Below are 72089 nucleotides of genomic sequence, written 5' to 3' on the forward strand. Positions count from 1 at the left end.
CGAAATTAAAATACAAGTTAAAAAAATAAAAATAAAAATGTCCATGTTAACTTCTAAAAAAAAAATGTGGTCCATATACATCATGGAATAGTATGCAGTCTTTATAAAAAAGAATGAGATCATGTCTTTTGCAGGAACACAGATGGAACTAGAAGCTATTATCCTTAGCAAACTAACGCAGGAACAGAAAACCAAATACCACATGTTCTCACTTATACATAGGAGCTAAATGAAGAGAAGTCATCAACACAAAGAAGAGAACAAGAGACACTACTTGGGGGCCTACTTGAGGGTGGAGGTTTAGAGGACGGAGAAGAGCAGAAAAAAATAACTATTAAGTACTCGGCTTACTACCTGGGTAATGAAATAACTTTTACAACGAACACCCATGACACAAGTTTACCTATATAATAAACCTTCACATGTACCCCCAAACCTAAAGTAGGAGTTTCAAAAAAAGATTTAAGAGACGTATCAACCAAAGGAACCTATTGTAAGTATGCCTTGATCCAGATTCAAATAAACTGGAAAGAAAACAATTACAAGACAATTAGAGAAATGTAAACAGAGATTGAATATTTAAGGATATTAAGACTGTGCTAATTGTTAAGCTGTGAAAAGGGTATTGTCATTTTTTAAGAGTTTTTGTCTTTTATAGAGACATGCTGAGATATTTACTGATAAAATGAGAGCATGGCTAGGATTCGCTTCAGAATAATCTAGGTTGTGGGTAGACTGCAGCTCAGATGAAATAAGAGGCGCCACAAATGGAGATTCAATATGGATTTCAGTCCATTTTAGTGTACGTTTGAACTTTTTCACGATAAAAAAGATTTTTTACAGTGAGGGTAGGGAAACAGGATATTTAGTATAATCCCATTATGGAAAAGAGTACGACAGACACCTACAGACATAAGAGTGAGCTCAGGAAGAGAATCAGGCTAGGCGCGGTGGCTCATGCCTGTAATCCCAGCACTTTGGGAGGCTGAGGTGGGTGGATCACTTGAGGTCAGCAGTTCGAGACCAGCCTGGCCAACTGGTGAAACCCCATCTCTACAAAAGTACAAAAATTAGCCAGGCGTCGTGACACATGCCTGTAATCCCAACTACTCGGGAGGCTGAGGCAGGAGAATCACTTGAACCTGGGAGGCAGAGGTTGCAATGAGCCAAGATTGTGCCATCGCACTCCAGCCTGGGTGACAGAGGGAGATTCCATATCAGAAAAAAAAAAAAGAAGAAGAAGAAAAGAAAAGAAAATCAAAGGGAACACATTAAAGAGTCTAGGAGCTATCCCTGCATGGCAGATCTTTCTCATTGTTTACACTTTTTTAATGAGCATATTTTTTTTTATCGTTTTTTCAAAAAGCCACTTACGCTTTTTTCAAAAGAGCCTTTGAGTAAATAAGAGATCTGCTGCCTTCAGGGTCTCTTGTGGGTGGCAATTCTGGAGTTATGCTGATGGATAAAAGCTTATTGCTCTGCTAATCTTTCTTGTTATTGGAGTTTGGAGCTATTAAGGCACATTGCCCTATGGAGTAATATAACATCTGAAATCATGTCAAACAAACGTTCGCATGGTGAAAATGCCATGTTTCACAGGCGTGCCAGAAAGGGTATAATTGGACCCATTAAATATGAAGCATGTGAATTCCAAAGGTTACTGAATAAATAATGTTATTTAACAAAGTGAAATTAGAGTGTGAACGGGCTAAAATTAGAGTTCATTTCCCTTCTGAAAATTCCATCTCGTACTTCAGAGAGTGAGCTGATGGGGCCTTCCCTCCACCAGCTCCTACCTGGATTTGACAGCGTCTCCCAGAATGAAGCACTGGCTTCGCTCTTCTCTCTGCACATGTGCACCAGGAAGCTCCTTCGGGCTTGCATCACGTACAGTTCTCGAGTGCCTAATGGGCAGAAGGCCTGTGTTAGGCGCTGCAGTGGAGGACTGGGGGACTAAAAGGACAGGGGTGAAAAAAAAATGACTTTTGTTTCTTAGAAGGAGTCTCACTCTGTCACCAGGCTGGAGTGCAGTGGCGCAATTTCGGCTCACTGCAACCTCTGCCTCCTGGGTTCAAGTGATTCTCCTGTCTCAGCTTCCCAAGTAGTTGGGACTACAGGCATGTGCCACCACACCCAGCTAATTTTTTTAGTAGAGACTGGGTTCACCATGTTGGCCAGGCTGGTCTCCATCTCTTGACCTTGTGATCTGCCTGCCTTGACTTCCCAAAGTGCTGGGATTACAGGCGTGAGCCCCTGAGCCCGGCCCAAAAAAAATGACGTTTTAAACAAAGGCCTTGCTTCAGAAGATTGTGATCCAATTGGGATGTCTCTCTCTCTCTCACACACACACACACACACTCACGCACACACACATAAATTGATACTAAAATACCAATTGCAGAATTGTAGGCATTTCCTGCTCTTATGCACTAAATTATGTCCCCACTCCCACCCCCAAATGTGACTATATTTGAAGATAGGGTCTTTAAGGAGGTAATTAAGGCTAAATGAGGTTGTGAGGATAAGGCACTGATCCAATAGAATGTGTGTCTTCATAAGAAAAAGAAGAACTACTAGGAGTGCATGTGCACAGAGGAAAGGCCTTGTGAGAAGGCAGCCTTCTGCAGGACAGGATGGGAGGCCTCACCTGGAACCAACCCCGCGGGCTCCTCGATCTTGGACTTCCAGCCTCCAGAACCGTGATAGAAGAAGTGTCTGTTGTTTAAGCCCCCGAGTCTGCTGTATTCTGTTATGCAGCCTGAGCAGGCTGATACACCTGCAGCTCACACTTCTCCATGTCACAAGAAGTACTTCCCATTCTTCACTGCCACATGCAGCTTCTTCACTCTTCAAGACTGGCCACTCCATCTAGGGGACAACAGAAACCATGGAAACTCTCTGCTTATCCTCAATCACTTCTTGGGATCCCCTTTCAAACACACTGCAGTCGGGAATGCCCAAACCCAGGAACACAGCTAGCCCATGTAGAGCCTTTGTGTGAATTAGAAAAAAGGCCCTCCTTTGGTCAATACGGCCCTGGGGACACACAGCAGTGAGCAGACAGTGTCTTAACGGTCATTAGAAGATGGCACTCCTTCCTCCACACAGACTCAGCCCGATGCCACGGTGCACAGGTGGGCAAGCACAGTCCCACCATGCCACTTGGCCTGATGTCCTAGTGCAGCAGTCCCCAGACTTTTTGGCACAAGGGACTGGCTCAATGAAAGATAATTTTTCCATGGACTAGGTGGGGGGAGGTGGTGGGGGATGGCTTGGGGTTGATTTAAACACATTACAGCATGACATTTATCATTAGACTCTCATAAGGAGTGAGCAACCTAGACCCCTGACATGCACAGTTCACAATAGGGTTTGTGCTCCTATGAGAATCTAATGTCACCACTGATCCGACAGGAGGCAGAACTCAGGTGGCAATGCTCGCTTGCCCACCACTCACCTCCTGCTGTGTGGCCCGGGTCCTAACAGGCCACAGACAGATACTGGTCCATGACCCGGGGACTGAGGACCCCTGTCCTTGTGCCCAAACACATGCAGAGCTCCAAACAAGCCCCTGACCACCTGTCCCAAGGCTGGCTCCTCACCTCAGTCCAGGGCTGCACAGATGGCAGAGAATGGCAGTAGCAGCAGAGTCAAGGACAGCTCCTGTGTTCCTGAACTTCCCCCTCATTCCCCCAACACCAGCTCCAAAGCTGCTCCCCCCCAGCAGGTGCAAGCCCTGTTCCACATCCCCTACTCCAGAACCTCAGCCTGGCCTATGCCTGGGGACTCCTCTGACCCACAGATGCTGCCCTTCTTCCCTGCCTTTGTCATTCCACCCCAGACTGAAGGGAATCCCCCAGGAGGCTGCTGGGGCGGTTGGGAGGAGGAGTGGGCCCACAGCTCAAGGATCCCCAGGGGGACTTCACCCCAACGCCTCTCTGCCCGTGCAAAGCTGTGAAAGCTCTTCCAGGAAGGGCCACCTGGTGGCAACTCCCATTTGAAAGGACGTCCCATGTAAGCCCAAATTGAAGAATTTAACCCAATACTAAATTTTTAAAAGAATGAAAATGCAACAACTCTGTCATGGGGAAAATGTGAATTCAGAGAATAAAGAGTAATGACTGGGTTCCTCTTAGTTTCTTCTAATTCTGCTCATGAGCAGCTCGTAGCTGATCTCTCCTCCAACACCACCGCTGAAGATAACACCTGAGGATGGCATCTTCCCCTTAGATGTGGCCCTGTGCTGGGCTTCTCCACGGGCAGCACGTTCCACCGAAAGCATGGTGTGACTGGAAAGATGACTTTATAAAAACCTCCTGGCTAAGAATTTCTCTCTCATCTCCCCATCACAGGGCTACCATTATGGCTTTATTTCTTTGGCCCAATTCTGGGCTCTTTTAGAACGTCACCATTTCAGGAGCAATGACATTAGGAGCTCTTGCTACCACCAGGTGTAGGGCAGCAGTTATGAGGTCAGGCTCTCAAGCCAGGTTTGGAGATTCAAATCCTGGCTCTGCCATGTAACTGGTTCTGCGACCTTGGGAAGGTCACCTATCTTCTTCTTGAGTACAATTCCTCAGCTGAGAAATGAGGACAATCATCATCCTTTTTCCTCCCTGGCTTGTTGGAAGTGTTAGATGGGGTGATGTGGAAGTTGGTCAGCACAGTGACCAATATGTAGTAAGCAATCAGTAAATGTTAGCTATCATTAATCTTTGATGTTCGAATGTAAATTAGTCTATCAGCTGTGTTCTTAGAGGGTGACAGACATTTAGACATGGTTGGCGTTAAACTGACCAAAGAGTCAGCAATTCCAGCCTCTCCCAGTTGTCACCCGTCTTTTCACAAATGTCACCCACTCTCCTGCTGATGTCACCCTCCCTCACCCCAAGGTCAGCCACCTCACCACAATGTCACCATTCCCCTCTTGTTCTTAGAGTGCCTGAGTCCCACACAGAAGGTGAAGCAGCTTCTCCTGGTCTCAAGCTTAGGACCTGCCCTTGGCTTTAACTGGAAACTGATATGTAAGTTGTTGAAAAAACTAGTCCAGAATACTTGGCTGAAGACAAGGTAAATATAGCTGACATCCTACTCCTCCCGTGGCTGTACATTTGATTTAACCAAAAAAGCACGGGTTGAGGATTTAATGAAAGCCCATTCCCAGGTTGGAAAGAAGCAGAGTAAAAAGAGAGAGGTTATTGAAATTTTCGCTGCCAGGCAGGAGATGCATGTCTGGCCCCAGTGAGTGAGTCAGGGAACCCATCAGCATTGGAAAATGAATGAGACGCCCAGCAATCTCACTCTACTCTCACTCCCAACTAAAACAGAGCTGGGCCACACCACTCCTCAAGCTGTTTGCCAGCTGAGTGCCACCGCTCTGCTCCTAGACTTACGGAGCCAATAAGGGCACAGCAGGGCTGGAATTTGGTTGGAAATCTCCAAAAGGTATCTATTCTGTCCCCTCTCTGATACGATCAGCTTTGAGACTCGAAGCTGAATCTCCCTAACACATAGGTGAATGGGTGTCCTCTGCAAATTATCTGAAGATAGCAGGAATTCCCCTCCCCCACCAAACTATTCCCCCCACCATTGTAAAGCCATGGCATTGAGTTATCTTCAGGCAGACTACCTTCTTTTTCCTCTTTTTAAATATAAATATTCTGGAAGTGATCATGAAATAAAATGTCATCAAATATTAGTGGCAGAGGGTGAACTGGTTTCTCCAGTTTCTCACTCCACGGGGATGAGTCAAAAGCTTCTTGTTGGGGAAAGGTTTGGTATTACATGGTATGATAGAGATGATCACAGCCCAGAAAGGACCACGCTCCCACTCCACAGTCAGGTTGCTGCTGGGGAGCCCACCAGGGACTGCACTTCCCGGATTCCCCTGCATTTGGAATCAAACATTTTGCAGCGGAATGTGGGTGACAGTGGTGGGTGGTCCAGGCTGACCTGGTAAAGCATTAACGCCCTTTCCCTGGGTGACTCCTGGTAAATCTTTCACAGCACAAGATGGCAACTCCATGAGATGAAGCAGCTTGGGTCCTTGAGTCACCCCTTGGAAGATAACTGCCTGCATGGGATGAACTGTGCCAATTCCGAGATTTGGGGTGGTTTGTACAGCAGTTAGCACCACTCGGCTGAGAGGAGAGGCGCGGGCACAGCTCAGGCCTGTGGTGCTGCTGTCACAGACATGGCTGTGGGAAGTAGGGGCATGAATGAGAATAACGGGCACTTCATGGGGAAGGAGGGAGGACAGAAAAGCACGCAAGCTACTCCCACTACAGCCAAGCATTCCCAGACTGCAGCCACCCTGATTAAGTCATGTTAGGTCATTTTGTGTCCAGAATTGGTGGGTTCTTGGTCTCACTGACTTCGAGAATGAAGCCACGGACTCTCGCAGCGAGTGTTACAGTTCTTAAACACGGGGTGTCCGGAGTTTGTTCCTTCAGACGTGTCTGGAGCTTCTTCCTTCTGGTGGGTTCGTGGTCTAGCCGTCAGGAGTGAAGCTGCAGACCTTTGTAGTGAGTGTTACAGTTCTTAAAGGCAGCAAGTCTGGAGTTGTTCGTTCTTCCCGGTGGGTTCGTGGTCTCGCTGCTTCAGACCTTGGCAGTGAGTGTTACAGCTCATAAAGGCAGCGTGTACCCAAAGAGTGAGCAGCAGCAAGATTTATCGCAAAAAGCGAAAGAACCGGCCTTCCACAGTCTCCAAGGGGACTCCAGCGCGTTGCTACTGGTCGCTGGTGCAGCCTGCTTTTATTGCTTATCTGGCCCCACCCACATCCTGCTGATTTGTCCATTTTACAGAGAGCTGATTGGTCCATTTTACAGAGAGCTGATTGGTCCAATTTGACAGAGTGCTGATTGGTACGTTTACAATCCTTGAGCTACACACAGAGTCACAGAGTGCTAGTCCTTGGTGTTTCTGCCCGGTTGAGGAGGAGCTGGTGGAAAAAACTTGAGAGTGAGGAAGAGAAGCTAGCTGACTGGAAGAAGATGGCCTGTCTGCTCTGCCGGCACCAGTCCCCAAACAAAGATGCCCTAGTTAGGCACCAGCAACTCTCAGACCTTCACAAGCAAAACATGGGTATCTACCGACAATCCAGGCTGAGCGAGCAGGAGTTGGAAGCCTTGGAGCTAAGGGAGAGAGAGATGAAATACTGAGACCGAGCTGCAGAAAGACGGGAGAAGTACAGCATTCCAGAACCTCCAGAGCCCAAGCGCAAGAAGCAGTTTGATGCTGGCACTGTGAATTAAGCAACCCACCAAAAGCAACCCACCAAAGATGGCATTGACCACAGTAACATTGGCAACAAGATGCTGCAGGCCATGGGCTGGCCGGAAGGCTCTGGCTTGGGACAAAAGTGCCAAGGCATTACGGCTCCCATTGGGTACTACTATAATTCCTTAACCCAGCAGTACCTTTACTGGGATGGGGAGAAAGAGACCTACGTGCCAGCTGCAGAGTCTAGCTCCCACCAGCAGACGGGCCTGCCTCCTGCAAAAGAGGGGAAAGAGAAGAAGGAGAAACCCAAGAGTTAAACAGCCCAGCAGATCACCAAAGACATGGAACGCTGGGCTAAGAGTTTGAATAAGCAGAAAGAAAACTTTAAAAATAGCTTTCAGCCTGTCAGTTCCTTGAGGGAAGAAGAAAGGAGAGAATCTGCTGCAGCAGACGCTGGTTTTGCTGTCTTTGAGAAGAAGGGAGCCTTAGCTGAAAGGCAGCAGCTCATCCCAGAATTGGTGCGAAACGGAGATGAGGAGAATCCCCTCAAAAGGGGTCTGGTTGCTGCTTACAGTGGTGACAGTGACAATGAGGAGGTGCTGAGAGTGAGGGCTGCTAGCACATTGTCACCTCTCAGTTTGACAAGCAGAAGAAAAAAGAATCCATTACTCCAAATACAAGTTGTTTTGAGAGAAGAAACTTTTTCTGTATTTGGTTGGGAGTAATGAGGTGTTTTAAATTTTTGCTTTGGTTTTGATCTGGCTTTCACTAGGCCTGAAAAGTCATTCCAAATAAGGTATTGCTTATCCCTAAGCTTCCCTGCACACGCAGACATTTAACTCCTTAAAAACACTATCCTAAATCCACGTGCATACTACTGCACTCATTTCTGTAGTTTCTGAACCTCCACACTTAGATTTGGATCAGGTGGTAAAGTGAGGTCATTGATAAATATCTTACCTTAAGTCTCCTGCCCCTAGATCATGCTATGGGACAGTCACTGACTGCCAGGCTGGGGTCTAGGAACTAAGTCAGTAAGTGTCTGTTGAATACCTAAATGAAACACTATTCAATATCTTTCCTCTTCTTAATCAGTCAATCTATTTTCCTCATAGCTTCTATGCCAGTACAATTCCCCCAGCCCCCATTCTCTACAAATGCTGGGCAAGGGGATGGGGGACAGGGCATAAAAATAGAAACCATTTCAAACAAAATTCTCCCACATCTTAGTTTGGGTTAAGGGTTAGCCCAGGTATGAGCCAGCCCATGCATTCCACCAAAAAGTTCTGCCACAGGCTATCTCAGGATAATGTCTCCAGGTGAATGAACTTGTTTCTTTCTCCATTTAAGAAAGTCTCCATTGCTAATTCTCCAATACTCTGAGTGACATTTACACAGACACACACACACACACACACACACACGGGTTGAACAGTATGAATACCCTAACAATCAGTGTTCTGGGAGGCAAGCAACTCCAGCTAACTTAAGCAGAAAAGAAACTGATTTGCAGTGCGGTGGCTGGCTCACAGATTCAATTGAAACTATCTGGGAATCAGGTTCAGGAAAGAGAAAAAAGCTAAGGAAAATAAGGTATTGAGAAGATCACACTGTGAGAACAGTCTTCTTAGCACCACAGCCATGGTCTGAATGTTTGTGTCCCCCTAAAATTCTTATGCTAAAACCTAATCCCCAAAGTGATGATATGAAGAGATGGGGCCTTTGCAGGGTGATTACAGGCTCTCGTGAATGGGATTAATGCCCTTATGAAAGAGCCTGGAGAGCTGCCTTGTGTCTTCTGCCACATGAGAACACAGTTAGAAAGCACCATCTATGAACAAGGAAAAGAGCCCGCACCAGACACCAAATCTGTTGGTACCTTGATCTTGGACTTCCCAGCCTCCAGAACCGTGAGAAATAAATTTCTGTTGTTTATAAGCTACCTGGCCTCTGGGATTTTGTTATAGCAGTCACAGCAGACTAAAACACATACCATCAGCGACACCATTGTCACTAGACTGCTGTCTCTATCTCAGCCATAGAAAGGAATCTCTACATGTCCTGTGCAACTCTGTCACTTGCATTTCAAAGTCCTAGGCAGAAACATCCGATTGACTTAGGCTAGGTCACAAGCCTGCACCCTAGCTTCCAAGAAGCCAGGGTAGGTGATAACCATCCTCCTTCATTTTCTGAAGTGGGTTATTTGGAAACTAGTCAGTCAAAAATAATGGACTGCCTTTTGCAGTCCATCTCTTCAGCTCCCCAGCATTTTCTCACACTAGTCTTCCCATATTGGGAACTTTCTAAAAGTGTTTCTAACATAAGACAACTATCCATTAACATGCTGAAAGTGCTCCCAACTCTCCTCAAGGTGAGGCACCCATATTACATCAGTTATCCCAGATTTCTAGACCATGTCCATTCCACTTACATATTTTAATGAATTTCTTTTCATTGTACCACTCTATCTTGATATTCTGTATCCTAGGTAACAAATCATAAAACCACCACCATCAACACTACAGACAACAATCAAAGGAAATTCATTAAAATATATGAACGTATACATTAAAAGACATGAAAGAATAGAGTAGCCATCCATGCTTCTGAAAACATGGTGGTTATGTCTCCCAATCTGCATCGCTCAATACATGTCCTCTTGCATAGTCCCTGGCACCTACCATGCAGCTATTGACCTGAAGAATGCCTTTTCCTCTAGTTCAATAAACAGAAAATCAAAACAAACTTTTTAAACCCAAAGCAGTTTGCTTCATCTGATAAGGACAACAACACACTTTTACTGTCTTTCTTTGGGAATATTTTATAGTGTTAGCTTTGTGCCATACTTACACCACAGGTGTATTTCCTATATCACCATCATCCTACAGGATGCTAAACTCACCCACAATACTAATGACACCAGGCTTATGGAATATGGAAATCAGAAGGTTGCAGCCATACTAGATGATTCTATAACACGAAAGGGTCAGAGATAAACACCATGAAAATACTTGGGTGTGTCATCTCAATACAGTTTCCAGGGTCCAGTGGTCTAGAATATCGATTTCCATCCCCATGAGTCTGGAATATGCCAGTTTTGAAGTTTTAGTATTGAAGGGAGGGATGATCTACCAGAAGATACAACAGTTGTTCCACTGAATTGTAGCAGAGGCTGCTACCTGAACCTTTCTTGTTTCACATGCCTCAAACAGGAAAAATTGGAAGCTAGAATGTTAGCTGGTATGATTGATATTCTTAAGAGGAATCAATGCTGCTCTACCCAATGAGGGCAAGAAGGTGTATGGGATAAACTACAGTGGCCATTAGAGGGTTTCCTGGTATTTACATGTGTGTGAGGCAGGATAATAGACCAATGCGTCCTAATTCCCAGAACCCGTAAATATGTTAGGTTACACGGCAAAGGAGAATTAAGGTTGCTAATTAGATGACCTTAAAATAGGGAAATAATGCTAGATTATCCTGTGAGACCCAATTATAGTTATACTATTAAGTTTAAAATAATTTGGTCTTTGTTTTAAGTAATATTTACATTCTACACCAGTCAAACTTGATAGAAATCAAGATTTTTACGGTGGCACTAATCTTTGAAATTCCCCTGGAATGTAGTATTGCTTTGGATTATCATTTAGTAGTGAAGAGCCCCACACTAAAGAGAATCAAGATAGTTACCAAATTATGGCTAGCGAGTAGTTAGAGCAGTAATCAGAATGTTCTGACTCACATGGATCTTTGGGGGCCGGTTAATTTTAGAGACTCTAGAATTGAAATAGGTACACAACCCACTAATATTCTACTTGATCTATAAAATAAACAAAACAAATATCCCCTATAGATCTAGTGATCAAGTCATGGTCCTTCTGTTACAGCAGTCAGAGCAGGGAAAAGCTATCCAAATAAGGTATTGCTTATCCCTAAGCTTCCCTGCACACATGGACACGTAACTCTTTTAAAAAGGACTTTATTTTACCCTTTCTCCCATAATATCCTTGACTACATGGATCAGAAAGACAACATGGGGATTCTAGCAACTGCTGAGTGTATATATATATATATGTGTGTGTGTGTGTGTGTATACACATATATATGTATATATGTGTGTATGTGTGTATTTTAACTTTAAACTCACAAAAGGAAGAAATAATCTCAGGATGTAGTTTATTATAAAGCAGGCTCAGGCTGAAATCCACAACCTGACTCCTGTAAGCTCTCAGTAAAACCACTAGACTAGCATGACATTCTGTCCCTGGAGAAATTAGACCTATTTCAGAACTAGTGTTCAGTAATCCCCAAAAGGACTTGCTTTTTTCCTGTCCCTGGTACCTGGTTACTTTAGTAAATAGACACAGTCCTTGTGCAAAAGATTTGAGAAGGACTCACAGTGTGTATTTGTGATGACACTGCAGGATCCTTCCTCAAGGGAACCTGTCTTTCCTTTGATCCAAAGAGCTCTGGGTCCGGCAGCTGACTTAGGTTTAGGTATTAGGGAAGGACCATGACTTGATCACTAGATCTATAGGGGATATTTGTTTTGTTTATTTTATAGATCAAGTAGAATGTTAGTGGGCTGCCTACCTATTTCAATTCTAGAGTCTCTAAAATTAACCAGCCCCCAAAGATCCATGTGAGTCAGAACATTCTGATTACTGCACTAACTACACCCTAGCCATAATTTGGTAACCACCTTGATTCTCTTCAGTGTGGCTCTTCAGCCTCTATTATTCCAGAATTGTCTTACCCGGATTGAAACCAGGGAGGCCCTTCCAACTACAATGTGTTCCTACCAGCATGCAGAGCAATCCCAGTTCCATACTTCTCAAAGGTGCTGATCCTTCCTCTCGTTACAGATGTCTCTCTTAATGCCTTAAAGAAGAGTGAGGCGGGCAGATCACTTGAGGTCAGGAATTTGAGATCAGCCTGGCCAACATAGTGAAACCCCGTCTCTACTAAAAATACAAAAATTAGCCGGGCATGGAGGCACGTGCCCATTATCCCAGCTACTCGGGAAGCTGAGGCAGGAGAATCACTTGAACCCGGAAGGTGGAGATTGCAGTAAGCCGAGATTGTGCCACTGCACTCCAACCTGGGTGACACAGCAAGACTATATCTCCAAAAAAAAAAAAAAACAAGAAAGAAAGAAAAGCAATGTCTAGGCCCTCTTGAGGGGCACATTCAGAACCACTCTTAGACCTTGGTAACCAGGTTTATTGTGCTAGGCTCTATACTGTAGCGGGGACTGCTGTGATCCTCCTCTTACTGTGCCCCTTTACACAGGGTGAAGTGTCTCATAAGGTTACAATAGTCAACTGTCAGTCATGGCTGCCATTTCAACTGAAAGGTCCACTGGAGTGACAGATAGGGTGGATCTGCTCCCAAGCTCACACACACGGTTGTTGGCAGGTCTTGATCCCTCACCACATGGGCACAGAGGGTGGCTCACAAGACGCCAGCTTGAATCTCTCAACCAAGGGATCTCAGAGAGGGAGAGAGACCCCCCAAGAAAGAAGTCACTGTGTTTTTATAGCCTAATCTCAGAGGTGACATTATGTCTGCTGTACTCTATTCATTAGAAGGACTTCACTAAGTCCAGCCTACACCCAAGGAGAAGGGATTACACAAGAATGTGAATACCAGAAGGCTGGCATTGGTGCAACCTTAGGGGCTACCTAACACAGCTTCCTTAGTAGGACTCAGGAATACTCCCAAGTAGGAAGGGCCTTGTGTAGGCAACAAAACAGCAAATGTCCACTACAAGTACTCAGGTAAATTAAGTACCCAAAGATTAAAGGAACCCGAATAGACTCTGAAAAAAGCAAGGTAATGGGTCACAGGACAATTTTAGAAGCTCTCCCATTTTCAGTTCATTTTTGCCTAGTTCCTAAGGCATATGTGCAAGCCCAGCGATTTGTCTGTGCAGAACAATGTCCACATGGTGTGATTCAACAGACACAAAGAAAGTTTGTCTCCTGGGACCCAGGGAAGCCTCGCCCCCAAATCCCATACTGTCACTCTCTTTTTCTCACATTTTGTACATTCCAAAATGAGATTTTTTTTTTAAGCATAAAGCTTCTTGACATAAGGCAAACACCTCTGAGGCTTTTAATATGGGAAAGTTTTATCAATCATTATGCCTTGGTACGAATTTGGTGGCTTGGGTATTTTCTAGAACATTCTTTGATTGTGAAAGGAGGGTATAGGAAAGAAGAAATACCAGGAGAGTCCCTAGAGATGATCTTGAGGTGGTGATTCTGTCCAACAGAAGCGAAAGGGCATTGAGCAGAGGTGGATATAAAGCCATCCTTTGTTTTCTTCATCCTTTAGCACACAATTTTCAGTCAGCAACAAACAATGGCATTATATTGATGCACAGTCCTTGTTTTTCTTTTTTTTCTTTTTTTTTTTAAATTATACTTTAAGTTCTAGGGTACATGTGTATACATGTGCCATGTTGGTGTGCTGCACCCACTAACTCGTCATTTACATTAGGTATATCTCCTAATGCTATCCCTCCCCTCCACCACAATAGGCCCCGGTATGTGATGTTCCCCTTCCTGTGTCCAAGTGATCTCATTGCTTAATTCCCACCTATGAGTGAGAACATGCGGTGTTTGGTTTTCTGTTCTTGCGATAGTTTGCTGAGAATGATGGTTTCCAGCTGCGTCCATGTCCCTACAAAGGACACGAACTCATCCTTTTTTATGATTGCATAGTATTCCATGGTGTATATGTGTCACATTTTCTTAATCTAGTCCATCACTGATGGACATTTGGGTTGATTCCACTTTGCTATTGTGAATAGTGCCACAATAAACATACATGTGCATGTGTCTTTATAGCAGCATGATTTATAATCCTTTGGGTATATACCCAGTAATGGGATTGCTGGGTCAAATGGTATTTCTAGTTCTAGATCCCTGAGGGATCGCCACAGTCCTTGTTTTATCTGACACTTCATTCTATGACACCCGAGTGAGGGAGACATCATGTCCGCTATTTAATAGAGGTTAAGTGACTTGCCCAATGTCACAGCTACTTTGCTATTTTGCAGCAGAGTCAGAATTACTACCAAAGGAAGTGGATTCCAACATCAGTGTTCTTTCTACTACATCTTCCAGCCCAAGGAAGCAGGATAATGGCAAGGTGGGGGGCAGGGGGGTGACGGCAGGTCTCCAGAGTGATCTTTAGAAAAATACACTCTTGACAAGGAGAGTTGTCACTCCTCGTGACTCTGACAACACAAATAAAACACCCCTACTTGAATGGATGGCAAACAGTTTTGCAGGCATTAGGGGTTTTTAATCCAATCTTGAGCACTCAGATTTTGATTAGACAGGACATTTGGGGAAAGAGTAGTTTATGTTGAGTGGGAAGCCGTATTGTTCTGTGCTTAAAGTATGCACGCTCTGGGAGGGAGCTTTAGAATATTATGGCTCTGAAAGAAACACTTTCATCCTGGCAGTGGTATTTTCAAGCCTAAAACGACTTCATCATTTTCAATGGCCCATCCAGACACAGCCAAGGACAAGGCTGATACCCAGGCTGATATTATGCTAAGTCTTGGATGGCCCTTTAAGTCCTTGTTTTTGTCTTCTACTTCAAACTTGAGAATAAGGAACCTTAGGTTGACCTGTTGCTCAAGAACTAGGGTGAACAAATGTTTTCTGGGAAGGGCCTGCTAGTAAATATTTTAGGCTTTGTGGGCCAGACATCTCTGTCACAACTATTCAGCTCTGCCACTCTAGGGCAGAAGCAGTGACAGGCCATAGGTAAACAAATAGGTGTGGCCAGAGCTGGCTGTGAACTTGCAGGACCCGGAGAGTTGAGTGCGCCTTAATTTGTTAAACCCTGGGCACCTTGCTTGTCTCACCTTAATCACAGGCCTGAGCAGGACTGTATCACAATAAAATCTTGCTTACAAAAGCAGTAGGCATCCTAAGAGCCAAAAAGCAGAAGCAATCCAAGTGTCTATCAACTGAGGAATGGGTGAACAAAATGTGGTCTATCCATACAATGGGATATTATTTGGTCATAAGAAGGAATGAGATACTGACACATGCTACAGCATGGAGAAAACCTAGAAAGTGGTATGCTAAAAACAAGAAGTCAGTTATTAAAAAAAAACCCAGTATTATATGATTCCACTCATTCAAATGGAACGTCCAGAACAGGGAGGTCTATAAAGACAGACAGCACATCTGTAGTTACGTGGTGAGGAGGGGCAGAATGAGAAGACATTAAGGGGTAGGGATGGTAGCTAAAGGGCTTCGATGTGATGACAATGTTCTAAAATTGACTGTGGCGATGGTTGCACATGTCTGTGAATACACTGAAAACGATTGAATTGTTCACCTCAAATGGGTACATTTCATGGTGTGTGATTTGCATATCAATAAACTGTTTAGGGAAAAAAGAACACAAGTGGTCCACAGGCTGGATTTGGCCCATTCTCCAGAGTTCTCCAGAGTTTGCTGACCCAGCTCTAGTGTAATTTTTTTTAACGTATCTTCTTTCATATTCACGGTAAACCTGTAAGGCAGATATTATCTGGGCTCTAAATGATCGCGGAACTTGCCCAGGGTCACTCAGCTAGCAAGGGGAAGGCCGGAGTGCCTTCTGAGCACTTCCGTGCTACTGAGCACATCGCTCAGACTACAAGTCTCCATTTTTATCTCCTCCAGAGTGTGTGGCCCGGAGCTCTGTGCCTGGAGAAGATACCTTCAACTGTTGATTTGACTTGTACTTAGAGAAGAAAAACAGTGTAATGGGTAAAAGCATAGACTCTGGAGTGAGACTGCCTGGATTCAAATTCCAGCTCACTGCCACTGCATGATCCTGAACATATCAGCTTTTCTTCTCTGTCTCAGTGTTCTCATCTGTAAAATGGGGATAACAAGAGCTCCCACCTCATAGGATTCTTGTGAGAAGTTAATGAATTCTATATGAGAACAGTGACACAGATTTGCTATTACTATTATTTATAAGCTACGCTTTTCACGGGTGTTGATGGTCCTGCAAGCAGTGCAATCTGTTCTAATGACGGACATTGCAGGCATCAACAACAGGTCAGCAGGGAAAATCGGGGGGACAGGGGAGATGTCTGGCCCTAATCAAATCACACCCTAAGCACGTCTTGTTGTTCAACCAAACTTCACGACATCCCTAGGCCTCTGACTCTCCCGAGTGCATGGGATGTTTGGGATAACTAATGGATGGAGGAGTTTGACTTTGGCTGCCTGGACCTGCCGTGATGGGAGGGGGCAGGGGGCGCACCCCAGGCCTCAGCCACTCAGCACCATCCGGAAGCGCCTCACATTCCATTTAGCTTATAATAGCAGATATGAAAATTTTATCAGGTTTTCTGCCTTACTCTTGTGAAATATTAAACATCAATAAATTATTAAGCCAATGTAAAATACTACAAATGTTCCTAGACTTCAAAAGGCACTTCAGAAGCACGTTGGTTACAGGGCTATTTTGGGCGAAGCAAACCTGCCCCAATAAGGAGGCATCTTTTTTCTTCTCCCATTATCTGTGTTCCTTCATAGGGAAATGTCTATTCTGGGATTCACGCTCTACAAATAAGCCCCTAAGAAGCAGGAGCTCTGCACAGGTAGCCACTTGACGCGTTCTAGGAGGAGTGTGGGCAGGATCTGGAATCTGCATCCGGGAGGAGGGAACAGAACTGCAGGCCTGGGGCCCAAACTCTGAAAAAAATGACACTGTGTTAGGTGTTCCCACACTGACCCTTCTCTCCATCGTGGAAGCGGGAGTGCATCTTGGGCGTGGGTTGTGGCCAGAAAGGTTTCTGAAGCCCAGCACTGCAGCTGCTTCTCTGGTCCTCCCATGGCCCAGCCTCCTGCACCTGCATCTGGTTCAGGACAGAGGGACAGCTCCAAGAGAAATCAAAATGAGACGCTCCACTGGTGCGCAAGCCACTCCGCTCAGGTCTCCATTACAGGGCGGCCCAGAAAGGGAAGAGGGGGCTTTCCTGCTTTGTTGCAAGTTGCCACACAGCTAAGCATGCAGAGGCAAGTCAGCCACGACGGGAACATGACACAGGACAGCGTGGGGTGACAGCGAGGCCCGGACAGCAGCAGCAGACACGACAGCATTCAGCATGCAGCAGGGAGCCATGGGGCAAAAAGACGCAGTGCCTACAGCGCCTGGCAGAGCCCCCAGGATGCAGCTGCTCCCTCGAGACTCCATCAAGGCTGTGCCTTTCCCCACGCCTGCCCAGGAAGGCTGGTCCCAGCCAGACTGTCCTTTACCTCTCCACCCCACCCTCGCCTCTGCCTCTCTCTGTTTCGACACTGTCTCTGCGTATGGGTGTGTGTGTGTGTGTGTGTGTGTGTGTGTGTGTGTGTGTGTGTGTGTANTGCGTATGTGTGTGTGTGTGTGTGTGTGTGTGTGTGTGTGTGTGTGTGTGTGTGTTTATCCATTTATATAATTTATTTCATAAATCAATTTAGCATCTTACCCAAGGAAGAAAGGTGTAACCATTAGGAATAACTTTGCCTACCCATAACAGACACCTGACCAGCTGTGGCTTAGCACACCAGGACCGTTCCCATTTACCTCACACAGCCTGGTGGTAGCAGATGCAACGTTGATCCCGGGTCGCTGAGGATCCAGGCTCCCCACTCTTGCAGCACTGTCTGCATTCTTTAGTGCACTTGCTCTTTCTCCTTCATGCTACTCCTCTAGGTGTCACATCCCCCAGGGAAGCATCAAGCAAAGAAAACCTGACTATAGCGACTTAGAAAAGCTGGGCCTGTTTTCCTCATCACAGGAAGTCCAGAGGTAAGCAGACGCCCATGGGATTTCAACCACTCAGCAGCGCTGGCGCCTCCTGGGCCTCCACACCACAATCTTTGGTGAATGGGCCTCTGGCATCACTTGCCAGTTCTTGGTGATAAGATGGCTGCCACAGCCCCAGACATCACACCTGCCTTCAAGGTAGGAGAGGGAAAATGGGCAAAGCCAGTTCCAGCTGCGTATGTCTCCTTTCATCAGAAAAGCAAAAGGTACATTTGCTGGTGAGACTCTTATCTCTCTCTCTGCAGCCTAAGCCTCTGCCTTGTGAGCCAAATCCACACATCCAGCTGCCACCTGGGCATCTCTCAGAACACCATACATACGTGAAAAGACCAGGAGACCTGGGTTTAAGACTGAGTCATGCCACTGGCTGAGACCTAGGAAAAGACACTTAATCCCTCGGAATCTAGGTTTCTATCTAACTATGGGAATAGCGCTCCCTGAAGACCCCCCATAGAGTTACTGTGAGGATGAAATCAGACAATGCAGGTAAAGGTGTTTTGAAATTGCAAAGCATGGCAACATTTCCTCGTGTGTTCCAAGAATAACAGAAACAAAAAAAATGCGCACTGCCAGGCGCGGTGGCTCATGCCTGTAATCCCAGCACTTTGGGAGGCCGAGGTGGGCAGATCACGTGAGGTCAGGAGTTTGAGACCAGCCCAGCCAACATGGCGAAACCCCGTCTCTACTAAATATACAACAATTAGCCAGGCATGGTGGCAAGTGCCTGTAATCCCAGCTACTCACAAGGCTGAGGCATGAGAATCACTTGAACTCGGGAGGCGGAGGCTGCAGTGAGCCGAGGTCACACCATTGCACTCCAGCCTGGACAACAAGAGTGACTTCGTCTCAAAAAAAAAAAAATTGAAAATAGAACTACCATATGAACATCAGAACTCCCATGTTTACTGTAGCACTATTCACAGTAGCCAAGATTTAGAAGCAACTTACATGCCCATCTATGGAAGAATGTGGTACATATATACAACAGAATACTATTCAGTGGAGACTGGCTGGAGGGAGAGCTGTCTGAAGACGGCTCTGGAAAGCCTTGGAGGCAAGCAGCTGTCAGCTCCTCTGAGCCTCGGGATGTTGGAGGACAGTGGTGGGGTGGGGGGAGGGTGCAGCTACAATCTGCTCCACACAGCTCAGCAAGGCTTCTGGGCACAGGGACAGACCCCTGGGCAGGCCCCATTCGGTATTCAGATGACAGAAGAATACCAGCTCCCGGGGAAATTAAAAGGTATTCATTCTTTTTAAATGTTGCAGCCGTATTTAGGAAATCCTGGCTGCAGTGATGCAAGCCTGGTCTCATTAGACAGAACTTCTCAGCACCAACCTATTCTGGGCCCGAGCACAGCATGCCATGTGCGGTGTTGCCACCTCGCTCAACCTGAGTATATTTTGAAGGTTGGCTTGGTTTGATTTCTCCGCCAAATGTATCCCAGGATTGATATTCCACCAAAAACCATTTGGAAATCTCAGCACCCTTCGACATGATCATGACAGCATTCTCTCACCAGTCCCAGCTTTAAAAACCTGCTGGGTTCAACTAAGAGTCATGTGGCCGGGCTCCAGCCTCGGAGGAGTCCCCAGTCTTCCCACGTTCCCATCTTTGTTTAGACACTGCCGTCCGCATTGTCTCTTGCCTCAAGCCCTGAATTCACTCAACAAAAAGCCCACCTCATCCCCCAAACCTGCTGCCCCCCTGCCAACCTCTCACCAAAACAAGTTTCACGACCTCTGACACGGTATTACTGCCACCATTCTCCCCTCTTGCCTTGCCCCAGCCACCTGCAGGTCCCCGCAAGGGAGGCACCCATGACCTGGTGAAAACTGTGGCAGCATCATCTGAAGGGAGGCAGGAGGCAGAGCCTTGTGCAGCTGGGTATACCAGAGTATACCAGGGAGGAGCCCAGCATGCCCTTGTTGACCCCAGGCCCCCCTCCTTCCCCTGTCCACCATGGACTGACCCAGCCCATACGCCCTGCCTCAGGGATGCTGGGAGTCTATATGACGCCTCTGCACCAAATCAAAAGGTTCCCCTTCTCAGACACTTCATTTCTATTCATTTTTAAACTCTCACCATTTTCTGATTTTTATTACAATGAGACACTTCCATTTCTATTTCCCAGAATGGTCATACTAGACCAATGCAACCTATGGTTTCTATGATATAAACAATGCTCTCTTAAATGTATACTTGGGCAGTGCACAGCCTGCACAACTGTACAAAGAGGCCCTGCCCAGCCTTCTGCCTACTGCTAGAGTCACCCAGAAGCCTGTCCCCTTCCCTCCAATTCTAGTCATTGACGAGGCAACCACACACACACACACACAAAGAAATATGAGCAGACTGCCTGCCTGAGTCCAGAACCACCTGTCACTTGGATATTTTCCTTGCCAAGTTGAACCAGCCTCAGAGCATCCAAGGATGCCTTGGGAAGGCAACCTTGCTTCCCCAGAGAGTAGACGCTAATGCATACCTAATTCAATGGCTCTCACATTATAAAGTGGTGGCTAATAAGAAGCATTTATAGAACATTCAGTGGAGAACTTTACATCCGCACTCCACCCGTAAAAGCTTGATTGTCTCCAGAGGTTACACATTCACGTGGGTCAGAGAGGCTGGCCGGAGCCTGCTCCAAACTCATACCCAGAGCATCCAACCACAGTCAAGTATCGTTCCACTCACAGTGGCCTGAGTAATTTCTCCCTCTCACTGCCCTCGGGTTTGAGCTGTGCGCTGTGCCCTGGCTGCCCTCAAGCCCGGGCCCTGTGTTCTGCAGTTTGTCTCCAGCTGGTGTGCAGAGGCCACACCTTCCTGCTCAAGGTCAGGGTCGTCTATGCTGCCTTTGCTTGGACCAGCCCTGTGCTAAGCACCCAGGATGGCTTAGCTCATGAACCAGCTTGATCTTGTGTGGTGAGTCCTGTTAACATCCCCATTTTCTGGAAGAGAAAACTGAGATTCAACAGAGGCGAAGCAACCTGCTCAAAGTCCCACAGAGTCTGGCCCCTAAGCACTGCAATCCATCTAAGGCAATCACGTAGGTTAGCTGGTATGACTTGCGTCTAACGTTTTAGGTGATTTGCCCCAGGCTCTGCCTCCTCCAAGATGGTCCCAGCTCCACCATCCTGCTGGGTCCCGCAAAGAGAAGTGAGGATCCCAGAGCCCACCTGACCATTTTTCTAAGAATCTGACTGACGCATTCCAGCTGGAGAGCTGTGTTTAATTATCCATTCTGGGACCAGCTAGAGGCAGAGATGACCTTCGGCCGCATGCCCTCCAGAGAGCCCTGGCAGCCTTGGACCACCCAAGGAATGAGTGGGGTGCCACACACCCGCATGACAGGCTGTAGAACCCACCCGCAGTGGGTGGGCCCACTATCCACCTCCACCACCCGTCTTCCTTCCTGCCCTGGACATTCAAGGTGAAAGCCAGCCATCTTGTGCAGCTCCCAGAAATGGGCCAGCATCAAGTGGGAGGGAGGGAGGCGACAGGGTGAAAGGATGAAATTAGGAAACTGAGTCTCAAAGGGTTGTGTTTATCTGCCCAAAGTCTCAGAATTCCTTAGAAGCCTGGTTGTGACTAAAAGTCCTGCAGACTACTCCCCAGCCCATCCCTTCCTCAGCACCTCCAATTCCTTTGGGAGCCCCAAGTCCCCTGCAGAATAAAACCTCGTGCCCCATGCCCTTCTACGCACAGCAGCCTAGCACTAAAGCAAACTGCTTGGAGCTGCCACGCACCAGCTGTGACTTTCCCTCCTGCTCTTCTATACCAAGGACCCTGCCTACTTTGCTTCTGTGCTCTCACATTTCTTCCTCCGGAAATCCTTCCCCAAACCCTGAGGTCGCAAAAACTATCCCCTCCTCTGTGCTCCTGGTACCAAGTGCATACTCTGCCCGGTCTAGCACATACTCTAGCACATTCCTAGACATATGCTCGGCTCTGGTTCCCTCAGCGGGTCAGGTTCCGGGAGGGCAGGGGCTAGGGTGTTCAGTATCGCGTGTTCCTGGCGCCCGGCATACCAGCTGGCACCCAGACACTGAGTGAAAACAGCAACACCCTTTGGACTTGGGTGTGGAAAGCCTCAGCGCACCTGGCCGGGAAGATGGCTGAAAGGGACAGAAGGAAGGGTGGAGGCACCAGCAGCTGCCCCCCCTTCCCGTCCCTCTGTTTCTCCTAACCCCATTCACCACCTTCCTTCAACCTTCCCCCACCCCACAGAGCTGTTTCTAAGGGACACCTCTCGGATGAGTTCCAGCTCTGTTCCCAGGGCAGTGCTCCATCCACAGGAGCCGCAGCATCGGTAGGGGCTGCTTTTGCACAGCTAAGCCCCCGTGGGGGGCCCTGCGCACTGTCCCCAGGAGGGACCCTGGGCCAAGAGGAAGGGGCTGGCTGGGGTTGTGATGGCTCCACAACGCGGTTATGCCCGGGGCTCAGGGTCAGGCCAGGAGGCCCGGACAAGGGAGGAAGCAGTGACCCTGTTCACCCACCGGAGGGAGAAGGCAGCCTTGGGCCACTTCAGGAACCAAGCCAGGAGGATGGGGAAGTTCCAGTGAGGCTGTTCGCTCATCAGGAGAAAGAATGTTCTAGAAATAGAAGGTTCTCACTGGGAGGAACACTCCTCTAGAGACATCAGTTCTGTGAGAGGAGGGACTGCAGTGTCGGTCTAGACTCTATCCTCCGCGGTTAGAACAGTGAGCAGCGCACGGTGAATACTCGTGACATCTGCCAAATGAGTGCGCGGGTGGATGGTGGAACCGAGACGATGAGCTGGTGTGGAAGGACTCCGGGGGCACCCGTGTGGATGCTAAGGCAGGAGTGGCTGAGGCAGTGCCTTCCAGGCAGCGTCTCCAGTTCAGGCCGCCAGGACCCCTCACCCGCCCGGGGAGGCCGGGAAAACTCGCCGGGAAAACTCCCCGGGAGCGGCCCCTTCTCCTCTGCTTCCGCCAGGTCTGGGCTGTCTAGCCCAGTGCCTGTCCGAGAAGCGCCTCCCAGTGTCTGATGCTGCTTCATTCCAGATCACATCCGGCTGAGCTAATCGGGTCTCAAGGCTTGATTTTGAGATCATTCTGAGTCTATTTTGTGGCAATGCACACTGTAGCTCCAACGGGTTTCTTGGGCAAGCCTGATGGTGCTAAAACAGTGTAAGGAATGGGGGCGTGTAAAGTTGGCTGATTGTTGAACAATCGTGGCACCCTTCCTGGCACCTGGTGACCCTCATTACCTGCTGCCTGATGACCCACCAGGGCAGTGAAAACACATATTACTGTCTACACGCTGTTGTCATGAGTGGTGGGGTGCCCAGAACCCCCCCCCCCAGAGCCTATGGCTATGGTCTGAATGTCTGTGTCCCCCCGAAATTCATTTGTTGAGACCTAACTCCTACTGTAATGGTGTTAAGACGGTGTCACCTTTGGGAGGTGATCTGGTCATGAAGGCAGAGCCCTTGTGAGTGGGATTAGTGTCTTTATAGAAGAGACTGAGAGAGCTGCCTTCCCCTTTCTGCTATGTGAGAACACAGAAGGTGTTCTGTGTGAACCATGAGGAGAACCCTCCCCAGTCACCAAGTCGGCCGGTGCCTTGATCTTGGACTTCTTAGCCTCTCAGAAGTGTGATAAATACTTTTCCGTTGTTTCCAATTTACCCAGTCTATGATATTTTGTGATAGACGTCCAAACAGACTTAAGATCCCTGTGTATTACATGAGGGGCAAAACCAAGAGGACTATGCAGACAGCAGATCTCTCAGGGGCGCTGGGACCCCATCAGGTTCAACCCACAAAAAGCAATGCAGAGCCCGGATTTGGGAAGACAGAGGCTCCCAGAGCACACGCTGGCCCCTACACACTCGCTGTATAACCCTGGTCAGGTTTCTTTGTGTTTTCCAAACCTCAAGTTACTCATCGGTTAATGCAGATAATCCTTAACTACTGCATGGGATGGTGGTGAGAATGTAACAGGTTAAATGTCTCTCCTGGAGTGGATGCTCAGTAGTGGTAGTTATTATTCCAAGCGAGGTGTTGGGCCTGCGTCAGACCCATCTGCTCAAGGTCACAGGGCTGTCTCCTATTCAGGTGCAGGCCAGAGTCTCAGAGCCTAGGAATCTGGCCCTGGAACTCAGCCTCAGTCCCCCACCTTTCCTCAAGCAGTGACAATTTGACAACTCCTCCAATGTTGCCCCTTCTCCTGCCCCTCCTCGTCCCTCTGCTTCTAGAAGTTCAGGGAGGTTGCCTGGACCCATGTTGCTCAGGGCATGCTGGGAGCCCCTCATCACAGCCTCTGCCACAGCAGGTAAAGGCCTTGATGAGATTTGATTTCTTATTAGGCAAGCCCAATGGGGTGAAGAGAAATTCCAGGTCTTTCCACAGGCCCCTTAGAAGCATTCGCTTCATCAAGTCAACCAAGATTAGTAATTTACATTTTTTTTAAAATCCATGCAGGAGAGGCATTGTGTAAATCAGTGCCTTGTCCAATTAAAAAAACACTTCACGGCCATCGTTTCCAGCAGGGCTCTTATGAGGCGTAGCAGAGCCTGGCTCTGTGTGAGAGCAGAGGTGATGGAGCTGACATTTCAATTAGCTTCATCTTACTTGGGGAATTGATACCTTTCTCTGGCATAATTACATCCTGAGCTCATCCTCAAGTCCTCCTGCCCTTGAAAGTCACTCTCCAGCCTCACCTCCTCCTCCAGGAAGCCTTCCCTGGTCCCCACCCCTGGGCCCCCTCTCTCTTCTAACTTCCTAACTTCAGCATGCCCTGTTACACCACTCTTTCGGCCCCTGCTTGAAGGTGCTGTCGTGGCCTCCAAGACAAGCCAGCTCTAAATCCACGCATTCGTATGAGGCCGTGGATGTGAGCAGCCAGGGCTCCTACCTTCACAGGGTACACAGAGAAAGGTCACAAACAGCAGCTGCGGCCTGCAAAGCCCCCAGTTCCTAATGGAGATCCTACATCATGCAACCCCCAGTTCAGCACATGCAGACCCGGTGAGGCCACCACAGAGAGGCATGAGGAGGACGATCAGAGATGAGAAGTGACTTTGCCCCCAAAAGTCACCAGGCACAGACTCAGGTCCTGGAGTTGGAATGCCTGTGTCCAATGCCACCCCTGCCTCTTGCTGTCTGTGAGACCTTGGACAAGTCACTTCCCCTCTTTAAGACCCAGTTTCCCATCCTATATGATAAAGGATAAAATAGCTCCTACCTCATGGGAAAGGTATGAGGGTCCGATGGGCTCAGCTATGGATAGTGTAGAACAGTGCCAGGCACCGCCACGGTGCCATTCTACAGTGGCTTCCCTATTGGGTTCTGGGGTTCTGACCACAGGCTTGTGTCTTTGACCATGCCTCCCCGCTAGGAATCCTCTGGGATCCCCAGGTCTGGAGCCCCTCTCCCTCCCCCGACAGACAGCCCCATTCATAAACTTGCCTCTCCCACCGTCTCCACCTGATGCCGTGCCTGGGATGTTCACAGGCACTGGCCTACCAGGATGACCCCTTCCTCTGGAATAACCCCTTGGGCTCTGGCAATAGTCTCATTATCAACCACAGTAAGTAGGATAAGAAAACCGAGGCTCTGAGAAGAAAAACGACATGCCCGGTTCCTCGTAGCTGGCAAAGGCAGAGCCAGGATTCAATACCAAGTCTCTTTAACCCCAAAGTCCAGGTTCTTCCTGCTAAGTGGCCATGCCCTGGCCCCACCAGGAAAGAGTCAGTAGCACCCATCAGGCTCACTCAAGCTGGATCTCCTAACAGCTTCTTCTCACTCCTGTCAGCCCTATCCACTCCCTGGGCACTGAGAGGAATGCAAGTTTGTTTGTTTTCTCTGCCTTTCTTCATCACCATTTTCATCACTACTATCCCCTGCCTGCTTCTTCTAGCAAACTCTTATTCATCCTTCAAAACCCCAAAAGAAATGTGACCTCCACTTAGAAAGTGTTACAGATGCTGCTACTCTTTAGGCCAGTTTACATATCCCTCCACTATGTTCCTAATCCTTTTCTCTGTTTAGACTTTGTTTGTAATCGATGTCTGTTCCTCTGCGCAGGATTCTCAGCACCTCAAGGGCTGAGTCTCACACATAAAATCACCAAACAGAGCTTTTCCATGCCCCACCCCATCCTCATGTTTGAGGGGCCAGTCATAGATAAATTGATCCCAAATACACCTGGAAAAAAACACACGGACTGAAGGGCCTCTGTGACTTCAAGGTGCAAACAAACTCAGATTCTGAGAATGAACAATTTCTTGGATTAGCTGACATCATGGATCCGAAGTATGTGAAACCCTGAAAAAGATTTTCTTTTTTTTTTTCTTTTTTTTTTTTTTGAGACGGAGTCTCGCTCTGTCGCCCAGGCTGGAGTGCAGTGGCGCAATCTCGGCTCACTGCAAGCTCCGCCCCCCAGATTCATACCCTTCTCCTGCCTCAGCCTCCCAAGTTCCCAAGTAGCTGGGACTACAGGTGCCCGTCACCTTGCCCGGCCAATTTTTTTGTATTTTTAGTAGAGACGGGGTTTCACCATGTTAACCAAGATGGTCTTGATCTCCTGACCTCGTGATCTGCCCGCCTCAGCCTCCCAAACTGCTGGGATTATAGGCGTGAGCCACCGCACACGGCCCTGAAAAATATTTTCAACTCTGGCTTCAAAGGTTTTTCCATCAGCCTCCCAGCTACACTGCCCAGTTCATCCTCCCCTCTCCACCAGTGCCCAGGCTCTTCTCAGATAAAGGCCTTAGAGTCAAATTTGTTCCCCATCAGCACTCCCCTGTCTGAAGCCCCAGATACAAGAATCCCAGGCCCTTTTGACAACTCAAGTATTTTGCTGTCTTTTTCCTTGAAATAAAAGGAAGGTAATGATATGCACAGCAACATTAATGCAACATTAAGATAAAAAATACAAATAATAAATAAATTTTAAAAAAAAGATAAAAAATACATTATTCATAAGCATGAAAATAATGTTAAGGTGCTGCTAGTGTTTTAATCACTGGCAGTAATACTCGGTTTTGCAACAGTAGACTTTCTGTGCAGTCACTTAAAACATCACATTACTCAGAAATAAAATGATCTCAGCTGTAGCCAATGCAGGCTGCTCGTTCACAGGTAAAAGGAAGTCCCTAGTCTCTGGACCCAAAAGCCAGAGAGACGTTTCCCCCATCTGCAGCTGATGGGGGTGAGTCCAACAGTAAATGTCTTCTGCCTTGGTTGCACATCAGCATCTCCCGAGTTTTCTTTAAAATACCAATGCTCAAACCCCACCCGCAGATATTCTGTTGTAATTGGCATCACTGCTACCCATTCCCCTCCGCCACTGTGCCCCCTGCCATCCATCATCCCCTGCCCATCCCTCAATGCCCATCTCATCTCCCCCTCTTCCTCCCCTTCCACATCCCCACCATCCTCCTGCTGCCGTTAGCTGTGATGGAGGAGACACGGGGACTAGACAGAGACGATGACAGGGTTGGAAGAAGCAACGACCTCCCGGCAGCATGGAGGGCAGCATGGGGATGCTGAGAGCGTGGAAAGGCCCCAGCAATGAGATCTGGTACTTGGATCCACACAGAGACAAAGACAGATGCTGTCAGCAGTCACTCCAGGTCCAGGGGAGAAAACCAGCACATAAACCTACAATGACCAGTTGTGTGACCACTGCCCTCGGGAAGGGACCCAGGGGCTGGGGGAGCACAAGGAGCCCCACAGCCCAGCCTGTGGGGTCAGCCAGGGATTCCCAGAGAACTGGGAGTTGCAGGATTGTACCAGCTGCCTGGATTTAGCTAACAATTAGCTATTTACCATTGTTATGGGTCGTAATGTACATGTGTCCCCCCAAAATTCTTTGGTGGAAGAATGGAACTGTTTTGGGAGACAGGGTCTCTAACGAGGTAACAGGGTAAAGTGAGTTCATGAGCGGGGATTCTGATCCAATATGGCTGCCGTCCTTACAAGAAGAGGAGATGAGAGACAGCCATGGGAGAACCCAGGGAGAAGACGGCCACCTACTGGCCAAGGAGGGTGGCCTCAGGAGAAATCACCCTGCCAATGCCTTCATCTCAGGCCTCCAGCCTCCAGAACTGTGAGCAAATACATTTCCGTAGGTTAAGCCACCCAGTCAGTGGTAAACCATGCATCCTCTCTCTCCAAAGCTGCTGAGTCCGGTTGGGTGGTGAGGACACCAAGGCTTGGGAACACGGAGTAACCTGCCAAGGGTCCAGGGTGCTGGCAGCCAAGCTCTCAACGGTGCCTACAGGAGTGAGGTAGGCAGATGAGGTGAGAGGGTTCTGAGGGTCACTGGTCCCTAGACAGGGGGTGCCCACTCACCTCAACTCAACCCACACCATGACTGTCTCCAAAACAGTCAGGTCCTTCCCTTCCTTCCTATGTCCTCAGCACCTGTGAGAGGTGTGAGACAGCCTCACGGGCTTAGCCTCCAGGGATGGGTAGACGGCAGGCACCCTGGGCACCAGTGGACTCAGACCTTCCTGGGAGCAGTGACAGAAAGCGTCCCATCTTCCTGGAGGGTCTGGGCCCAGCAGCCCTTGCAGGAAGGAGCAGGCATGTCACCAGGAAGCAGGATCTGTGCACTCGGACAGGCTGGAGAGAGACCTCTGCACCCTCACCCCAGTCCCTGTTAGAATGGCAGCTCAGGCCCCTGTAAGTCCCCTCACACTCCCGCGAGGGTCACTGTGAGAGCTACAGGGACAGAACCTGCCCTTTGCAAGGTCCGAAAGCTTGTTTATGGCTGGATATTTTGAGACATTCATGTATGGATTTTTCTCCTCCCTACATTTTCCCCTTTCCCTCCCCATGCCCAGGCAAGTGACTGATTCAGTCTTTCAGTGCCTCAGGCAAGGTGCACCACAGGACAGAAAACAGAAAAAACAGCAACTCTTCCTGGATCTTCTGTCCCAAAAGTGTCAGCTCTGAGGATAACGGTTCTCAAACTCAGTAATGCATCAGAGTCACCCAGAGGGCTGATTAAGAGGCAGCTGGCTGGGCCCTCCCACCCCCTGCCCCCAAGACTCTGATTCCTAGGTTTGAGGTGCGATCTGAGAACTTGCATTTCTAATAGGTTCCCAAGCGATGCTGATGCTGCCAGTCAAGGGCCCCACTTTGAGAACCCCTGCCCTACACGGTGCTGAATATCAGAGGCCCCTGAGGAGCTTTCCAAAACTCCTATCCCTGGCCTTCCCAGAGATTCCAATCTAACTGGCCTGGGATGGGCACGGGCACTGGAAAGTTCTCGCAGCTCCCAGTGATTCTAGCATGGAGGCAGGCTCTCGGGCAGAGGTTTTCACCACCTAGTCCCTGGCCTCTGACTGCCTCAGATACACTCACACAGGCTGGCTCCCCCATACCCCACCCCAAGGCTCGCACCACACCAATTTCTGCCCTATGTTCACCGCCCAGAATGCTCTGCACATGAGTTCCCCTTCCTCGATGCAGGCCCCACTCAAGTGCTCATGCTTCTGAGATGCACTCCCAAGCCCTCTGCACCCCAGCCCACTTCCCGCAGCTCCCTGTTCATTCATGCTCTTCCCATCCATTCCAGGACCACTCACACCTGTGGTCCCAGCCTGCAGGTCAAGGGCTGGTCCTCATATTTGTTTCTGTGTTCCTGGCACCTCAGCCACAGTGGGTGCTCACTGCCAGCTGAATGACCCCTGACGTAGTCATCCTCCCACACTGACCAACTGGAGAGCCATGTCTAGTCTCAGCACATATTGAGAAAGGCAGCATGTGGCTTGCCGAAGAAACACGAGTTGGAGATGGGAGAGCCATCTTCAGATACCCAAAGGGCTGCAGGAAGGAAGAGATAAGCGACTTCCTCGGCGTTGCTCTGGGGGCCTGTCACTGAAGCTCCAGGTGGAGGTAATGAACAGGCAGAGTCAAGGTCACGGCAGGAAGGAGCAAGTTGTTCCCGCGGTGCTTAGAGTTCCCAGGAGAAGGCCTTGGGCAGAGCGCTGCTTCCAGCAGAAATACTGCAAAAGAAATCCCAAGCAACCAGGCTGGGAGCAGCCTTAGGCCCTTGTAGTCTGGAGAATCTGCTGGTCCATGGCAACAGTGCTCCCCAGCAGCATCTAGGAGTAGGCACAGAGGTGGCAGACGGGGATCAGCACGAGAGCCCCTGGAGCTCATGCATCTAGTCTACCCAGAGCCAGCTTCGTGGACTTGCCTGTAGAAGACTCCATCCGTGGTTGAAAGCTCTGCTGTTGCATTCAATGCTTAATTTTTGAACGTAGCCTCTATATTTTCATTTTGCCCTGGGGCCTCCAAATTCTATAGCAGGTCCTGAGTGTCTCCCCATTGCTTCTGTAAGCAGAATGACCTTGAGTCGTTAGATGACCTCTGGAGACAGCTGCAGGCCAGAATACCTCTCAGAGCCATCTCCAGACATAAATGAAGGAATAGATGTGAACGCTCTTTGGAAAGGTCAGTCATCGTTTCAAGAGATGCTCAAATATTTGCTGTTGACAAATGTGTTTATGATAATGGGTTGAAAAACTTCGCAATACTAATCCTAATAATAGCTGCCATTTATTCAGCATCTTGTCTCTTCTAGGTTCCCTATGTTTTTATTTACTCTTCACAACAACTGAATGAGAGACCAATGATTATTCCCAGTATACAGATGAGGAAAGTGAGGCTGAGAAGCTAAGCGATTTGCCCAAAGTACCACAGCTGGCCAGTGGCAGAGTCAGGAGTGAAACCCAATTCTGCTCGATCCCAAGTGCAGGCATTTTGATGGGTTGATTCTTTTCTTGAGTCTGATTCTATCTGGGAGGTTTCACCTCCAAGAAGTTTCCCTGGACCAAAGAAATCCAGGGAAAGTGAAGACTAATGTTGGGCTGAAGGCCAGTTCCAACCCAGGCCAGGCCCCCCGTGGATTCCCTATGAGGGTCCTGCTAATAATACTGAAAGCCAGCTCTAATGGCTGACCCCGTTGGCAGGACCTCCCTTCCTCACTCAGACCCTTAAAGATTCTAATAGATTTCCCACAGCTGCAGGCAGAGCAAACCTCTGCTCGTTTGAGCTAATGTAGAAGTCGCTGAAAAGATTCTTACTGGGAATTCTCTATTTCTTTTCCTTATTTTCCCTTTCAACACAAAAGGAAGAAAATATATGACCTAAAACTGCCAGACACCTTTTAAAAGAAGGAACCCCTGGGAGAAACCCATTAGCAATCCTCACAGCCTATTTATTATGAAAATACCAAAATGGTTAAGTAGCTAGAAAATACTTTGAATAAAAAGTTTGAGATTACAGCTCCCTCTGCATTTGCCCCCAAACATGAACAGTAGCTTTAGAACACGAGAAAATAGGGCCCCCAGATCACTTTGAGGAGGTGAGAGTCTCTTGCAGAGATGTGCTTTAAAATCATCATTTGTAGCACCCCCAAAAGCATCCTTTGGAAACTGCAAGTTGTCCACATTGGAGCTGCAAACACACCCATCCTTCCACTTGTGGAGAACACGGCAAAGGAAATTTAAGGAGAGATGTGGCTGCTTCAATCCATTTGTAAATGCACACATGGACTCTAGAGTTTGACTGGACCTACCAGTTACTAATCCTGTGCTTGGCTGAGCTGACTGGTCCATCAACCAGCTATGAGGACCAAAACAAAATGCTTTTAGGAAAAGGATTCTTAAGAATTCACCTAAGTAAGTCATAGCGATGGACACAGAGTCGAAAACCTACCTCTGGAATTTTCCATCTATGCATTTGTTCAGTACAGTTATTAAATCATTGTTCTTTGCACAAAAACATGCCCAACACATAGTCCCAGGCATTTTCTAAGAATAACTGCATTTAATTTATGTAACATTTAGCAAAGCCCACGTACCCAGTGCTGGGCTACATAGGAAGCCAGCTCCTTCAACCGAACAGCCCACTTTATTCGTATCTGCAATCTTCCTCTTGCTTCATCTGCCCCCAGTCCCACCTTCTATCCCCCTGGTTACAGTGAGAGCCGACTTAGAGATTCTATGAGACCTTACCCTTGCTGGTCACAGGTGAGTGATGGGGCAGTGGTTGGAAAACTGACCCAAGCTAAGCCAATGAGAATCCTTCTCCTGCCATGGTATGGCCTGGGAAGCAGAGAAAGTTGGTCTACAGAGCAGACAGAGGAGAGATGAACAGTCTTTAGAAAAAATTCTCCTTCATTGCTTAAGCCAACTCAAGTGGATTTCAGTTACTAGCCACCAAAATGGAGCTTAGTCTCTACTTGATGATGCAAAAACTTTAGGATAAATTGATCCCAAAATTCCATATTTGTTTATTCCTAAGGGTGTAATTATCAGGTACAATAGAAAGAGGAGATGACAGTGTGTGTCTTTTAAACTGAGTTTGGTTAATGGCACTAAAACATTAAATAGATGCAGTCATCACTTGGCATCTGTGGGGGATTAGCTCCAGGACACCCTCTCCCCCTCAGATACCAAAATCTGAAGATGCTTCAGTCTGGGATATAAAATGATGTAGTAGTTGCTTATAACCTACACACATCCTCCCATATACTTTAAATCATCTCTAGATTACGTATAACATATACAATGTAAATGCTATAGAAATAGTTGTTATACTATATTGTTCTTTATTTACATTACTTTTTGTCTTTTTTTTTTTTGAGACAGAATCTTGCTCTGTCTCCCAGGCTGGAGTGCAGTGGTGCGATCTCGGCTCACTGCAAGCTCTGCCTCCCGGGTTCAAGCCCTTCCCCTGCCTCAGCCTCCCGAGTAGCTGGGACTACAGGCACCCGCCACCACGCCCGGCTAATTCTTTGTATTTTAGTAGAGACGGGGTTTCACTGTGTTAGCCAGGATGGTCTCGATCTCCTGACCTCGTGATCTGCCCGCCTCAGCCTCCCAAAGTGCTGGGATTACAGGCGTGAACTGCCGCGCCCGGCCTCTATTGTTACTTTTTATTGTTTTCTTCTTAAATATTTTCAATCTGTGGTTAGTTGAATCTGTAGATGCGAACACCGTGGATAGGGAGGGGTTCCCTTTTTCCAGCCTCCAGCCTTTACAACTGTGTTTCTCAAGGTGTGGTCCTGGGGGGTGGGGGGGAGGGCGGGGCAGCAGCATCACTGTCACCTGAGAACTTGCTGGAGCTGTGAATTCCACCCTAGACCTGCAGACTCAGAAACTCAGGGCGGGGCCCAGCCAGGTGTGCTCCGAGAGCCCTCCAGGTGACTCGGATGCACAATAAGGTTTGGGAACCAGTGGTTTACTGGTTGGTTGCTAGATGCTTTCACTTACATTACCCCAGCAGCTCTTCAAATCAGCCTATGAATAACTCCTCTTACACCACTGGGTCCATCAACGCCAGATGGAGCTTCCTGAAGGCAGTGCCTGGCAGAAGCCAGATGGGCCTCGTTCAGCCTCTCGCTATGCTCTCTTCTACTCCTCCCTGCATCTCTCCCTGGTCCTCGCCCCCACTCCATCCCCGCGCAACCCCAGGAGTTTCCATCACCTTCGTGTCCAGCTCAGGCCCACAGCAGTTCCCTTTTGCTGCCACCAAACCCAGGCACCCATCCGCCACGCCCCTGTCATTCGAGCCCACTGAGTCAGGCTAACGGCTTCTCCTCTGCCTCTGGAGATTGTCCTGTAAGTTCAGAGACTGTCTCCTTCACCTCTGATGCTTCCCCCACCTCTGCCTGGGTCCCAGAACTCTGCTTTCCTAGCGGTCGCTTGCTTGCTTTCCAACTCTAGCTTTCTAGTGTCCCAGTTCGGAGTCCCACTGACACGCAGACGTCCCGCAGGCCGGAAGTCATTCCCTAGTAAGCAAGTTTTACCTACTTAGCATTAAATATTGGTAGCAACGCAGCTTCCTATGGGTGAGTTGACACTGAAGTAATAACAGGTCATTCATGTCTAAATGTGAAGAAGGACCTGAGGATTAGTAGGAAAGTTTGTATGTTTATAAAGCCCAGCACCATAATGGCCAGAAAGGGGATGAGAGAGGAACAAGGAAGTATGTGCTCCTTTCCCAGAGCCTGGCCTCTGACAGTGACACTTACTAAGACCCGGGGAGAAGAGAAGCAGGGACAGAGAAGGATGGGTGAGCGGGAAATGACTGAATCCTAAAGTGGAGGGCATAGACTATCTCCAGCCTCTTTTCAACATCATCAGCACCACCCCGCAGGGTCCCCCTAACAACCTATGTTTCCGTTGCTCCCCGACCTGTCTGCCTGCAGCCATCGCTACTCACCGGCCGGCACACCCATCTGAAAGAACATGGGCCCAGGAGCCCGAACAGACAGGGCCTGGGGTCTCAGCGGAAAAGCAAGGATGACAAATACAGAGTCTGCAGAGCTTCTCCTGGAGAAAGGAGTGCCCCAGGTCTCAGACTCCCAAAGGGTGACTCAGGAGCAGGCTCACGACTAAGCCAGGTTGGGGTCACTGGGATGGCCCGGGCCAGGTACTGCTTCAGCTCTGGCATGGCCCATTTTTTATTCTGGGAGGGTCTCCTTTTTTTTTTTTGAGACAGAGTTTCCCTCTTGTTGTCCAGCCTGGAGTGCAATGGCGCCACCTCAGCTCACGACAACCTCCGCCTCTCAGATTCAAGCAATTCTCCTGCCTGAGCCTCCCGAGTAGCTAGGATGACAGGTGCCCACCACCATGCCTGGCTAATTTTTTGTATTTTTAGTAAAGACGAGGTTTCACCACGTTGGCCAGGCTGGTCTCAAACTCCTGACCTCAGGCAATCCACGCGCCTCGGCCTCCCAAAGTGCTGGGATTACAGGCATGAGCCACCGCACCCAGCCTATTCAGGGAGTGTTTCTATGTAGAAATGTTGAAATCAACTGAAGCAAAGCAAAGGAGATTTTCTCATCCAAATAATGGAGGCTCAGGCCTCTGAGGAACCTGTGCCCTGAGGAGCTGAGAAGCTCAGGAGCAGCTGCCAGCCTGAAACTGCAGGGTTGTTGGGGTCTGCTCATCCCCAAATAGTTCTAGGGAGGCCGAGCAGGGAGGGAGGAAGGGGCTCTCTCAGGAGTGGAGCTTGTGTGAGGTTCTGTCCTCCTAGCAGAAACAGAGCAGGAGAGAATTTGGGAATATAGAAGGAAGCCACAGTATGTCGAATAAACCAAAAGCAACTACTAATCATAACAATAGGCCAAGCGAGGGCTAAGAATTAAGGAGAAAATGCCAATGACATTTCTCAACACCTCCTGTGTGCCCGGCTTTGGGCTAGATGATTTCTCCATACAACCTTGTTAATACCACCAGCGCCCTGCAGGGTAGAAGTTACGACTTCTACTTCACAGGTGAGAAGACTGCTCAGGACTGCGTGCTGGAGCATGCTGGCTGCTGCTGGTGTGGCCTCTCTCTGGGCACCTTCGCTCCTTCCAGCTCAGTCTCCTTGTTCTTGAGGTCCGTGGCCCCGTGTTCTGGTTGGCTGCTCTCCCAGAGAAACCTCTCTCATGACAATCGGTCCCAATGCCTGCCCTTCCTCCTTCCACATTGTTCAGGCATCAGCATAGTCTTGGAACCACTCCCTCCTCAAAAGTGGCTCCCACTCACCAGTCACAGCAGCCAGATTCCGGGTGTCGCCCTGGGCCCCATTCACTGGCTGGCTGCCACCCACCAGCAAGTCCCATCAGCTCAAATCCACCCACTTCTCTGCATCCCTATAGCCAGGGCGCAGGCCACAATCCCCGGCACCTGGACGGCTGCAAGTGACCCCCGCATTGACTTCCCCACTCCTCAGCCAGAGTGAACCTCCCAAAAACAAGACTGGTGCTGCCGCTTCCCTCTCATGGCTTGAGTGGCTTCTCATGGCTCCCAGGGTAGTCCTTAAGCCCCAGGCTTCCCAGGCCCTGCACCTTCTGGCGGTGGCCCCTTCAGCCTCGGCTCTCACCCTGGCCCTCCCTGAAATCATCCTGCCCTCCTGGGCCTCCAGCTCCTGCACATGTCGATCCCATGCCTGTGCTGAGTGGACAGCCGTGCAGGCCTTCTCTGATTCTCCTACACTCAGTTACAGCCTTCCTGAGCCCCCATATCTCCCGCCCTCGCCTCTCTGAGCACTTAGCGTGCACACTGCACAGTAATCGCTCCTTTGCTTTTCTGTCTGCTGAAAAGCCCCAGGTCGTTGAGGGTAGGGGCCATGTCTCATCGACTGTTGCATTCCGGCTCCACCCCAGTGCCTGTGGGTATCGGGCTCAATGGGCTGAAGGAACAAATGAATGATGGGCATCCCCAGTGCTGCACCCTTCATGGTGGAAGTGAGGTCTGCAATGTCCTGTGGGTGTCCTCCACCCTGAGGAACAAAGTTGGGTTTACTGAGTGGATGCAACGAGGGCGAACACACAGCTTGGGGAACCACGGGGTATTTCTGGTGAGAGGCTGTTTGAAAGGCTGGGTGATTTGGGCTTTGAGCGGGATTGGAATCTTTTGGGAAGCAGGAGTAGTTCTATAATCAGGGATTTAACTAAATTTTAGCTAAAAGGTGGAAGGAAGTGGGGCTAAATGTCCAATTGATAAAGAAGCAGCTGTCACTCATGTTAGCCAGGATATAGGGATGTTTGATATTTTTGTGACTTGGACAGTGTTCTTGTTTTTGAGTTCAGACATGATTACAGAGTGTGAAATAAGATATATGTATACACTGGTCTCTGTCCCCAGTTCCTGATACAGAGCTCCTAAAATCTTTGGAATTTCCTAAGCAATGGGGGTGCTAGGAGCATCTTTTGTTCTAATATTTTGTCTTTATTCCAGTTCCTGACACAGAGCTTCTAATACCTTAGAATTTCCTGGGTCCTAGGAACATCTTTTGTTCGAATGCAGCAACTCTCCATTGGGGTCCTGTATAAGGTCTGTCCCCAGAAAGACCAAGCCATGATTGGAAGCCTAGCACTTTCAGCCCCACCCCCCATCTTCCGGGGAGGGGAGAGGGGCTAGAGATTGAGTTAATGATCCATCATGCCTATGTGATGAAGCCTCCATAGACATCCCTGAAAGACAGGGTTCGGAGAGCTTCCAGGCTGGCAAAAACATCTGTCTGCTGGGAGGGCAATACATCTCAGCTCCCCAGGGATGGAAGTCCATGCTCAGGAGCCTTCCAGACCTCGCCCCGTGTACGCCTTCACCTGGCTGTTCATCTGTATCCTTTGTCGTATCATTGATTTCCTTGGTGAATGGAAGTGTTCCTGAATTCTGTGAGCTGCTGTAACAAATTAATCGAACCTGAGGAGGTATCGTGGGAACCTCCCACGAGTCAAATCAGACAGAAGTTGGGGTAACCTGCTCTTTGCAATTGGTATCTGAAGCAGAGGCAGTCTTGTGGGACTGAGCCCTTCACCTGTACGGTCTGATGCTATCTCCCAGAAGATGACGTCAGAATGGAGCTCATTTGCAGAACACTCTATTGGTGTCTGATGGAGGATTGCTTGGTGTGTGGGGAAACTCCCACACGGCAGGCATCAGCGGTGTGGTGTGTTGTCTTGAGAGGAAGTAGGAGAAAACTGTCAGTTTAGGGTTTTGTTTCTCCTGCAGGAGGGGTCTTGTTTTTGGCCTGATTCATCACAGTCACAGAGCGGCCTTGTCTAAAGCTGGCATTCTGCAACACGGTTTATGGTCAATGGGAGAACACCAAGGCTGGCTCCCCTCTTGCTGGGGCTGCTATTCCCTTTCTCAGTCTTTTGTGAAGCAACCCTGCAGGTCACTGGCCTGGCACGACCACAGGTTCAGTGAGAGGGACAGTGCAGTTCTTGGCTTCACATTCTAGTGGCGTTCTCTAACTGAGAGTCCACAGGGGTGGGAAGTGGGGGTGGCACCCAGTCTCCTCGGACCACCTCCACCTGCAGCCTCCATCCAAGCCTTCCTTCTGGCTCTCAGAAGCCGGGGGTCTTCTCCTCCATAGTTATTCAGGAAAAGCTACTCCTTGTGGAACCTCTCACTCTTCCCTCTCCCCATGGCCCTGCGGTTTTCTTGAATCCTTTTGGTTCCCAGCCTTTCTCCCAGCTCTTTTCAGGTATGAGTTCTTTGGTCTCATCGAGTTCCACTCAAGATGGGTCAGTTGGAGAGAGAAGTGAGCAGATTCTGCAGTTGGAGAGGAGGAAAGAGAAAGGAAGCCCCCGAGCCTAACCCTGAGGGACATATCTCCATCACAGTCACAGCCTTCCCACTGCTGCTTCTGCCCCCCTCTTAGCATACATTTTAGCATCATTTTTCTAAAACGCTCTCCATCTCTCCCTCTACACCTTGAATTATATTACGAGTCGCACCCGGTAAGTATCAGGAAGACACATAGAAGGAAGAAAAACTAGAACTACCAAAAAGCAATCAATTTCTTAAAGAGGAATAAACTGTGAATCACAAACATGAAAACCTCCTCATTCTTTTCTCATGCTTGTCTCAATTGTCAGTCCCTTAGAGTCCACGCCTCCACATGGTACCTCGGCACATTCGTACCATCTTCGCTATGTGATTTGGGTCCTCCCAGTTACACTGTGAGCCCCCTGTGGAGAGGAGCTGTGCCCCATCCTTCCGATGCTGTCCCTGCACCCCAGCCCCGTCTGACTTCTCATCCTCCTCCATCGGTTCAACTCAGTCACAGACACAACTGTCTTAAGAGCTCACTGTCTCCATTGAATTTCTCTGCCATGGTCCCACTGACAGGTTCAAAAGGCATGTGAACATCTAAGCCTTTCCTTGTAATCTGCAGCTGGGAAAGGGGCTGCAGGGCACAGCCACTGCTTAATAATGTAGACCTTTCTCCTGACTCCCGCAGAGAGCCCTGGGCCTCAGCCTGCACAGAGCAGGAAATGTCCGCTGAGATTCCCGCCTCCAACCAGTGGTTAAGAGGGTGCTTTGTTGTCCCTGAGCCTCTGAGGATGTCCCCATGGAATGAAATTCTCTTTCATATGGCCCATTAGAACAGCTGATTCCAATGGGAAAAACCATGACCTCTGCCTGCAGGTGGAAGCTGGCTCTGAGTGTGTTAGGGGGAGGTGAGGATAGGAAAGGGGAATTTTCTGGAAGGTTTTTCCCGCCATGTGTGGATGAAGACTTCAGCTGCCGACATCTCCCCCATCCCCCACGCCACTTGCTCTCTGCATCCTGTTACGTTCAGTGCAGCGTAATCATGAGCCAGATTTCCCCCAAATGTTTACTGCTTCTTAGCTGGTGTGTGGGATGGGGATGGGGGCCAGAGGGAGAATGACTGCGGCATCCTCGAGTGGGGGCCTTCCTATGTTAGGGTTGCTTTGTTCACCCCTGCAGTAGCCAGCACCTGTTGGGCCAGCCACACAACCCCTGCAATTTTTATGGCACATTTATCATTGCCAAGGTGCTGCCATAATCACTGTCTCAATACCCTGATGCCAAAGGGAGAGGTGCCGGGATCCCCATTGGAGCCAGGAGGCTGCAGCAGGGCCAACTCTCATATCAGTTTTGCCTCCTCCTCTGTGCCTCTTCTAAGTGTGAAAATGCAGCAGAAAATATCCAAATCTGGAAATCACACAAGTTAGGAGAGATCGTGTTTGCATTATAAAATATTTATTTTTTGAAGGATTTCCTCAAGTAAGAAATGCTTCTTATGCTTTTTAGATGCATGTTTCTGAGATATACTTACTTGTCAAAATAAAAGCCATGAAGGTAGAGAAACTGAAAACTAACTTAATAGATTAAAACAGTAAATATTTTTAAAGCAAAACAGTGATAAACTACAAGAAAACAGAACTAAACATGTGTTAAACATACAAAAGGAAGAAATTTCTAAGTTTAGAGGAATAGAACTCAGAAGTGAAAAAAATGAGGATACCCTACTGAAAACATATGTAGTGAAAATGAAATATGTATGCTTAATCCATAATATTTAAAACTGATACAAATTGAAAAAAGCACAAAGAATATGAACAGTTTAGAAAGAGAACTGTAATTAATCTGTAATTAATAAGTAAGCATATGGGAAAATACCTCCACAGGGAATCAAATAAATATAAATTAAGACAATAGAAGAAAACATTTTGGTATAAAAATTTAGCATAAAATGCTCATTTTCAATGAAGATGTAATAAGACGGGCAATATAATACATTCTTGGCAGAAGAATGAACTGATCCAACTGTCCCGGGAACCAATTGGAGTTTTACACACACACACACACACACATACACACACACACACACATAGCTTTAGCTTTGGAAGGTGTTGAATCTTTTATGATTATATGTCGTCAAAGCAAAATTACTCATGACATTTTTTAAAGATGATGAGGAAGACTTTATTCAAGAAAGAACTACTGCAATAGGGCTTGTCAGTTGGGGAGAGAGATTGGGCTCAACTCCAAATAGAACAAGAACCAGCAGGGACTTATAGACAAGAAGCAGGGACAGGGTCGGGGATGAAAAACTACTAAGAGGAAACTTTAGCGGTAGCTGGGACGCTGGCTAAACTACTTTTTTTTTTTTTTTTTTTTTTTTGAGACGGAGTCTCGCTCTGTCGCCCAGGCTGGAGTGCAGTGGCCGGATCTCAGCTCACTGCAAGCTCCGCCTCCCGGGTTCACGCCATTCTCCTGCCTCAGCCTCCCGAGTAGCTGGGACTACAGGTGCCCGCCACCTCATCCGGCTATTTTTTGTATTTCTTAGTAGAGACGGGGTTTCACCGTGTTAGCCAGGATGGTCTCGATCTCCTGACTCGTGATCCGCCCATCTCGGCCTCCCAAAGTGCTGGGATTACAGGCTTGAGCCACCGCGCCCGGCCAAGCTAAACTACTTCTAAGCATTCTTTCTGAAGACAGGCCAGGGCAATCAGATACTGAGGGTGGGAATTTGATGAGGAATTTAATGAGCCATCAAGGTGGGGGAGGGGGTCCAGGGGGGGATTCTCACTAAACTGGTCCAGCAGGATTCTTGCTACTACTAAACTAAGCAGGCCAAGGATCAAACCCAAGGCCAGTCCTAGCTGATAAGGGGCTCAGAGGAGCCTGACACAGGTTTGGTTAAGGAGAGTCTTTGCATACCTCCCAACCTACACACATACACACGTGTATGAACGTACCTGTACATATAACTATAGTATGTATAATATACGTTATATATTATATGCAATATAATATATATTATATAAAATGTACCTTATTATATAGATGTATATGATGTATCATAAACAATTCCTGTCCTTCCAAAGCTAAAGAAGGAAGAAGTTGATCTGGAGAAAAGGCCAAAGACAAGAGACTTTCCTCGACAGCCACTAAACTGACACTCATCTCTTCTACGAAGAACAGCCTCTAGACTTCCCTGCTCCTGAATCTCTTGCTGAGCCTGAAGATGACTGTAGGCAGTTCTTCCCCATGGCCATCATCTTCACCAGCGGTTCTCAAATGTGAGCATGCACCAGAATCCCCTGGAAAGCTGATGAAAACACAGATCTCTGGGCACCACCCACAGACTTTCTGCTTTGATAGGTCTGTGGTGGGGTCCTAGAATTTGCATTTCTCATGAGTTCCCAGGCATCCGGCTGTTCCCCAGGCCACACCTGGAGAAGCACTGGCCTGCACCACAGGCACCTGGCCCGGTGTCCCACCCGAGTAGCCTCCTCGCTCCTCCCCAGCTGGCAGCACCTCAGCAGGGACACACAAGCAAGATCAGACCCAGGGTCGAGTGTTCGGGAGAAGCTGCCTGGCACCCTCTGAGCACACATGTCTTTGCTTTAAGTGCAGCAAATTCTCCACCCTATGGTGAAGGATCCAGTGACCCTACCTGACTGGATGCCCGATTTTCCATCCTTGAGTTTTCTCCCAGTCTCATTATGAGCAAGTTGCTTCACCAGCGTGAGCTTCAGGATCTCCATCTGCAGATGGGCATGGGAATCCCAGCACGACAATGAAATTACAGATGGACCACAGAACCCCTTGTAGAGGGCTTGCCTCACCGGGAACAGCAGCAAAGGCCAATGGTCATCATCAGCATCATCATAGTCAGTGTCCAGCCTCACTTGCAACCTTCATGCAATCCAATCTATCCCATTTGTTTTTCCTCAAATTACATGTCTTTGCTTCTTCTGTGGTGCCAAATCCTTTTATTTCAAGTGGTTTAATTGAGAAAATACCTTGATTATTTTAAAGTCACACATTGTGAGGTATAAAAAGTAGAATCCTCCCCCGCCAACCCTAATCCCACCTATTGCAGTCCTGACAGGGGGATGTGCATCCTCAGCAAACTTTATCTACAAATATACAAAGAGGTAAATGTACAGAAATGTTCTATATAGGTATTTTTACAAGAATTAGGTGACGCCACATGATTTTCTTCAATTTTTTGTTTATCCTTTTTATGCTAAAAATTGGGTTTAAAGAACTTCCAGTTTTCACTCCAACATGTAAAGAACTTGGAAGTCATCCCTCCCATCCTTACAACATGAAAAAAGCTGGACAAACTGAAAACCAATGGCTTTTCTTACACCTGTCAGAGAATTGAGGTTGCAGGGCAAACTGCTACTGTACAATCTGGAGAGACAGGTAAATTGAGAGTGTGCTCTGACATCAGCTTACCTGGAGCAGAAGTTGCTGCAGCCGTAAAGTGGTAGGAGCACTTCAGTGGTGATTCTGAAGAGGTACCGAAAGGCTGAGTGTGGATGCAGTGAGTAAGAAACTCATGGGGACTGCAGTCTTGAGTGGATACACTTTCATGGGTTTTATTTCCAGGAACTCTACCAGTTCTAAGGGTGAAGGGTGGAGAAAAAACCCCTCATGCCTTTGACAGAGAGAGAAGAAAAGTAACCTTTTTTTTTTTTTTTGAGACGGAGTCTCACTCTGTTGCCAGGCTGGAGTGCAGTGGCACAATTTTGGTTCACTGCAATCTCCACCTCCTGGGTTCGAGCGATTCTCCTACCTCAGCCTCCCGAGTAGCTGGGATTATGGGTGCATGCCACCACACCCAGTTGATTTTTTTTTTTTTTTTGTATTTTTAGTAGAGATGGGGTTTCATCATGGGCCAGGATGGTCTCGATCTCCTGACTTCATGATCCACCCGTCTCAGCCTCCCAAAGTGCTGGGATTACAGGCATGAGCCACTGTGCCCAGCCGAAAAGTAACCATTTTTAAATAGTCCAGAGAGTTCTTCATAACAAAGGCTTACTCCCCAGCAGAAGAGAACAGAGCCTTACCTGGGTAACTCCAGCCCCCTCTAGCCTTCCTGTCTCACCCAAGGAGGGAACAAAAAGATAAGAAACACATGTGAAAGTAACATTCCAGGGACACGGACCCACTAAGGACTGAAATTTATTCATGACATTGTAGAACACCTCCCCTTCCCTACTCCTTACCACCACAGCCACAGGGCTTCAGTGTAATAGCAGGGATTACAACCGAAAGAGCTGCAAGGTACACATTATATTTAAGAAACAGTCTCTTGGGAAATCCAAAGAAAACAAATGAGGAGAAAAAAACAAGGAAATGAGGGGAATCAGAAGCCTCTTGCACCTACAGCTATGGCAAACATTAAACACAGCCTGAATTCTAGCAACATGAACATAAAACCTCCCACTAATGGCCTATTTACCTCAATTCCTATTACCCAATACATCATGTTTGGCTTTCAACAAAAAATAGAAAGACATGCTGAAAGACAAGAAAAAACAGCCTGAAGGAACAAAACAATAATCAGGGTCGGTCACGGTGGCTCACACCTGTAATCCCAGCACTTTGGGAGGCCAAGGGGGGCGGATCACTTGAGGTCAGGAGTTCAAGACCAGACTGGCCAACATGGTGAAACCCTGTCTCTACTAAATATACAAACATTAGCCAGGTGTGGTGGCAGGTGCCTATAATCTCAGCCACTTGGGAGGCTGAGGTTCAAGAATCACTTGAACCTGGGAAGCAGAGGTTGCAGTGAGCTGAGATCATGCCACTGCACTCCAGCCTGGGTGATAGAGTGAGACTTAGTCTCAAAAACAAAGAATCAGAACCAGGCTGAGATATGCACAGATTTTGGAATTATCAATAGGAAATTTAAAATAGCTGTGATTAACATAGTAAGGGCTGTAATGGAAAAAAAAAAAAACAGACAGCATGCAAAATAGATGAGTAATGTAAGCAGAGAGATAGTGACACTGAAAAAGGATCAAAAGGAAATGCTGCCAATAAAAAGCACTACAACAGAAATGAAGAATGCCTTGGATGAGCTCATCAACAGACTGGACACAGCTGAGGGAAGAATCAGTGAGAAAAGGTATGTCCATAGAAACTTCCCAAACTGAAATCCAAAAAGAATTTTTAAAACACAAAAGAATTTTCAAGAACCGTGGGACAATTTTAAATGGTATGACCAATACGTAACTGAAATGCCAGATGAAGGAGGGAGAATGGACCAGAAGAAATATTTGAAGTAATAAGGGCCAAGCATTTTGCAAAGTTAACAATAGATACCAAACCACAGATTCAGGAAGTTCAGAGAACACCAAAAGACACATACAAAAAATAATAATAATAATCTGCAGTAGGTATATCATATTCAAGCTGCAGAAAACCAAAGACAAAGACAAAATCTTGAAAAAACCCAGAGGGTTGGGAAAGCGTCTTTCCTATAAAGGAACAGTGTAAGAATTACCACAGACCTCTCCTCAGAAACCATGCAAGCAAGAAGCGTGGAGGAAGATACTCAAAGTGTTGAAAGGAAAACAACAGCAACCTAGAATTCTGGATCCAGGGAAGTCATCCTTCAAAACTTAAGGAGCAATAAAGACTTTCTAAGACAAACAACATTCATCAACAGCATATCTGCCCCTACAAGAAATGTTTTTAAAAAAAAAGTCCTTCAGAGAGAAGGAAAATGATATAGATCAGAAACTTGAATCTAGATAAAGAAAGGCACCAAAGAAAGAATAAATGAAGGTAAAGTATTTTCTTTTTCTTATTCTTAATTGATCGAATAAGTATTTGTTCAAAATAATAGTAACAATAGTAGCAATGATAGTAACAACAGCAGCAAACGTGGTAACAATAGTATCACTATAATAATGATATAGCTTGTGGGTAAGTAAAATTATGTTATAAGGAATTAGAGGGACAAATTGGAAATATCTTGTTATAGAAAGTAGTAGTTACTTACCACTTAGTGACAGGCATGTGTTCTGAGAAATGCATTATTAGGCCATTTCAGCATTGTGCAAACATCGTAGAATGTTCTCATGCAAACCTAGATGGTTTGTGCCTACTACATACACACCTAGGCTAGATGGTACAGCCTATAGCTCCCAGGCTATCAATGATACAGTATGTTTCTGTACTGAATACAGTAGGCAGCTGTAACACAATGGTAAGTATTTGTGCATTTAAACATGTCTAAAATAAATACGGAAGAAGGAAACAACAGTAAATAAACCACAAATATGAAAGAACAAGGCTTTGCACTGTGTTGCATTTGAATCTGTTGAGGCACTCTAGTTACTTGCAATCTACAAAGAGAGTGAGATCCAAATGTCACAGACAGACTACTGTTCACTGGCGTGTGGTTCAATGTCCACTTCTAGGTATAAAGGGGATTGTGACCAATCCTCTTGAAGGTTGGCAAAGCCATGGGTCTTGCTATTTATTGGCAAATAAAATATCAGCATTTAAAACATTGTGTGTTTCTCTATCTTTCCTTCCCCCAGCTCAGGCAAATGAAGACATTGCAAATGGTGAACCCTGGGTCCCTGAGCAAAGAGGGGCTGACACAGACCCCATGCCATGCCATTATGGACTGGTATATGAGTAAGAAATAAAACTTTGGGCAGGGCCCAGTGGCTCACACCTGTAATCCCAGCACTTTGGGAGGCTGAGGCAAGTGGATCACCTAAGGTTGGGAGTTCGAGACCAGCCTAATGAACATGGTGAAACCCTGTCTCTACTAAAAATACAAAAATTAACTGGGCATGGTGGCATGCACCTGTAATCCCAGCTACTCAGGAGGCTGAGGCAGAAGAATCACTTGAACCTGGGAGGCGGGGTTGCAGTAAGCCGAGATCATGCCATTGCACTCCAGCCTGGGCAACAGAGCAAGACTCCATCTCAAAAAAAAAAAAAAAAGAAAGAAAGAAAGAAAACTTTATAGTTTACAGCTACAGGGATATTTTACACTTCCTTCACCCCTGTGAATAAATCACCAAACTTCTGAGACTATATGACCAGCAATATAACCCACTCAGTAGATATACCAGGGGTTTAAATTAACATACAGCTGGTGAGGTCATTTTACAGCTTAAGTTAGCAAATTCAATTTCCCCTAACCAACATATGTTATAACTTAAGTGAACAAATACAATTTTCTGTAATAAACGTGGTTTCCAAACCTATGTGACTAAACCAGTAAATTCACCAGCCTTACTTCTTCTCATTAACAACAAGTAATGTGGGAAGGCTCTTATCCCAGAAAAGCCTGTGCCCCACTCAGCTCTTCATTTCTTCTACTTTGATAGAAACTGAAATGTGAATACCCCTCTATCTTATTGAGAAAAGCAATTATAACACCACAGGAAAAGTTCCCAAAGTTTCTTGTTAGATACAATTATAGCTTACCTTCAGTAACTAAAGTCAATCTATAAACATAAGCCCATAATGTCCCACTTCTGCAATATGATCATGATTTTTTAAAAAAGAAGTTCTATACCTCAGAAAAAGAAAGACTAAAAAGAAATGCATTAAATTGTAGGCAGTTGTTGTCTTTGAGCGGTGAGAATGTGAGCAATTTTCTCATTCCAATTTCTCCTTTTCTGCGTTTTTCAAATGTTTATAATAAGAACATAGTACTTTTATAATGGAGAAATACATATCAATAATGGCCTCAATTATAAAATAGACATATTAATCTTGAAAACATATCTTTCTACCCAATTTACACAGTTTCACATTGTTATAATGCTTCTAGAAGAAAAGTGGTTTTAAAAAAAAGTGGTTACCAGATGTAAAATTGGGCCTTGGAAATGCTAATCCCGTAAAGGACTGACAAAATCAATGTGCTATGTAGAAATGGGTGTGAACAAAAAGAGCAAAAAAAAAAAAAAATTTTTTAAAGCAGCCAGTAAAAGACAGAAGACTATATAGTAAGTTTCCAAGTTTTCAATGATAGCACGAAAGGATTACGGAGGAGTTTTAAAGTTCAGATCCTTGGTTTCAATACCCAGAGGTCTTGACTCAGTGGGTCTGCGTGGGGTGCAAGGATGTGCCTGTTGGGCAGGCTTCCCAGATGATTGTCTGCAAAGGTCTCTGCAGCACACTGAGAAATTCACTCTAGAGAAGGCAGAATGGTTTGATCTAGTGGAGAAGTTGAAGAATGGGTCAGAAAGGAATTAGCTCAGTCGGTCTCATCCTTGGCTGTATGTGGGAATCCTTTGGGTGGACTTTTTAAAAAATTCATCCCCAAAAATACTAGTGGATCCGAGTCTTTAGGCAATTGAGGGCTTGGAGAGCTCCCTGGTGATTCTGACACACGGCAGAATTGTGTCCCGCTGTCACCTTTCCGACGGCATCACAGAAGGGGCCGCCGCTCTGTCCATTCCTGGCTGCTTGCTCTAGCTGTCCATCTCCAGCCCTGGTGACTGGGCAGAAAACAATCTGGCTGAAAGCAGGCTGGCCAGAATGCAAGTTTTAAATCCTTCAAACAGTGAACAAAACTGAAAGTATGGCCAAAGCAGCAGAGCAGGCATAATTGGCTTAAAATTAATTCAAAACCGTGTGACAAGAAACTCCAAGCCCTGAAAAAATTCCAGATAATTTTCTTTTGCAGTTTCTTTTGCTGATTGGCTTTCTTCTTGTTGTGGTTTTCCTTTTACAAATGCCATCCGTTTTTATGAAAGAAATGTGAATATACAGACAAGCAAAAAGAGAAAGATGAAGAACACTCCTCATTCTACCCACTCAGAGACAATCAATAAAGCACCTTGGAGTATGTCCTTTCCTTACACACATATGTGCATCCATTCTTATCTCATAGATTTTTCCAGCGCCTCTCGCCGGATATCTATGGTAACTCAAATCGTCCCTGTTCTAAAGACTACAGAGGAGGGAATAAATGGCTAAAGATTTACTACAAATACAAAGAAAAAAAGTAAGAAAAATCAAATTGTGGAAAAAAAAATCAGGAAATTCTCAGGGACACACAAATCGTTGTAAAACTACCCTAATTATGTTCAAATGTTAGCAAAAATTGAAAAAAATAATGACATATATTTTCAACGAAATCATCATCACTGCCAAATGATTGTGAAGAGCAGCTTGCATCAGGTCCAATTGTTTTCTGCCCAGTCCTTCACATGACCTAGCACACTCATTCTTGCCTCTGCAAGGCTATTCCTGACGCTTTCCCCATTTCTGCTTGATGCCTTTCTTCCTCTTCAGTGTACCCAAATCCCTTCCCTCGCACAAGGCCCAGTTTAAATCCAATCCCCCTCCCCACCAGGCCTCCACAACCCACCGTGCTCCCTTTTCCCCCAAAGCCCTCAGTGTTTACCTCTGCCTGTGGCTCGCTATTGATTCCTGTTCCATGCACCGCCACGTCCCCAGTACATTAGTCTCATGTCCCTACTGAGACAGTCGCCTCTCTTTGGGCTGAATCCAGCTTATCCTCTTTTGTGTCTCCCACAGCATGGAGCACAGTGCTGGGCACACAATAAGCCATAAATAAATATTGAATGAAGCATGGAGTTTATAGGTAGAATTTAAAAAAAAAAAAAAAAAAAAACTTGTATTCATCAGTAATAAAGCTCGGTGGGCCCGCACTGAACAACGGGAGGGTCCCAGTGGAAGCCCAGTGTCGTTGTAAAGAGGCAGGTCTGCTAGAAGGGTACAGAGGGCACTGCCTTCCTAAAGGCAGCAGCACGGAGAACAGAGGAGAGGGACAAAGCCGCCCTGTGGGAGGGTCCCCCACACCAGACCCTTCACAAAGGCTTTCCCAACACAGGCCGCTGAGTGGCTCAGAGCAGAAAGGGCAGGGAGGGGACCCAGACAAGCCAACAGTCTCCTGCTGTCATGAGGCCGGCACCAGATCCATCCTTGGCTGGCCTCGGAGGCCGTAGTGATGAACACAGACGGGCCCGTGTGGGGCGAGGCCACTTAATTCCCCCTGACAGGAGAGACCAGGCTGTAAAGGCGAGTGACGGCAGCCTTCAGAAGAAGTGACAACATGACAGTGTCATGCTGGAGCCCTGCTCGGGGAGGACAGGGAAGCCAATCAAAGCAGCAGCCACTTCACACTTTGGGGAAAGAGATGCTTTTACTCCATAATAAGATAAGGGGGAAGCTAAAAGAAATGACATTTTCACCATGAAATTCCAAGCCTCCCATTGAGGGAAAGGAGGGGCTGCCGTCTTACAAACACAAGGGGTTTGCCCAGAGGGCACCCCAGAAACCAGGAGGTAAGTGTCCCCAGCAGCTGGCATCAAAGAAATCTCATCAGGGCCGGGCGCAGTGGCTCCCATTTGTAATCCCAGCACTTCGGGAGGCCGAGGTGGGTGGATCACCTGAGGTTGGGAGTTTGAGACCAGCCTGAGTAACATGGAGAAACCCTGTCTCTACCAAAAATACAAAATTAGCTGGGCGTGGTGGCGGGCGCCTGTAATCCCAGCTACTCGGGAGGCTGAGGCAGGAGAATTGCCTGAACCCGGGAGTCGGAGGTTGCAATGTACCGAGATCACACCACTGCACTCCAGCCTGGGTGACAGAGGGAGACTCTGTCTTAAAAAAAAAAAGAGGAAGAAGAAGAAGAAGAAAGAAACCTCACCAGGAAGGCCAAGGCTCAGGATAATCTGGGACCTGCCAAAGAAAGTAAGGACAGGAAAGCCTGCTGTTTAAAAAACCAGGTACAAACCGTTCACAGGAATTCTTTATAGGGATTGCCTTGTACTTATTTAGAAGAAATTTCTTAATAAGCCACTTGGGATAGAAGCTGTGGGCTGTAGAGAATTTGCCAAAAGCCAATTCAGAGAAAGTTATTTCTCCAAAACACAAATTGCTGAATGTTTAATTCACTGAATGACCAATTTGCCCAACTGTCAGACAAGTACTGTACGACTGACCCTCAGCAGTTTGCCACAGCTGTGTCTCTGCATCCAACCAAAGTGAAGTGTGCTGGCGACTTCCTCCATAGTTTGGTCTCATGACCTTCGGGGATGAGAATTTCTCATTGCTGTGATTTCAGCTGTTGGGCGATGCCTTTTGTGGTCCATGGAACAAGATTTCTGACTGTTAGCATGTTTTCACTCAGGCCTCTGACGTCTCACTATCACATAAACCGAGGAGGTGTGAAGTAGCTACATCAAATGAATATTTTAAGCACAGTTCACACTACAGATAGTTGGTTGTTGAAACTGTTTAATACTCCAGGTGTGAAAGAATGGCTTTGCTCACTCACCACTTTACCCCAGCACAGGTTCTGTCTACCTTATAGACAGTGTTCTCAGCCTGCCACATGGAAGCGGGCACGCCACGCAACCTTAGACAGAAAACCGACCCAATTGTCCCATAGAACTCATACTAACGGTTTTTTAAATAAATGTAGAAATTGACCCTCCCTGGTCTTAAAACTTGAAACTTACATTTGTCTGATTAGAGTTCCTTTCTCACGAAACTGACCCTCAGGCAAGGAACTGAAATTTATCAGGTCACCTCATCCAGACAATGAGATGCCAGACTCCTCCTCCATCATGACTGCTTCCTTATCCCTCCCTAAATCTTGTTTTCCTGACTTCCCAGCTATACAAACCCCCCAATTTTAGTCATTTAGTGAGACAGACAGATTTAAGATATCTCCCTTTCTCTCCAGCTACAGCACCCAATTAAATAGCCTTCTTCCCTGGCAATACTCCTTGACTCTGAAATTGCTTTTCTTTTTTTTTTTTTTTTTTTTTTTTTTTTGAGATAGAGTCTCACTGTGTTGCCCAGGCTGGAGTGCAGTGGTGCAATCTCAGCTCACTGCAACCTCCACCTCCCAGGTTCAAGCAATTCTCCTACCTCAGCTTCCCGAGTAGCTAGGATTGCAGGTGTGCACCACCATACTCAGCTAATCTGTGCATTTTTAGTAGAAACGGGGTTTCACCATGTTGGCCAGGCTGGTCTTGAACTCCTGACCTCAGGTGATCTGCCCACTTCAGCCTCCCAAAATGCTAGGATTACAGGCATGAGCCACCATGCCCAGCAAGAGACTGGTCTTCTATCCAGTGAGCAACAGGACCCAGACTGAACCCCTGGCATTTCAGTAACAGACATAGAGCACACGGGTCTGCCTTGGGCATAAGTATGCACAGAGGATGGCAAACTGCCCCACTCAGATCCAACTTGTTGGTCACCGGCATAGAGCTCAGCCTCTGGAATATGAAAGGCATGAAACGCTGACGTCCAACATCCCCACACAAACACCACAGCATGACCTCTGTCATGCCACTTTATAATCCTGGACTCTGATCATCCAGTGAGTTGACTTTTGGTGAATTACTGTCCATCCAAAAAGGGACCTCCCATTTCGGCCAAAACCATCTTGCGCAAGACAAACAGAGACATGTCTTCGTTGCAAAGGGACAGTGGAGAAGGCTTAAGCAGAGAGGAGAGGAAAGGCAAGTGGGGCAGGTAAGATGGGAAAGGAAAGATGGCCATCAGCATGACCCTTCCCTGGGGTCCCCAAAGTGTCAGTGGCACTTGACAGAAAACCATGAAAGGCATGGTGTACATGGCTTTCTTAGGGAGAAACAGAGTTCTGCATCCAGAGTGGGAGCAGGGTGGAGCAATGTCCTGCAGAGCAGAGTTGCCCAAACAGAGAGAAACCATGGGAATCTGCAGACAGCCTGCGGAGGAGGGCTCTGGGCTGACACAGGTCAAAGAAGTTGGGTTCGGTCTGGTTCAACCACATCTCCAAAAGGCAGGAAGTTCAGGTGACATCTGGACTGGATGATCAAGGGGAGACCATATTGACCCACTGGCCACGGACTAAGAGATCTCAAATATGTTCATTATTTACGTATGTTTGGAGCAAAGAGATGGACAATGAAAGAAACATCCCACTGCTTAGTGATGCTCTAAAGTTTATGAGATGAAAAGAAATAGAATGACAAACATCTGACCTTGTGTTCATTTTCTCTCTCTGGAAAAATAGTCAACAAGCTTGGGACTATTATATGAAGCAAGGGAATTGCAAAGTGAGTGAGGTAGGCAGAGTAACGTCCCCCCAAGGAAGTCTAAACTCCTGTCCCAGGCAAGCAGAAGGTCACTGACTGAGACCATGCTAGGCAGGGAAGTAGACAGTGTCAGGAGCAAAAGGGAACCAGAGACAATTTCCTAAGCAAAACAGGCACAAAAATGCTGCAAACTGATGAGCAGAGACAAGAACGAGAAGTGAATGGATGGAGGCCAGTTGGAACAAGACGAGGAGGCACTGTCACTAAAGGAGTGCGTGGATACACTAAAGGAAGAGGCCTTGATGGAGCCCATGCCTTGCCTGAGGGTGGGCAGGGAATTGCTGAAAGCCCCAGGTCAGTCCAGCTCTGGGTTCCATTTCTCGCTTGATTTGGATCCACATCATCCAACCTTGCACATAGAATGCATTCATTCAACAGATAGTTGTTGGGCTTCAGCGACGTGCCAGGCACTATTCTAGGTGTTGGGTGTACATAGTGAACAAACAGGTCACAACTCCAGCTCTCGAGGAGCTTGTATTCTGGTGGGATGAGCCAACCAAGCAAGAAATTCAGCAGAAAGCCTGAGATGGTGAGAAGTGCTAGGATGAAGGTGAAAAGAGCAACGTGACGGAGACTGAGGCAGGCACTGCATGTGGCTCCTATCAGCTGGTTAAGACCAGGAGACTTCCCTGTGAAGGTGACTTGAGCTATTTCCTGAATGACAAGCTTCCAGGCATGAGGCAATCCGGGGACAGAGTAACCCAGAGAGAGGGAACAGCAGGGTGAAGGCCTCGAGGCTGGAGCCCAGCTGGGTGTACTCAGGGCAGAAAGAAAGCCAGCCTGGCTAACCTTAATAAATGAGGGAGGCAGGGACCAGATCAAGCAGAGATGGAAGGGATCAAAGCACACAGAGGAACAACTGTGCGTGCTCTGCCGGGAAGAGTGGAGAGCAATGGAAGAAGGCATGTGGAGGCGGTGCAAACTCCCCCATATCCCTCAAGGGCTCGTGCTTACTGCTGCCATCGTGCCTTGGGCCACGCAGTGCCACAGGGCAGCAGGGATGGGCCCCTCTGGGATATTTCGGCATTATTTGCAAGGTTTCTTTATGTTCCGCTCCAGGGCTCACTGTCCCCCTCATATTCCTACAGCAGAGCTGTCCTGCCTCTGCTCTAATCTAGGAGAGCCAAAGGAGATTAATTGCTGAGTGGAAAACGCAGACTCTCTGTTTCTACAAGGTGTGCAGGGTTTTCCTCCTCCTGTCCTTTCTCTGCAGTGGGCTTTGCTCACCGGCCCAGTCAGCGCCAGCGTTCTGGGGAGATGTGATAAATGAGCCCATCCTCTTCGGAGACACTGTATTTTCTAATGGGTTAAAGAGCAAAATTTCAAGATGTTGTTGGTATAGCTGGCGGCCAGTTCTGCCCCATTTAATCACATTATCTTGAGGGCCAAGAGGGCAAAAGAGTTTGGGGTGTTTTTTTGTTATTTGTTTTTCAACTGGAACTCACACAAAGGATCACAGAAAGGAGTTAACAAACGTCTAAAGGCAGAGGAGGCCATGGCACCTGCCCTCCGGAGCTGCTTCTCCCCTCTACCTCCCCGTGGCCTGGAGTCTGATGCTTGCTGGGAAACCTAGGCACGTTTGGCAAGTGCCAGCAGGAAAAGGTGTCACAAGCCTCAGACCAAATCATCAGCTAGGCTGTTGCTCCCAGAAAGGAAGTGGGGACCTAAAGAGCAACGTAGGTGTACCAAATTTCCCCACATAAATTGGAGAATGAGGAATTGGTTTATTAGGAAGCATGCTTTGCATCATGAAGACTCTCATTGTTATAATTTCCTCACAGTTGAGACTGACACTAGGGCGTAAGAGAAGATCAATTATGTGGGCAGCTTAGGAGCTCACAGACTGTTTACCAAGTAACCATCTGCACCTCTGACAAAAAAGGCTTTTGTGTATGTTTAGAGGTTGTGAACTCTGCTGCAATTTAGGTTTGGTTTGAATATGCTGTTCAGGATCGCCTTGGTGATATTTCTATGACTTTTACATCCATCATGATTAAAAATCATCTTCATGGTTGAAATATGTATTTTTAAAATAATTTTGCAATAGCAAGTCTGAAACTCTCTGACTTCTAACTCTTTTTCCTACTGAGGCAATTATTTGTATAGTGAAGCAGATCTATGACATTTTCAAAGGGTTGTTGTAAAGAAGAGTGAAGAATTTGTGAAAGGTACATAGTAGATACTCAATAAATGTTAGTTCTCTTCCTTCCAGATACCCTGACCTTTATGGAGAGTTTGAAATTACCCTATAACATTAAGAACCAGCAGGACTTTAATGAAGCTTCGAGGCTTAGTGGCTAACATTCAAACTTCGAAGCCAGCCAGATTTAGTATAAAGACATGAATCCCACTCTTATCAGTGGTATGACTTTGAGCAAAGCACTTCATCTCACCAAACTTCAGTTTACTCATAGGTAAAATGAGGGAAGTAATTTATATCTTGAGGAGTTTGGTCAAGATGAGGAGTATCAGGAAGCCATCTATCAAATCTATCATCTATGGAATGAAAGGTGTCATTACATCACCTATCGAATGAAAGGTGTCATTACCTCTCAATGCCTGGGAAGGGATGGAAGGAAGGGTCAACTCCAACCCAGCGCCCTGCCCTCCTGAGACAGAAGTTCTGGTGCGCCCTGAACTGTCCATATTCTCTAGTTCCCTTGAAGGGAGTTCCCCAATTCCAGATCTTTGGGATCCCGTCCTGAGCCAAGAGCAAGCTTTCTTTTTCAGAAGCAAATGCATGCACTCGGGATTTATAAAGGAAAATGTGAAGCCGTCATTTACTCATAGGGTCACTAGGCATGAGGCTGTAAACGTGATTTATATCCAAGGTTTGGCCCTCGAGAGTAATATACTTCATCATCACAGCCCAGCAATGGCTCCCCCCCAGAAGAGTTCTGTTTTCTCTCAGAACCCGGAAGTCAATACCAGAGCTTCAGAGAATTCTGAACTCCCACAGTCTGGCAGGAGGGAGGTGAAAGGTCGTGCAGTCCGCTATTATCTGTGTGCACTACAGGAAGGGACTTGCCCCTCGGAGCCTCGCTGTTCTCCACTGTGAACTCGCTGCCTCTTCATGCAAATGCCCCAGGGCCAGTGACGGTGTGTGCAGCCACAGTAGGTGTTAGGGGAGCAGAAGCAGGTAGCACCTGGACGTGGGGAAAAGAGGGAAAGGAGGAGGAAGAGAAGCTGTTCATGTTGTTGCAGGACTAATTCCTAACAAAATTCTAAAGGAGGAGACACCTGGTCCTCGGCTCTCAGACCAGCACTACACCTGCCCCCAACCCATACCCCAGCTGAGAGCCCCCCAACCCCAGCTCTGCCCTTCATGGAGGGCAGTGTGCTCTCCACAGTTGTAGGAGATCAATCGCTCTCATCAGAAGGTGGAAGCCTCTCATGAGTGGGCTTTATGTGAGTAGCGCATCCCTGGGAGAAGAATTTCAAGATGGCCTTTATAGGGATGAAGGTGATTCTTCAATTGTCACCCTTTGCAGATGGGGCCTCTCCGTGGCTGGAGTGTTCTTCTGGTTCTCCATTTCAGTCACTCACAAAACACATGCTGAGTATCCACTGTGCGCCCTTGGGAACCCTGCACACCGGCCAGCAGGACAGACATTCAGATGAATGGACACCTGTAGTGGCCTTCTCTCCCTGGGGCTGAGCATGAGACCCCGTGTCTAACAGATCTGAAGGCGGGCTGTGACTCTGCCCACAAGAATGCTAACCTCTCAGCCTGTCTCCTTCTGAATGGGACAACGTTAAGATCCATTGTTCAGAATTTCTGTGAGAGTTCTATACATTCTAGTTTTATTCTACAGCCTTGCTCGACTCCCCATCATCCACCCACGTTTACAACTCTAGAGCCCCAAAGTCAGCAGCCCACCTTAAGCCACGCGGCCAGGATCTCACAAGGATGAAAGCTAGCATCTTAGTCGCGGCCCGTTCCTCCTTGGCCAGCCTCATGCTCTGCTTCCCGGCAGCCTCTTGGGATGGTCTCAGCCTGTGCGCCTCACACATAATGTTTTGGCTGACCCCACCCTTCCTCCTCTGCTGGGACTCTCAGGACCTGCTGGGATGGTGTCTGCTCTCAGTGGCTCTGGGCTTCTCCCACAGAGGTCCTGCAGGCCTATATTTAGCCAGGTCTACTACAGCCCTTTGCAAAGAGGAACCAAACATCAAGAGTAAAAATCTCATCTCTGAGGGTCTTCCCATTCTGAACCAAGCCCTGGCTGTAGACCCAGCTCCCCCAGGCATTCCGTTTCCCCCAGACAAACATGGAGAGCAGATCTTATGTGGACCCCACAGGGTTAGGCAACTACCAGGATAGAGTAATTTCAGGGGCACAGAAAGGCTTGCATACCGTGAAATTCCTCCCTTGCTTGCTCACTGGTGCCTGAAATTACTTCAGCAGCAAACAACATGCTTTATTCCACAATTAGAAGCAAGGCTTTAACATAGATTTCTCTGGTCAAGAAAACACAATGCTTATGCTCACACTGAAATATGAATGAATGGTTCTCGAGGGAGTGGAGGAGTATGTCATCATCTCAACAGGTCCGGGATTGAGGACATGTGCGATTCTTCCACGGACACACTCAATAGCACAGCCTCAGTTCAGGCCTTCAGCAGGGCAATTTGGTAGCACATATTAAAATGTTAAATGTGAATACCCTTTGACCCAAAAATTCCTCATCTAAATCTCTGGGGAAACTCTTGTGTAGAAGCAGAAAGAGGCATGTACCAGAATGTCTCCTCCATCATAGTTCGTAGCAATAAAAATGTATATATAAGAACCCACTTGCGTGCCCATTCATAGGGACCTGGCTTAAGAACTTGGGTGTTTCTGTACTAGGGACTACTAAGTAGCTGTTAAGGGAAAGTAAAGTAGATCAAGTGCGGTGGCTCATGCCTGTAATCCCAGCATCTCGGGAGGCCAAGGCAGGTGGATCATCTAAGGTCAGGAGTACAAGACTAGCCTGGGCAACACAGTGAAACCCTATCTCTACTGAAAATACAAAAATTAGCTGGACATGGTAGCGGGCGCCTGTAGTCTCAGCTACTCAGGAGGCTGAGGCACGAGAATCGCTTGAACCAAGGAGGCGGAGGTTGCAGTGAGCTGAGATCAAACCACTGCACTCCAGCCTGGGAGACAGAGTGAAACTTTGTCAGAAAAAAGAAAAGAAGGAAAGAAAGAGAGAAAGAAAGAAAGAAAGAAAGAAAGAAAGAAAGAAAGAAAGAAAGAAAGAAAGAAAGAAAGAAAGAAAGAGAGGGAGGGAGGGAGGGAAGGAAGGAAGGAAGGAAAGAGGGAGGGAGGGAGGGAGGGAGGGAAGGAAGGAAGGAAGGAAAGAAGGAAAGAGAGAGAAAGAAAAAGAAAGAGAGAGAGAGAAAGAGAAAGAAAGAAAGAAGGAAAGAAAGAGAAAGAAAGAAAGAGAAAGAGAGAAAGAGAGAAAAAGAGAAAGAAAGAAAGAAAGAAAGAAAGAAAGAAAGAAAGAAAGAAAGAAAGAAAGAAAGAAAGAAAGAAAGAAAGAAAGAAAGAAAGAAAGAAAGAGAAAGAAAGAGAAGTAAAGCTATCTGTACTGATATGGAAGGCTTTTAAGACATTTTGTAAGTCGAAAGAAAGCAAGCTTCAAGGCAGTGCACAAAGAATAAATAACAATTAAGTAGAAAGACAGTAAACCTACTTGTTTCTGTAGATAGTTGTGTTCATATGTAAATGCATAAGGAAAAGATCTGGAAAGGTACATGCTGGAGATAGGTGTAGTTATCTCTTAGAGGTCTTGGATTTGGGGGTGGCATTGAAGACAGACATTAGTTTTATGTAAACTTTATTTACAGTCATAATACGATCATTAAATACTTGCTAATTTAAAGTATTTTAGGAATGTTAGATAATCTTATACTTGGAAAACAAAGTAACTCCTTATAATCATAATACAAACTAAAGTATTAAAGCTAGACAAAAATCTTTTTAGGCAGTGAGTCACAGGCTAAAAAATTTGACAAACACAGAAATGATAGCAATTTAATAGGAATAATATTTTGAAAAATATTTAATTTTTTCTTTTGCCTTCCTGAATGTATCTTCTTCATCATAGTCAGTCAGATGCACTTGTTTATTTATTCAGTCATTCAGGACTCATGTGTTATGGAAAGAATGCAAAGGAAAAAAATGAGGAAATTAGTAGTCTGCTTCCGGCATGCAAAATAGGATTCTGCAGCAAGGAGATACACTTGAAAGACGGGATTTGGTAGTGAGCAAAAGGCTTCTAATTCCTTTAGCTCTGACTTGGTATATCAAGAACAAAGCCTAGAATGACCATGGTGTGGAGACCCCCACAGCCCCCACCAGTGAGGGAAGACAGACCTACTGCACGTGACAGCCAAGTCATGGAGCTGCTGCACCAAAGGAGGAACGGAATTAAATTCCATCCCATTACAGCCTGAAAGATTGCAAGAAAGCAACGCTGTTGGGTGTTCTTCCCCACCTTTTTCTCCAGGATGAGATGTTCAGTTCGCATGGGGAGCCCTGACTGTATTTTGGGATCTGTGTGATTCCCAGCGTGTGGCCCTGCAAGCTGCCCTGTAATAACTAGAGGCCTCAGGTGCCAGAGAACACCTTGCCCAGAATCCCTACCCTTCTTAGCTCCTGCAGTGTCTCCTCCCAGCTCAACCTCACTCCATGGTTGTCTCAGTCCATTCAGGCTTCTGTAAGAAAATACCACAGACTGAGTGGCTTTCGAACAACAGAAATTTATTTTTCACGGTTCTGAAGGCTGAGAAGTCCGAGATCAAGGCACTGGCAGATTCAGTGCCTGGTGACGGCCCATTCTTCATAAATAATGCCTTCTAGCTGTATCCTCACATGGTGGAAAGGACAAGGGGTCTGTCTTGGGACTCTTTTGTAAGGGTGCTAATCTCATTCACGAGGGCTCCACCCGATGGCTTAGTGACTTGCCAGAGGCCCTCAATTCCTAACACCATGACCTTGGAGGTTAGGATTTCAACATATGAACTTGGGGAAGACAAAAACATTTAGACCATAGTAATGGCCACCTTGGAGAGGAGCAGAAAACTGGAGAAACTGAGACACAGGGAATTGACTCAAGGAGATCGAGAAGAAGCAAACAAGCATTAGTGAGGGTGTGGAGGAACTGAAGCCCCTCACATGCTGGAGGACTGCAAAATGCTGCAATACTTTGGAAAATGGTTTCGCAGTTTCTCTTTTTTTTTTTTTTTTGAGACGGAGTGTTGCTCTTGTCACCCAGGCTGGAGTACAGAGACGTAATCTCAGCTCACTGCAACCCTCCACCTCCCAGGTTCAAGCGATTCTCCTGCCTCAGTCTCCCTAGTAGCTGGGACTACAGGCACCCGCCACCACGCTTGGCTAATTTTTGTATTTTTAGTAGAGACAGGTTTTGCCATGTTGTCCAGGCTGGTCTCGAACTCCTGACCTCGTGATCCACCTGCCTCAGCCTCCCAAAGTGCTGGGATTGCAGGTGTGAGCCACCGCACCCAGCCTGGCAGCTTCTCAAATGTTAAACATGGAGTTATGATATGACAGAACAATTCTACTCCTAGATATATACCCAAGAGAAATGAAAATAGAAAAACACATATAACTGTTTGTAGAAGCATTATTCATAACAGACAAAAGTAGAAGCCACCCAAATGTCCATCAGCTAATTAATGGATAAATACAATGTGGCATATCCTTGCAATGGAGTAGTAGTTGGCCACGAACAGGCGTGAAGTTCTAATACATACTACAACATGGATGAACTTTAAAAACATTATGCTAAGTGAATAAACTGAATCACAAAAGGCTACACATTGCATGCTTCCGTTTTTATGAAATGTTACCAGAAGCAAATCTATAGAGACAGAAAGTAGATTCATGGCTGCCTAGAGCTGGAGGCATTGAACTGGGTGGGAATGGGGATTGACTGCTAATGGGCTCGGGGTCTCTTTTGGGAGAAATGAAGATGTTCTAGAGCTGATTGTGCTGATGGCTGCACAACCGGGTGAATATACTGAAAGCCATTGACTTTTATGTTTAAATGGATGAATTGTATGTATGTGAATTACATCTCAATAAAGCAGCTGAAAACAGAAAAAGAAATATAGGTAATGGAAAATGAATAATTGGATTGTTTTAGGACTGCTTTTGAAACAAGTTAGGTAAGCCAAACCTTGAAAGACACCTGAGAGGCTACTGGCATCATAGCATCTACCCTCACAGTTTTGCTATGTACCAGGTTCATGACATAGGGGCCATTTGTCATTTTCCTGGGGCACAAATTAGAATATTTCACCCACATGGCAGCCTGGAGGGAGGAAGTGGCTAAACTTCCTAACTTTCTAATGGGTAGAGCAGACTGCCAACAACTTCTCTTCCAAAAAGATTGTTACTCAGTCTTTCATTGAAACATCCATAAAAGTTTTTGAGAATAATGAGCACTGTCTTTGTTTCTGTTTTTGTTTTTTGAGACGTTTCGCTTTGTTGCCCAGGCTGAAATGCAGTGGCATGATCACAGCTCACTGAAGCCTCAACATCCCAGGCTGAAGCATTCCCAAGTAGCTGGGACTACAGGCATGCGCCACCATGCCTGGCTGATTTTTTTATTATTGTTACTTTTTAGAGATTGGGTCTCATCATGTTGCCAAGGCAGGTCTCAAATTTCTGAACTCAAGCCATTCTCCCACCTCAACCTCCCAAGGGGCTGGAATTACATGTATGAGCCACCACACCCAGCCCACTTTGTTTCTTTGTGGAAAATGACATGCAAAAGAAAGCCAATTGCAAGTGCTGGTGAAGGCAATGAAGAGAGAATGAAATGGTCTAATAAAAAGTATGTGCTTTGGCCAGGCATGGTGGCTTATGCCTATAATCCCAGCACTTCAGGAGGCTGAGGCGGGAGGATCACTTGAGCCCAGGAGTTTGAGACCAATCTGGGCAACATGGTGAGACCTCTAAAAAATTTACTGTAACTTTTTTTTTAGTCTTATAAAAAATCGATATGGTGATGCAGGCCTGTGGTCCTACCTACTCAGGAGGCTGAGGCAGGATGCCTGCTTGAGCCCAGGAGTTTGAGGCTATAGTGAGCTATGATTGTACCACTGCACTACAGCCTGGGTGACAGAACAAGACCATATATATATATATATATGGTCTCGTTCTTATATATATGTATGAGATTTGATATGATTTGGCTGTGTCTCCACCCAAACCTCAACTTGAATTGTAGCTCCCATAATTCCCACATGTCGTGGGAGGGACCAAGTGGGAGGTAATTGAATCATGGAGGTAGATCTTTCCCATGCTGTTCTTGCCATAGTGAGTAAGTCTCATGAGATTTGCTGTTTTTATAAGGGAGAGTTTCCCTGCACAAGTTCTGTCTTGCCTGCCACCATGTAAGATGCCCCTTTCCTCTCCTTTTGCCTTCAGCTATTATTGTGAGGTCTCCCCAGTCATGTGGAACTGTAAGTCCATAAACCTCTTTTTTTTTTTTTGTATTTTAGTAGAGACAGGGTTTCACCATGTTGGCCAGGAAGGTCTTGATCTCCTGACCTCGTGATCTTCCCGCCTCTGCCTCCCAAAGTGCTATGATTACAGGCGTGAGCTACTGCACCCGGCCCTCTTTTTCTTTACAAATTGCCCAGTCTCGGGTATGTCTTTATCAGCAGCATGAAAACAGACTAATACATATGTATACACACATATACTCATACATATGTATACACACATATAGTCTTCACAAGAAATGGTAAACATCTCAAGACATAAACTTCCAGCATGACAAGGATCCACTTTGAGGGAAATAGATAAATTGAGAAAAGCAGAAACAGAGATGAAGTACACAAAGGCATAATAAAATAACCAGTAAGAAAATCATGTTCCCTGGCCTTCCCCAAAGCCTGTTCCTTGCCCCACTCCAGGCATGGTGGAATGCATGGAAATCCAGGCACTTGCAACATAAGTGTAACTTAAGACCCAAACACTTGAAAATTCAAACGGCAATTCAAGAGAGAAATAGGACTTTGGGAGAGCAGTAGAAGAGATGCCACAGCACAGGGCATGATTAATCATTGAATGAATTGAGTGGTTGGCCAGCCCTGGAGTCGCTCAGAGGCAGGAGAGGTCATTTCCGGGCAGGCTGAAACCTGCGCAGAGAGGAGGCAATTTGAGCAAGACAGATGCAAGGGACTCTAAGAATGGTAGCCTGGAAACACTTTGCCCTTTGATATCTTTTGATTGAACTTCTCCTTCCATCACAGATTCAGATCCTTTTCATGGACCCTGGGGTCTATGCTGTAGCCTGGACTCTCGTCCTCTATGAGCTGTTCACCTCTTGACAGGGAGGAGAACAGGAGGGGAAGAGAGAGGCTTGTGTTGGTTCCATTATGTATCTCCATCAAAGCTTGCTGCTGCCTCCCATCCTCTTTCACCACCTTCCTGCTAAGATCGCCTGGCTAACATCTCTTTGACTTCCTGCTGCATGCCCCAAAAATCCTATAACCTTGAGTCAGCATGACTCATGACACTGTCAGTCTTTATGAGATCAGCAAAGCCTAGCCTTGTTGCATGATTCCTACTGACAAATGCAGCAAGAATGTCAAGGAGGCCTTAAGGAAAGCAGTGTGGTTGTCTTAGTCCTTCGCTGAATGGCCAGAGCCAATGTTCCTAAAGGAAGCCACTTCCATGAGAAGGAGCCTGTGCGTTTCCTTGAGGCAGCCTATTGTGGAAATGAGTGGGAAAACACAAACTGTGGGAAAAAAAAACAGTTTTTCCTCTGCTTTCACACCACAACAATCAAAGCAGACTTCTGTGAGCGAATGTGTTGAGGTTCCTCCCCACCAAGTAAGCAAGCAGTTCTACAGCGGACACAAGGTGGGCATCCTCCAATGCAATTCCATTCCGACACTGTCTGTCTGGAGATTGCCTCAGATCCCATAAGCAGAGAGCTCAGTCTTACAAGACTGGCCCTTCTTCAGACACCAGTCACTAGCCACAGGTTGCCTCACCTGTGCTTCTGACCAACTGGTCTAAATCAAAATTCCCACAATCCCCTCCTCAGCTTCAATTTATTTACTAGAGCTGCTTACAGAACTTAGGAAAACACTTATTTGTATTTACTGGTTTGTTATAAAGGACATTACAAAGGACACAGATAAAGAGATGCACAGGGCAAGGTATGTGGGAAGGAGCGTGGAGCTTTCATGCCCTCCTGGGCACACATCCCTCCAGGAGCCTCCAGGCATTCAACTACCTAGAAGCTCTCCTAACTCTATCCTTTTGGATTTTTTGGAGGCTTCATTACATAGGCATGATTGACAAAATCACTGGTCATTGGCGATCAACGTGACCTTCAGCCCCTCTCTCTTCCCTGTAGGTTCAAGGGTGGACTAGAAATCCCATCACTCTAATCCTGCCATGGTCTTTCCTGGTGACCAGCTCCCATCCTGAAGCTACCTAGGGACTTCAGTCATTAGTCAACTCATTAGCACTCAAAAAGACGCTCAGCACATTGAAGAGTCCAGTGATTTTAGGAGTTGTATGCCAAGAAACCAGGAAACAGACAAAGACCAAATATATATTGGAAACATTCAGGGAAGCAAAAAGAAAGGAATTATCTGTGTGCCAAGGTACTTGCTACACCCTTTACAGGCTCTTTTAATCTTTGCAATAAGCCTGCAAGCTAAATACAATTATTCACATTTTACAGTTGTAGAAATAGACTTAGAGTGATTACATGGTTTGCACAAAATCGCACGGCTAGTAAGTGTTGGGTTGGGTTATAACCCTAGGTCTGCCTGATCCCCAAAACCATCTTCTTTCCATCTTATTGTACTGCCCTGAGTCCACATCCTATCAAACCTCATCTCCAGACTCTGCTGAAGAAATTAATTTAAAACGTTCATTATTATAACATCTGTAATATTGTTCCAGCTCGGATGCTGGTGCCAGGGACTCCATTTGTATTACTGTTAAACTTCAAAAAAGAAATATGTCAGGGAGTGATAATGATTCTCATTTTACTACCATGGATACTGAGGGTTATTTTAGTGAGGTTGGGCTAGGCTCTGTTGCAGTAACATGTAACCCCAAAATCTCACTGTTTTCACGAAATTGATGTTTAGTCTTTGTTCATGTAGTGTCTAACATGGGTTGATGGGGCTTTGCCCTATCACTCACTCAAGGATCCTGATAGAGGGGGGTTCACCCTCTTGCAGATTCACCATCTGGGACCCTGGCTTCCTCATCACCCAGGCAGCAAAAGTCAAGTACAGTTTCCTCACACCTGTTCTATTCTTCAGCACAAAAGAACTAATCCTTACCTCAATGCAAGGAAGTACACTGTGACACGTACATGAGCACATGGATATTTAATGAGCAACAAATGTCACGGCCACAATTCTCAATTAGCTTCAGAATATTGTGCTAAACCACAGAGCTGAGACTTGAAACTGGTCTACATGTCTCTCTCCAAGGTTCACAAATCATTGTGGGATCCAGAAAAGCAACTGCTCAAATCCATCAGAGCTGTTGCCACGTGAAGTCAGTCCTGCGAGTCATCCAATTTAGAATGCAGGGTCCAGAAGGAACACACAGCATTGCAGGAAACTACAAATGTCTTACTGACTTCAATCGTGGACTTTCGCGACGTCCCAGAGATGACCTGATTCATCTCAAATCTCCAGCATGATGCTCTCTCCTTTGCAGGTTACCTCGGCCTCTGTGGAACTGCATTTGTTTCTGGCCTGTCTTGCCTCTGCAGGCAAATGATTTTATGCTGCTAGTTGCTAGTCTCTTAGTTTGGATGCTTATATGTATCATCACATTCTAACAAAGACTTGCTGCAGTGTAACAAAAAATGTATAGAAAGTAAGTTTAAAAAATAAATGTGAGAAAATAGGTATGGGAAAAATAAGACAAAGTCAAGGATAACATTATACATAGTGCATACTGTGGGGTTCTGTGCAGTTGCTTGGGGAAAGTCCAGTATGCTTTCTGAGCTTCCAGGCAGCCAATGAAAGAGTGCTATATAATCCAGAAATACCCATAAGATAAAACTTCAGCCAGATATTCAGGGGAAGCTCAGCTATTCCTGGTTCTTATACCTGACAGAACTCTTCCTCATGGGACCACCCAAAGGGAATATATTATGAGAGAGTGAAGGGAAAAAGAAAACCAGAAAAGGGAATTCCAGAAAACCAGTGGCATATTGGGAACTCTGGGTAAAACTCTGAAGCATCCTGGGGAACACAGAACACAAGTTGATTGGGGCTAGAAAGCCTTCTCAGAGGGCGGGAAAAGATCACTTCCACAGAAGAGGGAGGCGGAATGATATCAGAGTGTAAGAAAGAAGACAATGGAAACTTCAAGCAGATTCAAATAATCTCTGCTGCCTCTGATGGAATACGATTGAGTTTAGTTGCATGAGAGACTCAATTTGGACATGAGAGGCAAAACAATATGGCAGCCAGAAGCTTCTTTGCAGGCTTCAGAGTCCAAAATGGTGGAACTAAAATTGTCCCATGGGAGACTAAGCAGAAGCACCAAGAAAGTTCGGAGCCAAAGTCCAAACTCCTTTCAAACATTGTAGCTGCCTGACAGATGTCCACTAGATTATGAACATATCTGCTTAGGAAAGAGTTTTTCACGTTTCATGTACCAGCCACCAAATACATGTTGCCTTCTCTTGGTGAAGGCATATTAGTAAAACTCTGCAGGAAGTGCTGGTCCTAAATTTGACATTCTCAGGAGTAGTGGGAAAGAATATGTCAAATGAAAGAATATATCAAAGCCAACAGAATTGGAGAGTCAGGCAAGTTATACACATTATCTTTAATCCACATCACAACCCAAATAGTAAGTATTATTACTTTCCAATCACTTTGACTACAATGACTACTTTACAAATGACTGTACTCAGGCTGAGAAACATGGAATAGCCTGAGCAATATTACACAACTCATAAGTAGGGAACACAGAATTCTGACTTATCTCTGCCTAGTGCCATTTCCTGTGCCTTTTAATAATATAATACTGCCTTTTGATACCAGGTAAATTGAAGAAATGAAAACTGAAGTAAAAGATACATTAAAATCCCAAGAAAAGATTAAAAAATAAACACCTGCTTTTGTCACTGGTAAACTGAGTTTTTTTTCCCCTGCTTTGTATAGGTTGCAAAGAAAGAACATCCCATTGGAAAAAAAATAAATAAAGAAAAAGCAATCAGGTTTTATTCAATGGCCACAGAATGGAGAAGTCGTAGCTCTTGCTCCAAAGGCATCTTCTCTGCCCTGGAGTGTTGGGAGGCGGGGGAATCTTAGAGTTAAATGCGGGCCAGGAGAGATGTAGGCGTGCAGGCTGGAGTTCCAGACACGCAGGTGCAGTCCCAAACATAATTCTCCATACACCGCATGTTTACAAAAATGGTAGAGATTTTCTTTTACAGGAGGAGATTTCAGCATTATAATGGTATGTTCATGATCTAAAGGTAACTAGGGGTCGCTTGTTCCGGTTTGCACCAGTTCCATGCAGGTCTTATCTTCTTCTGGTATTTGGCAAGGGCTCACAAAGCTCTTGCAGTGCCTGGTTTCTTCAAGCAGCTGTGCCTATAGATAAAGAGACGAAAGAAAAAAAAAACTGGAAAAGTAAAATTCCAATTGCTTAGATGAGGCTGGGTTCATTCGGTGACACTTTTACTTTTGTTCCCTCCAAAACCCTCCTAAAACAATTAGAAATGAATTTTTTAAAACGTAAAGTCATGAAGACAGAGCAAACAGAAGATGAAATCACTGCTTCCAGATTTTGGAAACTGGAAGGCAAGATGAATGAGTGAGAATGGACTTAGAAAGTTCGAGAGCACAGAATCCTTAGCTGGTTGTATAGGGAGAGCCAGGAAGCACCCAAATTACCCTGCACTGCCCCTAAAAGATTCAAGAAGTAGAGGTACCTAATACTTCTGGAAGTGGCAGAAAAATAGGACTGAAGACAGAAGGATGAATAAAATGTCTATATAAAAGCTAGTAACCTCCCCACTTCCACACGGCCTGGGATTGCCCCTCATCACCAGGCAGAAAGCTGGAGGCTTATTCTCTGGAGAGGATAAAGCAAAGGGTCTTTAGACCAAAGGCACCAGGCATGGTCCAGGGTGGAGAAACTATTTTCTTTTTTTTCCATTTCCTTTTTTTTTTGAGACGGAGTCTCGCTCTGTCGCCCAGGCTGGAGTGCAGTGGCCGGATCTCAGCTCACTGCAAGCTCCGCCTCCGGGGTTCACGCCATTCTCCTGCCTCAGCCTCCCGAGTAGCTGGGACTACAGGCGCCGCCACCTCGCCCGGCTAGTTTTTTTTTTTTTTTTTTTGTATTTTTTAGTAGAGACGGGGTTTCACCGTGTTAGCCAGAATGATCTCGATCTCCTGACCTCGTGATCCGCCCGTCTCCGCCTCCCAAAGTGCTGGGATTACAGGCTTGAGCCACCGTGCCCAGCCAACTATTTTCTTAAAAATAGTAAAGTGGGTATTTACAAATAGAATTCAGAGGCTCACAGGGCGCTGTCAGCTAAGTGCAAATATGCTAAACCAGAGATGGGGAAGGTCTTCTCTGAGAAAAAGACCCAAAGATGCTGATGTCAGAGGCTCCCCAGATGAGCCCGTGTTGATGACCATTCACAGTGTCCAAACTGCCGGTCAGCCTCACAGCCCCCACTACTGATCAGGAGTAAACAGGGAAAGTTACCAAACATCTGAGTGAAACATCCAACGAGAACACCAGATGCCAAAACAGAGTAAAGCAAATTGGAAGAAACAGAACTATGCACGAGAAGATAACATCAAAATCAACGGTCCTTAAGATCCTCAGCTAAATAAGATCAAGAGTTCTACCCAGGAAATAAAAACAGAGTTTTCTTTTTCTAAGTTCTCATTCAGGAAACAAAAAGAGCTCTTGGAAATTAAAAATATGAAAGCAGATATAAGAAATATCTCTTATAGAGTAGAAAGTTTGGAATGTAAAGTTAAGAAAGTTTGGAATATAAAGTTAAGAAAATATCCCAGAGTAGAATGAAAAGAGTCACAGTAGACTGAAAAATGTAAAAAGTTGAGACGTTAAAGTTACCACATGTCAAAGATTAATAATTAGTAAGAGAACCAGTAAGATGTTACAAATGGTTCAGTGGAGAAATCAAAGAGCAGACACGTAGACAATAGAGAATGCTGAAGTAAATATGTTAATCGATGCAAAACTGGCTTTTTGGGGAAAGAGGGATATCAATATGCCGCTGCACCAGACAAAGTATATTTGCATCTCTATGAAAAGGAGGCATTTACATTACTCGCAGTTTTCTATAACTCTAGCTCAAAGACAATGGAGGTGGAAGCCTTTATAGAATCAGATAACCCAGAAGAGTACACTAAATAGGAACCCAAAACTCTTTTCCCTGACAGAGAGAAAAGACAAGAAAATTAGAAGATTGTTCCAGGATGTCTAATACCCAAATAATAGAATTTCCAAAAAAGAAAGAACAAAGAAAACAGTCAGGGAAAAGATTATCAAAGAAATAATTCTAGAAAATGTTTCAGAACTAATAAATTAGAGGAGTGAGTCTTTTATACAATTATCAAAACTCATGAAATTGTTCGCTTAAAATGTTTGCATTTGTTGTATGCAAATTAAACCTCAATAAAGTTGATTTTTTAAAAAAAGCTGGCTCAACTAATACCTCTAAAGTGATGAGCTAAGACCCAAACAAAGACACTTCATCACAAATTTTAAATCTCTGGGTACAAAGACAAGAGTCTACAAGCTTTCATAGAATAAAAATGTCACCAAAGGCCGGGCGCGGTGGCTCATGCCTGTAATCCCAGCACTTTGGGAGGCCGAGGCTGGTGGATCACGAGGTCAGGAGATCGAGACCATCCTGGCTAACATGGTGAAACCCCGTCTCTACTAAAAATACAAAAAATTAGCCGGGCGTGGTGGTGGGTGCCTGTAGTCCCAGCTACTCGGGAGGCTGAGGCAGGAGAATGGCGTGAACCTGGGAGGCGGAGCTTGCAGTGAGCCGAGATGGTACCACTGCACTCCAGCCTGGGCAACAGAGTGAGACTCCATCTCAAAAAAAAAAAAAAAAAAGTCACCAAAAACAAAGAATTTTTAAAAATCAGATGGTTTCAAACTTTTCAAAAGGTAGAAGATAATAAAGCAAAGCCTTCAAAATTATGAAAGAAAACAATTTCCTATTTAAAATTCTATACTCAGCTAAACTATCATAAGCATATATAAAATCTAAAAAAAAATACTGTGACTGCCTGGCACTATTTCTCAGGAAAGTGATGGAGCCTGTGTTCCACCAAAATAAGCAAGTAATCACCAAAAAATAAATAAATAGATAAAAGCCTTGGGACACAGCACAGGAAAGGGCTGAGGGAATCCTCTGGATGATGCGGAGAGACTCCACGATGACACTGTGCACCGAGACCAAAGGGCGACCAAGACCGAAGTGCAAAATCAGCAGACCTCAGGAGATGAAGCTGATAGGACAGCCCATGAATCTGAACATCCTGAGAAACCTAGATAACTGGCAAGGAGTTTAGGGGTTGAACGAATGATAAGCAGATGGAACATTCAGCAAACAAACCTAAAATAAGACATTTCCTAACTCCAAGGAAAAACAAAAAGCAAGCTAAGAAAGCAAGTGTAATCTTAGTGTACTACTTACTCACCTATCGATGTCTTCACATTTTCATAATAATGTAAATACCAAATAATAATGTAACCAAAATTCTAGTATAATTATATTGGGGAAATGGAGAGCACAGATGGGTGTTTGTGTTCATGTTGTGGGATAAAGGAGTCAAATCCTTACCTCATCTTCAACAAAGCTGTCCATATATCATTCGAAAATTGCTAAAGTTGGCCGTGCACGATGGCTTATGCCTGTAATCCCAGCACTTTGGGAGGCTGAGGTGGGCGGATCACTTGAGGTCAGGAGTTCGAAACCAGACTGGCCAACATGGTGAAGCCACGTCTCTACTAAAAGTACAAAAATTAGCCTGGCGTGGTGGCATGTTTCTGTAATCCCAGCTACTAGGGAGGCTGAGGCAGGAGAATTGCTTGAACCCAGGAGGCAGAGGTTGCAGTGAGCCAAGATTGTGCCATTGCATTCCAGCCTGAGCAACAGAGTGAGACTCCATCAAGAAAGAAAGAAAGAAAGAAAGAAAGAAAGAAAGAAAGAAAGAAAGAAAGAAAGAAAGAGAGAGAGAGAGAGAAAGAAGGGGGGGGAAGGAGGGAGGGAGGGAGGAAGGAAGGAAGGAAGGAAGGAAGGAAGGAAGGAAGGAAGGAAGGAAGGAAGGAAATTGTTAAAGTCAACAAGTAGTGGCTGGGCACAGTGGCTCGCGCCTGTAATTCCAGCACTTTGGGAAGCCAAAGCAAGAGGACCTCTTGAGCCCAGGGGTTCAAGACCAACCTGGGCAACATACTGAGACCCCATCTCAACTAGAAATAATTTTTTAAAATTATCCGGGCATGGTAGTGCACATCTGTAGTCCCAGCTACTTGGGAGGTTGAGGTGGGGGGGATCACTTGAGCTCAAGAGTTCAAGGTTACAGTGAGTTATGATCGCACCACTGCCCTCCAGCCTGGCTAACAGAGTGAGACTCTGTCTCAAAAAAAAAAAAAAAAGAGAGAGAGAGAAGTAGCAATAGAAACATGTTATTTGTTTTTTGTAAAAATAATCAGCTTAAGGATGTTTTGAAAGTGCTTATCTGTGGAGAGGATCAAATGGAGGGGATCCAGGGTGCATAAGAGAGGGCGTGGTGTTTCCTGTAGATCTATTTGTCTCTTTAAACTATGTGCATGCAAAGCCCACCTCTGGGACCAATTCCAGGAAGACTGATGGCCAAACTCTCCTGGGAACAGCTGAAGAAAGAGAACCTGGGTCCATCCCTGCTGATCCTTTGTTCTTTGCCTTGGAGATTTGAGAGTTAACATCTAGATGCAAAGAAATAAAGTCCAAACACTAACACTGACTAATTTTGAGTCTTTGTTGTGGCCGGGCGTGGTGGCTCACACCTGTCATCCCAGCACTTTGGGAGGCCAAGGCAGGCAGATCACCTGAGGTCAGGAGTTCGAGACCAGCCTGACCAACTTGATGAAACTACACCTCTACTAAAAATACAAAAACTAACTGGGCATGGTGGCATGTGCCTGTAATCCCAGCTACTTGGGAGGCTGAGACAGGAGAATCGCTTGAACCAGGGAGGCGGAGGTTGCAGTGAGCCGAGATTGCACCATTGCACTCCAGCCTGGGCAACAAGAGCGAAACTCTGTCTCCAAAATAAAATAAAATAAAAACAAATTATGTGCATGCACAACTTTGATCAACATAATTTCTGTAAGAAGAAGAATGCATTGAAAAAGCTGTTACTGTAACTTTTACAGACCCAGGGAAAGTAGAATATCCTGTTGTTGATTCCAACATCCATCTACCAAGTTTCCAGAGGTCCTCAGTCTTAATATTCGGGGGTATGTCCAAGTCACAGCAGGCCAAAAGCTGTCATGTCCCAAGCAAAGGAAAAGTAACCCATTCTCTGAATTTTTGCCTTTAATAACACATGATGCAAGCCCCATTGGGTGGAAACAGGACTGATGTGCGACTCAGAACATCAATATTTTATTTCCCACTCATCAATCATTCACCACCTGCTGGCAAACAGCACCTTCCAGCCGGTGTCTCCAGGTCTCCGTCCAGCGCCAAGACTATCAATATTTTATGCTTGGGAGATGAAGTTGCTACACAGGCGCATTATCCCCTGCCCAAGCAGTGTACAAAAAAAGCTCTTCTTTCCTGCAGGCAGCTCTGGGAGAACACAGCAGGCAGTATCTGTCACAC

The sequence above is a fragment of the Theropithecus gelada genome, unplaced genomic scaffold (genome assembly GCF_003255815.1).
Source record: "Theropithecus gelada isolate Dixy unplaced genomic scaffold, Tgel_1.0 HiC_scaffold_15883, whole genome shotgun sequence".
Classification (NCBI taxonomy): Eukaryota; Metazoa; Chordata; class Mammalia; order Primates; family Cercopithecidae; genus Theropithecus; species Theropithecus gelada.